This window comes from Euprymna scolopes, chromosome 8, assembly GCF_053919585.1.
Source record: "Euprymna scolopes isolate OS-2025 chromosome 8, ASM5391958v1, whole genome shotgun sequence".
In the NCBI taxonomy this organism is placed as follows: domain Eukaryota; kingdom Metazoa; phylum Mollusca; class Cephalopoda; order Sepiida; family Sepiolidae; genus Euprymna; species Euprymna scolopes.
The window spans coordinates 142,502,510-142,574,598 of NC_136489.1; the positions used below are offsets into that span (position 1 = coordinate 142,502,510).

Sequence of the window (72,089 nt, forward strand, 5' to 3'; positions counted from 1 at the left end):
CGGGCGATAGACAGAGTCTATCTCCTCCTTAAGCAGTTTAGGTTTGCCAACTGGTGATTTGTTTGAGTCACCAGCTCTAGGAAGGTTGTCGTCCAGGACTGAAGAGGCCTCCCTCCCCTAGGTTTAGTTTGAGTTTTCCTTCTCCTAGACGGATGACCTGGGAAGACCTACGGGTCCATCAGCTCCGAGGGGGTTCGCCCCGCGCCTGGGTTCTAATCCAGGTATTTCTGCGACCCCGCATGGGTAATTAATATTAATCGGGTATTTAGGTTAACATCTACTGAAAAATTTCACTCCTCAAAAGTGGTTAAAAAAAAAAAAAGGACATTACTATGCTTTTCATTTTCATTTTTACTGGGAGAGGATATAGTGGAAGCAACTAAATTTGCAACAGCATTGGATTGAGAGAGACGAGTTAATGTATGGTTAGATATAGTTTAGGAATGTATGGTTAGATATGGTTTAGTAAGTTTAGGAATAGGATAAAGTGTTAAAGTATGATTTACTTGCTATTAGAAGTTCTTAAACTACTGGTCACATAGCAATGAAATTAATGGAAATAGTAATTATACACCAAGGATGTTTTATAATGCATACAATCTTTGTGTGGGTTGATGAATAACATATGCAGATATACATATATATATATATATATATATAGTTTGGAGGGAATTACACTGCATGTCAAATTATTAACGGGATAAAATATTTTTATCAGTTTCAGAAACTTACAGGTAGTTTCATATCAAAAGCTTTGAAAATGTTGGCAATGCTGAGCTGCGCGTAATGTGAAATTTTCGTACTGCTCCGTGCAATGTAAACAGCTTGCCATCGTAATTGCTGAAGCCACAGTATTTGAGGTTGTGATAGATAGAGAGGAACTACCTCAGAAACAGGCGAGAATCTACCTTGGCAGCAGGCTGAAAGACAGAAAAAGAAAAATAAGAGGCCAAGATGGCGGCTGTTGTCTTTCAAAGCCTCCGGTCACATGTAGATTTCGAGCAGTCTCGTGTGGTATATGCAACTTGGATGTGCCCGAAACATTATAAAACGGTTATTATATTGTCCAATTTCTACTGTCCACTCTTTTAACCCTTATCCTCGAGTGGCCTCTTGGCCTTGATAAGTGGTGATGCCTATGTAAAAAAAAAAAAAAAAAAAAAAAAAAAGGCGAGTCGCTGGGAGGAGTGGGAGAAGCATTTAATACATGCGAATAGAGAACGTCGACGTGTATCTCGTGTTGTGCACAACGCAACGATCTCTACTCGACTCAACTTGTGACTAGTGAATCTCTGCTTGACGTTTTAACCAAAAAGTTTTGTTGCTTTGCGTTAGACAAAGACTTCTGATACAGAGGTGTGTCAAATTATTAAAACAAGGAAGTTTGTTTTGTCAATAAAATGGATCGTAAAGGTGGTTTGAGTAGTTCTGAAAAAAGTATTATTACAGAACATCTAGCAAAAGGAAAAACTACCCTCGAAATATCGAAAATGATAGGAAAGTACCATCAAATTGTGAATAACTTTGTCAAGGACCCTACAAAGGTACGTAAGAATGCTGAAAAAGGTAAATCTAGAGTTGTTTCACACCGTTCTTTACTCCAAATTAAGCGTAAAGTTGTTAAGAACCCTGGGCAGATAAGTCGAGAGGTCTTTGACCAAGCTGGATTGAAGAATGTCTCAAAAAGTACTTCTGAAAGAAGTGGCAAGGTCTGTTAAGCCTGTGACAAAGCCTCCATTAAAGCAACATTACATACAAAAGCAATAGAAATAGGCAGAGGACAACATGAAGAGGGATTTTTCCAAAGTTTTGTTCACGGATGAAGTGCGTGTTACTCTTGATGACCCAGATGGCTGGAGCAAGGGATGGGTCCTAGATGGACGACATCGTCATCAGCGTTTAAAGTGGTGGTGGGATAATAATTTGGGCTGGGATTATTGGAGGTACTTTAGTTGGCCATGGAGAGTCTCAGAAGGTTTACACCTGAGACTCTCCATGGCCAACTAAAGTGACGTCAAATGCTTACATAGCTTTTCTGAAGGAACACTTTGAACCATGGCTGAAGAAGTAAAAGTTGACGTTTGGAAGAACCGTTATTTTTATGCAGGATAATGCTCCTTCGCATGCAGCAAACAAAAGCAAAGAGTGTTTGCAACAACTGGGGTGCTCTGGAAGACGGAGTGGCCTGCAAATTCACCAGATTTGAACCCAACTGAGAACCTTTGAAGTATCATGAAGTGCCGCCTCTATACAAGTGGACACTAATTTAAGAGCAAAGATGCTCTCCAAGAGGTATCGCGAGGAATAACTGTTGACGAAATCACAAATTTGACTAATTCTGTGGACCAACATCTTTTACAAGTCATTCATAAAAAAGGATCGCATATAACCTATTAATTATGTCAATGTAGAAATTGCTATGTAGTTATTGTGTGCTAAGCATTTTTCCTAGTTCATTTAAATGTTTGAAAATTATTTCAATAAACAAGTTATGGGTATATTGTTTTTTTTCTCAACCTCGTTAATAACTTGACACACTGAAATCAACATATATTCCTATCTTCTGCCATAGTTTTGCTAATACTGCTTTAAATACTTTTATTTTCTGACTGGAGTAGCTGAATAGTATTGTAAGCACTTTCTCAATGTTTCATGGATTTTTATTCACTCGTTCCTTAAATATTTAAAAAAATGTAAACTTGTTAATAATTTGATACGCAGTGTAGACCTAGAGTGTAAAGAGCAGAGTTTATTTTAATGTATTAGTAAATGTATTAATACTATTAAAAGAAAAACAGTGCTCGTTGTAATGTAGATATATAATAAGATCGATAGGTATAGATATCCTAGAGCTGTTTTAATATTGAGTAAATGATTCATAATTTTTTAATTAAAAATCAGTTTCAAAAGGAAAAAAAACAAAACAGAAAAAAACAATAGTTTGTACGATTGTTTCGGAAGACACCAAAATACAAAAATGCTGGTTTATTTTGGTGTCCTTAAACACCCCCCCCCAGATTTTTGTTTGCTGAGGAGACTTTGTTTTTGTTTAAATATTAAAAATATCTTTTTATCAAATTATCTTTCAAGACATTTTGTCTATTTCAATAAAACATTGTTTCCGAAACGATCGTACAAACTATTGATTTTGTTTGTTTGTTTTGAAACTGATTTTCAATTAAAAATTATGAATCATTTTACTCAATATATATATACACATACACACACATCGGCATATGAAAATGCGAAATGTTCTACTGGACGACATGTTTATACTTCTTTCTCCGCATGCGCATATAAATTAATTTCTACAAGACTTTAGATTTAATTATCTTTGTCGCAAACCAACATCAGTAAAGAATGCAGCCATTTTTTAAAAACTTTTGCAATCATGTGTTTGTATTAATAAATGCGAATATCTGCATAATTTTAGGACAAGCAGAATCAAAATATTTATTTACAGGCTTGGAAAAGAAAACTTACATTCTTAGATATTTTTGGACAATTATTTTTTTTGTCAGAAAGAAGATACTTATGTATGAGGACAGAATATTCAAATATATCAAATACTACCTGGCAACGCCGGGTACTTCATCTAATATTGAAATAAAAAAGGAGAATTTTGAGTTGTACTTTGTGTTTGTGTGTTGCTCTTGTTCGCAGCACCTCTTTCACCCTTGCCGAATTAGTTTAATTGAAAGAGAAGATTAAATAAGCAGAATTTATTTAAATTCTCATCTCTCACTAAAACTGGATAGCAAGGGAAAGTGTTTTCTTAAAAAAATTGGATACCTATCATGACAGCATTTATTGGGTAGGTTTATTATATATTTTATTTGATTTTTGATTTTTTGAGTTATTATCAAGATTTCAAAATGTAAGTCACATCATGGCCATTTCTTTTAATCTCATGTTATGCTTAACATTACATGTGTTTTAACCGAATAAACGTTTTAAAATAAGCCAAAGAACTAAAAACTTATTCAGCTATGTAGAAGAGCAACTTGTTTTGCCTTTAATAACATTTGTTTTTGACCACTTTTTCGTATTTCAGTCCATTGTAAAACAAACCCTGCAATGCAGCATATTTCCTTATTGGCAGATTGCTCTTAAAACGTTAAGCAAAGCTTCTTTTTGGATTACTCATACTTTGCAAAGTTTCTTGCTAACTTTAAAAAATAAAGGACAGGTACTTTCCAGCATATTAAAAATTAGTTAAAAAAACAAACAAAAAAAAAAAAAACATAGCACCATGTTTTGTGCCTAACCATCTCAGCCCCTTGATACCCCCCCCCCCCAAAGCATGTATATCATAGATTTTCTTCATCTTATTTTTCTGCCCAGTTCAGTTCTTTCCTTTATTTTTAAAAGTCATATCTAAAAACAAAAGTCAATGTAGATGCTATGGCATAGTTATACCTCCTGCCTCGGCCAGATAGGGGTTTTTTGCACGTTTTCCAAACCTCCAACATCAACATGCTTTTTTTCTTTGTGTATAAAGATAAAAAAAAAGCCCTCTTCTAGATTTTTTTTTCATGTCCAATCATTCATGTTCATTTTGTTTCTTTCTCTGTAGCAGTGTTTTTGAACATTCGTCATTTCTTTTGCTTCTTTCACTTTTTATTTATGCGTTGATATTCTGTTCTTTCTATTATTTTCCTCTTGTTGTCGGCTTCACATGAGCAAACCGCATCAATTGTATAACCATGCCAATCTTTAGACAATCACTAACCCCCATTCCCAAATGCTTGTGTACTGTGGTTTTCTCTTAGTTGTCATATTCTACCATCAGTTATTGCTGACACAAAACAGTTTAGATATTCTGTTTTTTTTTTTTCAGAATTTTGTGTTCAATAAATGTTGGGTTTTTGATTTTGTTGCATCTGTTTATCAGTGTTTTTTGATTACATTGCATCTTCCATTCAATCTTTTTTTTGCAGGAGGTTATATTTTTTTGTTTTATTATTGTATTCTACAGAAAATGTTTAAAGAATGGTTACACTTTTCACAACTATGCTTATTTTTAATATTTGACAGGGATCTACAGATGTAGAATGCGAACTATGAGGGTGTCTTTAAGCACTCATTCTTACAAAGAGTTTAAAGCACATCACAAAATCCTTACCAAAAAAAATTTTAAATGTGTATGTTTGGACTAAAGATTAAAAATTTGACACCAGAAAGCAGCAACCAACAAAAACCAGGAAGCATTATTGTTTCCTGATTTTGTTTGTTGCTGCTTTCTTTATGAGGACATCTCTTTGTCTGACTTCAGTTTTTGTTTTCTTTTTTATTTATTTTTTATATGGAATTATTTTCATTACTAATCTATAATATAAATATCACTTGTCTGTTTAAATGTGTGTATGTATGTATGTATGTCTAAAACTTTTGACAGACGTGTCAGAATGTGACGCAATCAGTATCGTTTTTAACCTTGAATTTTCGGACGACAAATATTGAAAAATAGGCCAAAAACATTAATTCCTTCACCTTCAAAGGGGCAGTTTTCTACAAGGAGGGGTCGCTTTTTTTCGCAGATATTTTCAAGTCATCCACTCTTTTTGATTGACTAGCCTTAATTTTGACGTTCTTCACTTCCAATTTTGCGATGGGTGCAACAGCAAAGACGTCACATTTTCCCCCCCATTCTTTTCCTCCTTCGCGTCACGGGTTTAAGCCTGCCTGCTTACTACCATTTTTTTTTTTTGCTCAACACACACGACTCCAAACACCCAGACTAGTCATAGCTAAAAGTGATTTTAGTTTATAACCTTTTCATCAATCTGTCAGATTAGCTTAAATGGTAGCGAACACGCTGGAACACTAAATGCTTTGGTTTCAAGTCTAGCTCATAGCATCTAAGTCATTTTTTTTTTCAACATTTGAAATCAGTACTAATATAAATATAAGTTATCAACAGCCTAAAGATGAAAATCATGTTATTTTAGTTAACAAATATTTCAATTAACAACTCATTGTTTACTCAATTTGTCAGCATTAATCACACAAGATTACATTGTGAAAAAGAAAATTTATATTGATTGACATATGTACATAAAAAATAAAAACAATGCATCAAACAAATTATTACAATTTTATTTCAGAGTAGATTCTTCACATCCTGAGATTGAGTGTGTATATGTGGGAACGATCATAATATGTGAAAATTTACATTTACAAAGAAAACTCTGTATATTCTGAAAATCTGATGTCACCCTTAGATACTTTTATTTATAATTTGCCAGTCCCCCCCCCCCAAGTTGGATTTAAAAAAGGATAAAAAAAAACATATTCCTTGAAATTTTAGAAATTCTTGCAAGAAACTTTTCCAAATCATCTTCTGTTTCATTTGAAAAATTAGACAGAAGATGATTTTTTAGTCTTCAGTTGTTTTTTTTTCTGAATAAGTACTGATTGCAAGTAAACATTAGTTCATTTTTTTTCACTTAAAAAATTAGGAATTGTTCAATTTGTTCATCTGAAAAACTGAACACGCATTTACACTCTCCATCCGGCCATGTTTACTTCATTCGTTTTTGTATCTATTCGGTTTTCTTGAATTCCTTTAGTGTTTGTTGCAAGGAGAGTTCTATAGTAAAAGAATATTCAGTCTAGAATCGAGATATGAAAATGTCAGCAAATTTCCTACAGAATATTTTCCAAGTTATTCATATTTTCAGAACTTCATTATTTGTAAATGTTTTTAATTCACAGACAAATGTGTAAAGCTTAAGATTACAGGGATAATAAGCAAGTTAGCTACAACAACTTGTTTATAAAAGAAACAAAAGACAGCAACTAATGAATATTCCATAGCAAGAGTAGAGCACGAGAAACTCCAATATCGTTGTAGTTAAAGTGTAATAGTCCAGACATGGCTATGATGCTCACTCCAAGCCAAACTTTCTGAATCCATGGTATAAACTTTGCAATGTAATCTTGTAAAACTGCATCAATACCCCTGCAAATAGGAAATGAAAAAAAAAAATTACCAAATTAGTTGGATTATTTAAATGAAATTACTATCAGCAAAAAACGTACTCAATAAGAAGCTAAAACAAACAAAATTCCAAGATGATCAAATAACCGAATATCAATTGGATTAATGCTATTCTCATTTTCTTATAGAGCTATTTATGTGTTATTTCTTTGAAGGAGCATAGGTATATATATATATAATTAGAATTAGATGGATTTCCATTTTTTTCAACTTCATGCTTAAGTTTTTGGTTTGTTTTTTATGTTTTATATGATGATAATGATTATACAACTATTTCAATGAGTTTCTTTGTACAACCATCTACTCAAAAGGCAATAAACAAGAAAAAAATTGTAATTACTTAAAATATCTCAATAATGATATCGGAAGATTGATCGAAAGAAGAGTCTTGAAAGGTTTTAAATCAGACTATAAAGTTTTCACTATTTCTGTGTTCCACAAGGTTGGATATTTTCTTCCTCATTAAGACCATTTTTTTTTCTACATTACTTTTTCAGTAAAAGAATGTTATATATTTGTTAAAAGTTAAGATTAAGCAATGAAAATTGCCATATAAATATATTTTTGCATAATTTTTGCATAAGTAATCAGAATATGCAAGTGAAAAATCTATAGAAATTAATGGTTTCCAATTAATCTGTTATAATACTTGGAGAAAATACCAGAATTGTAATTTATGTATAAGAAACCGAAATCAACACTAGGACCATCTTAAATTTTACAAGATTTTATAAATATTGGGTATAGATTATAAATTCTACACAATTTTATTTTGAAACAAAAAGTTTTAAGTTTCATAATTATTGCCTAATGTTTATAATGTGCTTGATTTTGAGTATCAAATTATTAGGTTGACATGAAATTTTGAGTATCAAATTATTAGGTTGACATGAAATTTTGAGTATCAAATTATTAGGTTGACATGAAATTTTGAGTATCAAATTATTAGGTTGACATGAAATTTTGAGTATCAAATTATTAGGTTGACATGAAATTTCTTACAGAATTTTTTATTTTGATTTCAAATAAGTTGTTATGATACCTTTACTTTATATATCATTTTAAAGAGCGTTTTTGCTTTATCTAATCATTTTTTTTTTCACATAGGCATAACCACTTATCAAGGCCCAGAGACCACTCGAGGATAAAGGTTAAGCATGTACAGTAGTCAATTGGACAATATAATAATCGTTAGTAATGGAAATTCAGTAAATTTGTTTACTTAAGTGGAATGGCTCATCAAGAACTTGTTTACATTGGACTTGAAGACAATCAGATTGTAGTCAGCTGGAAAGCAGGAAAACGGAAGAATTCCACAGGCGTGCAGTTCTAAGAAAGAAGCTTTGTTTATGGAATCTACGTTTAGGTTTAGGCACAGATAAAGAGACGGGGGGGGGGGGAATTATTGATAGTGTTTTCAGCTAGACGAGTGTTTCTTGTGAAAGTTTGGCGAGGGGGGGACCATACATTGAAGCTCAGTTGAACACTTTCCATGAAAATAACGATAAAGCAGAGACAAACTCCCAACATCTCTTCTGTGAGATAGAGGTTACAGGGAAAAGAAAAGGACATCTCCTATGAGGCTACGAAGTGTATTTTGAACTCTTTCAAGGCAGGACAAGTCCTTTCTAGCAGCTCCTGCCCAGATGTGGCAACAGTACTCCATCCTTGGACATACCTGGCTCTTATATAGATAGAGAATTGCATCAGCAGTGAGATATCTACTGGATCGATAGAAGGATCCCACCATTTTTCCAGTGGCCTTGGCAACAGATGTACGTGTTCCATTTCAGATCAGGAGTAAAGGTCAAGCCCAGAAGCTTGTCAAAACTTGAGGCCTCCTCAAGACGAGAGCCATTCATTTCGATTGATGCCAGATGGGGATCAGAATGGTGATGATGTAAAGATAGAAGCTTGGTTTTAGATGCATTAAAAGTAACCAGCTACTCCTTTCCCCATTGTACCACGTGCTCAAGATCAAAAGAGAGAGAATCAGAGAGAACTTGGTCATTGTTTAAATTAGAATTGTTTTAAAATAATTATGTCTTTTTTTCAATAATATAAAATGAAAAAAGCAAATTTGTACAATTTTCTTATTTCAACTCAAGCTAAGGTGAAAAGCTGCTGAAACAGCTTGCGATATCAATGATATGTTTGGTCCAGGAACCACTACTGAACACACAGCACAATGGTGGTTTAAGAAATTTTGTGGCAGCAATGAGAGTCTTAAAAATGATGAGCATAGTGGTTGGCCACTGGATATCGACAATGATCAATCAAAAGCCTTAGTTGTAGTCAATCTATGCACAACTGTTTCAGAACTTGCTTTCGAATTAGATGTAATGCATATGCTGATTTGCAACCACTTGAAAACAGGCTTTTTTTTTTATTTATTTATTTTTTTTTTTTACACAGTGGTCACCACTTATCAAGGCCCGGAAGCCACTCAGGGATAAGGGTTATTGCAAGTACATTACGTTAGTGTGGAGATTTGATGAAGTGTTTACTTAAGGGGGCGGTTCATTAGGAATTTGTTAACGCTGTAGTCTGTTCCGTCTGCCTGCTTCCGACCTGAGTTCCACAGGCGTGCAGTTCTAAGAAAGAAGCTTTGTTCATGGAATCCACATTTTGATTTAGGCACAGATAAAGAGTGGGGGAAATTTTTCACAGTGGATTCGACTAGACGGGTGTTTTTCGTGAAAGATTGGCGAGGGGGGGGGATCAGAGATTGGAGTTCAGACGAGCACCTGCCATGGAAATAACGATAAAACAAGGAAAGGCTCGCAACGTCTCTTCTGTGGGAGAGAGGTTGCAAGGTAGAGAAAAGGGCATCCCCCACTAAGCCACGAAGTCTATTTTGTACTCTGTCAAGGCAGGATAGGCTGTTTTTAGCAGCTCCTGCCAAGATATGGCAGCAGTACTCCATCCTTGGACGTACTTGGCTTTTATATAGATAGAGAATTGCATCAGTAGTGAGATATCTTTTGGAGCGGTAGAAGGATCCCACCATCTTTCCAGCGACCTTGGCAACAGACTTGATGTACGTGTTCCATTTCAGATCAGGAGTAAAGGTCAAACCCAGAAGCCAGGATAAATGAGTACCTCACGAATTGAACGACAATTAAAAGAAACGTTATGAAGTGTCATTTTCCATTTTACATAACAAGAATGATCCATTTTTCGAACGGGTTGTGACTTGTGATGAAAATTGGGCCCTTTACGAAAATTGGCGATGCTCAGCTCAGTGGTTTGTACGACACTTCCTGAAACCAGAGTTGCACCAAAAGGTTCTGCTGACTGCTTAGTGGTCTACGACTGGTTTCATCCATTACAGTTTTTTTGAATGCAGGCCAAACCATTATGGCGTAGAAGTACTGTCAACAAATTGGTAAAATGCATCAGAAACTGTGACAAAAACACCCAGCATTAGTTAACAGAAAAAGCCCAATTCTCTTCCACGACAATGCCCAACTGCATATTGCTAAACCAACCCTGCAGAAGTTGAATGAATTGGGCTACAAAACTCCCTCATCCGCCGTACTCTTTAGCCTTTTCACCTATTGACTACCTATTTTTCAAGCTTCTCGACAATTTTCTGTATGAGAAATGCTTAAAAAACCTAAGTGTTATCAAAAATGCCATCAGAACGCAAGATTTTTATGTTACATAAATACAATTGTTTTGCGTTGGCAAAGTATGTTCATTCTGATGGTGATTATTTCAATCAATTTTTGTTGAGCTGAAATAGGTTCATTTGAATTTAAAAGTTAAAACTTGCAGGAACTTCGTCAACTTCATACTTTTACATATGCAAACATAGGTGACAATATTAAGATGAGACGCATAATTCAAACACTTTACTAAGATTGACTTTTGTTTGTACATTTTCACAATTGCTGAATTCAACAAGTTTACTTAGTAAAATAAATATAGAAACAGATTATTTACGATGTGTTTTTGGATTCTTCGTACCGTTTTTATTTTGCATGTCATTTTCACAACATATTGGTCAATGTAATCTTCAACCTTCCTGCTAAACTCTAGAATGTGTACAGAATTTCAAACAGAGCCTTTTATTTAAGCCATAGGGATAGCATGCTTTCGTTCCATCGGCATGACTGGACAGAAGTCCTACGTAATTTGCAATTGTATTTTCAATTGCCCACACTGAGGATTCAAGGTGACCATATATATATATACATATGACTCCAAAAAAACAACAAATAAAAACACACAAAAAAAATAATTATTTTCTACAATAAATAAATAACTCAAAACTAATAACTCCTCTCGCTTGACTGAGTTGTTGGATAGCACAAACCTGGTATATGAATTTATATATATATATTTATATATATATGGTATATGAATATATATATATATATATATATATATGAATATAAATATGCATTGGGAGATTGTCTGCAACAGTGAAGGAAAAAACATACCACGACATTGTTGGGGAAAACATTGCCATTACTAATACCTGTACCGGATTCCAATTTAGAAAAACTTTAGTAGATAACATCTATACTTGAACACACTACTAATAACTAGAAATAGTAGAAGTAGTGGTGGGACAATTAATCAGAATCATTAATCGTAAGAATCGTGTATTTTGGGGGGAATCAGAATCGCATCATTAAAACATACCTTAGATTTTCGATTCTTTCATTACTATTCTCTTACATTTTTAATGTTTGTTTGAAGTGAGATTATTGCTGTTAAAAATTTATGATAAAAACGTCATAGAACTTTTCATAGCATATTTAATATGAGAGTTTTCTTATTCCGTCACATAGGCGCTGTTTCGAAACTTTCAGGCCCATGATTAGTTATGTTTGCACTGAAACTTTTCAGTTTTCATTTGTGAGCAAAGTTTATTTATGTATAAAACAGCCTAACTATGTAAAAAGTCCATGAAAAAGTTGATGAATACTTAACCCTTAGAGAAAAAAGATTTTACAGTGCTCTCATTGCGAGTAAATCAAGTTAAAAATCAGTGGTTTTTCCTACTGATGACTTAAAGAAAAAAAGAAGGGGGAGGCGCTTATCTTTTGGCAATTTCTGTTCCATTATAAAAACAACCGTAAAACAGAGTCTTCTCCGCAAGTTTTTTGTTTTAACACTTTAGCCCTCATATTTTGAGGGATGAAGAATACCTAAACAGCAGAAACCAGGAAAAGAGTTTCAGAGTTTGAAGTAAATTAATCATTGCGTTCTTTTGATGTTTTTTCTTATGAAAATTAAAAAAAATTTTTTATTATAGTTCATTTTTTTTTTTTTTTACATAAACTTAAAATGCAGTCTTTATCTTTATGTTGTCTTATTTAGTGGAATTATTACAATTGACACAATTTTTTTCTTCTTACTTTGAACAAGAGATGAAGAAAAAAACGAAAAACAAAAGCAGAAAAAAGTGTTTCCATTTTGCAAAAAAGGTCTGTAAAATAAATTCTCTACACTATTTTATGTTATCTTTTGAAAATTTTTATGCAATTAATACAATCATTCTTTTCTAAATTCTAACTAAGTAAGAATATACAGTAAATAAACATTTTGTAAAAGACAATGCTGTTAAAAAGAAAATAGCTGTTTTTTTTTTGTTTTTTTTAATTTACTATACATACAGGGTGTCTCAAAATGATCTAACATATTTGTAGGTCAAAAGAAAATTAAATAACAATTAAATAAATATTTTTATATTTTTTAAATGTACATATGTAATGGAATAACCTAACATCCCTTCATAGATGAAATGAACTATAGATATATTAACCCTCTCACATGACTGAGGCAGAAGAAAAAAGACAGGAAGTGAATAAGAAAAAATGTCAAGTAACTCTTATGTCACATATATTCCCTTGTAAAAAAACCCCTTTGTCTTTCACCCATAACCCCGTGTTTCTTTCTGTATTCTTATTTAAAGTAAGGATATAACAAATGGGTGACAGGATTCAAATTCACAAAAAGGAAACTTTAAGCCAAAAACATATTGGAAAACGAAGAGAAAAAATACTGCACGGAAAAATTCAACTACTGAAGAAGAAAAAAAAAAAAAAAAACTAAGACACACACAAAAAGTAAGTTATATTTTTTTTAAATTCAGTCTGGTACGGTCCTACTGAAAAAAAAAAAAAAGAGAAATTGACATTTTACGAAGCATTGAAAAGAAAAATTGTTGAAAGTTGTCCCTTTCCAATTTCTTTTGTTTCATAAGAAAAAAAAATATGGCGGAAGGAACACTTGTATGTCGGTATCAATTTCGTGTGTGTAACCCTCTCCAAAAACCTAGTCTATAAAAGAATATTTTTTTGTGATAAAAAAAAACAAAAAAACTATTCAGTGAATTTATTTAATGCTTTGTGCAGGTACTGTTACCCTTCTATTTTATTACTGTGTTTGAAAAAAAAATTCTTCAACATGGAACAATTAGCAGAGTTTACAAAAACGATTCAATTAGCACTGGCAGCTCAACAAAGCTAGATGGATTTTTACAAAAAGAACAGTTAAAACAAAATGAAGTATTAAAAACAATATTAATGAAACAAGAAGAAAAAAAGGATTGTTGGTTCACTCCGGAAGGAATTGCAAATTTGCTGACAGAATTTTTATATGAACCAACTAATGGCTTAACGTTTCCAGCATATTATCGTAGATACAAAAATATTTTTTCCACACGATGTCAGGCTTGTTCGGATAGAGAAAAAATTATTTTACTATTTTACGTTCTAGGATATTATCCATTATGAACCAAGGCATAGAAATAACCTTACAGAAAGTTACTGAGGAATGCCAGAAACTGTTAAATTTAAAACAGGATAATACTAGTATCGAAGAGAAAAATGTTGACAAAATACAAAGTGTAAAGCAAGGTGACCACTACGTAAAAAAAAATACTGTAAGACGTGTGGAGAAAAGAATCACTTCACAAAAGAGTGCTACTTCAAAAGCAAAATATGCTATAAGTGTGGGCGTAAATAACACAAGGCAACAGTATGCAAAAAAGAGAAATATTGTAAACCTGAAATAAAGACCATTGATTCTAAAAAAGAGTCCATGTATGGTAAAAAAAGGAAATATATTGAAGTTAGATTGAATGGCCAGAAAGTAAACTGTCTTTTGGATACTGGAAGTGACATATCATTAATTGATGAAACAACATGAAAGAAAATTGGTTCTCCAAAGCTGCAAAACACAAAGAAAATTGCTAGAGGAATGTCTGGAAATAGATTAAAATTTAAGGGTGAATTTTATACTAATGTGACCCTGCATGAAAAGACGTTGAAAACTAAAATGTATGTGATACCTGGAAAAAATTCTAATCTATTCAGTATAGATTTGATGATACTTTTCAATTTATGGGAGAAACCAATAAACTCATTTTGCAAAAGAGTAAATGTGACAGGATCTGAAAGTCCCAAACTGCCAGGAAGATTTGTTGAAGATTTGAAGAAGGATTTTAAAAATGTATTTTCTGAAGGGCTGGGTTGCTGCACTAAAACGGAAGTGAAATATGAACTGAAAGATGAAGCGAAACCAGTGTATAAACCCAAAAGGAAGGTTCCGTATTCGACATTAGAAACAATTGAGAAAGAATTAAAGGCTCGAAGAAATCTGAGTAATAAAAAAAGTGAACTACTCTGAATGGGCATCATCCAGAGTTTATGTGAAAAAGAAAAAAAAAATCAGAGTATGTGGAGATTTTTCGACGGGACTGAATGATTCCTTAAAGAATCATAACTATCCACTTCCTACCCCATAAGAAATATTTTCTAAGTTAAATGGAGGAAAAATTTTCATAAAAATTGATTTATCAGAAGCATATTTACAGGTCAATGTCCACAAAAGGATTATTTTTCCTAAAACGATTGCCGTTTGGGTTGAAAGTAGCACCAAATTTATTTCAACAAATTATGGATGCCATGCTAGCAGGCTTGGATTTTGCAATGGCTTATTTAGACGACATTTTGATAAGCAAAAATGTTGAACATAAAAACCATATTCGGAAGATATTCGAGAAAATAGAAGACTACGGATTTAAAGTGGCTCTCGAAAAATGTAATTTTGGTATGGACAAGATTGAATATTTGGGACAAATAATTGATTGGAAAGGTAGAAGATCTACCCCAAATAGGGCAGAAGCAATTAGAGACATGCCTAGACCAGACAATGTAGTGAAGTTACAGTCATTCTCGGGTCTAGCAAACTACTATAATTCTTATATCCCAAATATGCATGAACTAAGTGCACCATTAAATGAATTATTGAAGAATAAAAAATGGCAATGGACAAAAAATGTGAGAATGAGAAGGAAAAAAGCCAAGAAATCCCTCTCTTCGAGATTGATCCCCAGTAAAATTGAATTTAACGAAACTGTTATAGCAGCACTAAAAGAAGATAATGAACTAACAGATATATTAATAAATACTGTTAAGGAACTTCCTGTTACACTTGAGGAAATAAAGAAAGCAGTGAAAACAGATAAATATATTAATAAGATAAAAAAACAAGTGGGACAAGACGAAAATAGAAAAAGATTAAAAGTGTTTCCATTTTCTATGTGTGATGAAACTCTGATGTACGCAGATAGAGTAGTAATACCGCAAGTATTACAAAAGAAAATTCTAAAAGAATTCCACATGGGACATCCTGGAATCTCCTGAATGAAGGCTCTAATGAGAGGATTCACATACTGGCTGGGAATGGATCAGGACATTGAGAAAATGGTGAAATTATGTAAAGGTTGCCAACTAGCCGCAAGATCTCCCCCCATATGGACGCAACCTTGGCCTAAAACAGATGTATCCTGGACACGCATCCATATTGATTACGCAGGAACTCTGAAGGGATATTATTACCTAGTAATCGTAGATAGCATGACAAAATGGCCAGAAATTTTTAAATACAAACACCTTACAGCGGCAAACACAATAAAAGCGCTAGACGAGGTATTTAGTTGGTTCAGAGTTCCGAAAACAATTGTTAGTGATAGTGGCACTATGTTCACAGGTCAAGAATTCAAGCACTACTGTGAGGCACTGGCCATTGAACACATTACAACACCAACTTTTAACCCTCGATCAAACGGACAAGTGGAAAGATTTGTCGATACTTTTAAACAAGCTTTAAAAAAGAATAAAATCGACACGGAAGAAAAAAGCATTCAAAAATTCTTAGCAATATATAACACCAAATCCAAATACTAAATTATCCCTAGCTGAAATTATGTTTGCCAGGAAGGTACGTTCGGTGTTCGACCAGTTAATCTCAAGAAAAAAAGTAAAAAAAAGTATCAAGGATAATGTAAGGTACAAGACTTACAATGACGGGGATAAAGTTTTCTTAAAAAATTATCGAGCAGAGAAGAGTTTTTAGGAAGAAGGCATAATCTCAAGAAGAATTGGGAGAATAGTTTACATTATAAAAGGGCAGACTTTTTTCCACAAAAAACATTAACCAACTGAGACCCAGATACATAGAAACAGTCAGAAACCAGGAGTTACCAATGGAAGTGCTATATGACACTTTCCATATGCAACCTCCAAACAAGAAAGTACCAGTAACTCAGAAATTCAGTCACTTTCCAAAAGTAAAAAATCGGCAAACACAAATGGTGAGGAGAAGTGAAAGGAAAAGGACCAAAGTTTTTGGACAAAGTTTAAAAAGGAAAAAATGGTAGAAGCAAAATTCTATGGAAGAATTTAGCTTGGGAGGAAGGTGATTGAATGGAATAACCTAACATCCCTTCATAGATGAAATGAACTATAGATATATTGACCCTCTCACTGACTGAGAGAGAAGGAAAAAGACAGGAAGAGAATAAGAAAAGAGGTCGAGTAACTCTTATGTCATTTGTTTTCCCTTGTAAATAAACCCCTTTGTATTTCACTCATAACCCCGTGTTTCTTGCTGTATTCTTATTTAAAGTAAGGATATAACAAACATAGAATGCCATTTTATTTTAATTAGGTCAAAATTTATTTATATCTGTATTTATGTAGTTTTTTTCAAGAAAGTTCCTGAATCTCACCTGATCTAAACCCCTTTGACTTTTTTCTTGTGGAGATATTTGAAATCAAAAGTATTTAGCCATTGCCCTTAATCTCTTGAGGAATTAAAATGAGATATTTGTTCTGAAATTGCTGGTATTCCACTCAAAATGATTCATCGAATTATTGAAAACTTCCGTAAATGTCTACAATGTGATGGGAAATATTTGGCCAATTTAAGACTGTGTGAAATGGCATTCTACATATTTTAAAAAATATTTTCTTTAATTGTTTTTTTATTTGTTTTACTAACAAATATGTCAGATTATTTTGGTACACCTTTGTAGCAGAATTGGCAATAACCGAAATGGGGAGAAAGAAAGAGCTTACCTCGGATACGTCTGTTGTTGTGTTGCGGGCCGAGCGGAAGAGAGTTCCAAGATGGCGCCCACGGGTTTTTATTGGGGTTGACCCCATGAATCACGTGTTCTCGTGCGATTATGCAAATATATAATTCTCAGCCGCTATAAGGGCAGAACGCTGGGAAACAGTCAGGGGTGTTTTGTAGATTGTGCATAGGTGGTTCTGGCGGTTGGACGAACTACAAATCTGCGAGAAGCAAGTTTTCTTCTGCCTTTTTCTTTTTTTCTGTCTCCTTCTTTCTCTACGGTCATTACAGCCAAGAAATCCCTCTCTCCTAGAGGTGAGCGGTGCAGGGCAAACCTGACTATTTCCTAGCTTTGTTCCTGATTTTTGCCTACTACATTTTGCTACAACCTTATACAAGTTGGTTAAAGTTTTAGACAAAGTGATTAAATCTATGAAATCATTTTGGATTAAATTAACAAATGCTGGCTTAACTGTATAAACATGCACAGCTATAAAGTGAACTTACCAATGACTATGCAACAAAAATGAAGTAGATAGGAGAAAATCCATCGTTGGTCCAGGTACTAAAAGAGCACCAGGTATGATGCCCAACAGACTGATAGCAACAACACGTTCCAATTTCCAATGTGTCGATGCTAACATCATGTGGTTTCCTTTTTTCTCAGCTAAAAAATAAAAAAATTTAAAAATACTTTATATTCTAGATTACATACTTTTTATCATAACAGTTGAGTCAAACTTTTATAAGACCTCCTTCCCCCCAAAAAAAGGAAAGCAATAATGTTTATTATCAAATTATAAATATTAAATGAGTTTTTGAAAATAAATTTTATTTTTGCATTAACAAAATAAAAACAATAGTGAAGGAACAGATAAAAATTCTCTTCAGCAGAAAATAAAAGAAATATAGTAATTTTATTATTAAAATTATTTTATTATTTCATTTATTAAAATTATTTTACTATTTCATTTATTAAAATTATTTTACTATTTCATTTATTAAAATTATTTTACTATTTCATTTATTAAAATGTCGAATTGTAATTCATTTCATTTGATAATTTACATTAAAAGGTTGAAATAATACTTGAGCAGTTTGAAATAATCTTCTCAAACGGACTGATTAAATGAACACATCTTAAGAATGGATGCATTTTTTTTTTTTATTCCTTGCGTAAACTGCTATGAAGGGATTTTCAGTTTGAAAAGTAATTATAAAAAATTAAATAATCTTTTTAAAAAAGCATTAAGTAAAAAAAAAAAAAATAACCCTCTTAACTAAGATTTGCAAATCAACTCGTTTGCAACATAAAAATTGACCAAAATTTTAAATTACTTTATTTAATTTAACCCATTTTAATTTCTAAGAATGTCATGACGTTTTATCAGAACAGCCAAATTTTAAAAATTTGAATAAACTGAAAATAGAATCGAATCGAGTAATTTACAATAATGATAACATAGAAAATGAAAATATGAGCAATACCAATAAGTCTAATAAGAAAATCAACATTTCGTAACAGCAACTGCTGTGAATACACAATATAGAGTAACATGCAAGGAATATGGTACTTTCAAATTATATTTTTCCAATACTTAATTACCAGTCGAGAATGTACGGAGAAGTGAAAATATGAGTAAATTTAAGCAACCAACTTGTTTATTATACATACTAATATGAATAGGGAAAATTAACAGATTTCCTAATAAAGAAAGTTTAATAAGAAATATGTAAAATGATTTAGAATTGAAGAATTTTACAGAAAAAAAATTTGTACAGATAAAAGTAATAAGTTTCCTTACCTGGTGTGAACGGTCCTCGTCTGGCACGAAAATAATCCCAGGTGAAAGTGGCTGGACTGAGTGTTAAAGCTTTCTTACTCAAAGTTGTTGGCAGACATAGTTGAGGCTTGCATAAAAGCTTTGTAGATTGTGACAGTAGTAAACTGCGGCTACTCGAGATTCCCACTAGAAGAAAAAAATCATTTGATAAAAAAGCTTTTCATTCTGCATTATATTATATATATATATATACACACACACACACACACACACATTATCGATATTTATCTAAAATTATAAAAATATATATAAAAACAAACAAAAAAGAAAAAAGCAGAGTTGGCAAGTTCAAAAGACAGACATGGTAGAGAAAGGATGTTTATTCAGCAAGATGTAAAGATACAATTATTGCAAGAAATAAATCTATCCAATACAGAAAACTTAGCTTTTCTTAACTAAAATATATGTAGCATTACAAGCATATGCTGTATTTTCATGGACATCGGCAATATTATATACGTAATGTGCTTTAACAAGTCATATGTTTTTTATTTGTTGGTCAATTTTTAAAAGAATTACATTGATGAAAAGAGAATAGAATAAGCATTCCAATGATGTTAATTTATTTTGCTTTTCAATACACACAGATAGAAAAAACGCTTTGGATAATCAGATTTCAAGCCATATTTTTTTAACCAAAGCACTTCAAGTCTTCAAATTACTACCGTTTTGTTTGGAAATGAATATACTTTCAAATGAATTAATAAATATGAATGTACATTATATATTTTAAGAGTTTCAAGCGAATAAAGTGATAAAAATGTGAACGTCATAAAATGGCGTTTTCGGTAAGGTTTTGTAATGACCCTCGCTGTTTCTTGTTTTCTAAAGGCCCGTACCGTGATTGTATGAAGAATTTTGTCATGAAATTTGGGAACCAATCAGAAGAAGTTTTAATCTTAATACTGTCAAATGTCCGAAATATTTTTGACCATTTCTTTTGTGTGTTAAAAATAAGACTTTAATATGACGAGTATCGAACATTTTGAAAAAACATTTCTTCGGACACCCACTCATAAGTAAATCAATCTTTTTACTATCTTTATCAATTAAAAGTATTATTCTATGTTGAGTAGAACCGTGGTAATTGATAATAATTTAAAAGGACCTACCCCCCAAAAAACGTTTCTATTTCTCGAATTTGGACAAATGAAGTTAATATTAGTAGCAGCAGCAGCTGTAGCATTTAGCACAGTGTAAATAACACGCGTTCTTTAATTTTTATTCAAGAACGAATTAAGAAAAACTTGAAAATATGTAGTAACTTATCTTGCTTTTGATAACATTTATTTGTTATATATTTGTTTTTTTGACAACTTTTTCGAATCTATGTGTATAGTAATACAAACCCTCAAAATCTACATTAATATTCTTGAAATTTTAAAAGCAGTTAGAAAACACATCAAACTACAATTAGGAAGCTTTTTATTAAGTTATTTTTTTTTCTACTTATTAAGCGAAAGGTATTTTTACGACCTGCTCCAGCGTAGTATAAACGGCCTATGGAATAAACACCTTCAACCTCGAAAATAGAAATAAAAAAATTGATGGAATTTTCTTCGAGATTTTATAATTAAATTAAAACTAAATATAACTTTTGCTGACTTATTTACCTGTCGAATACACACACACACAATATATATATATATATATACTTTCTGTAAGATATTTATTTGAAATGGAAACGGCATTTTGCAGTTAAGACAACAAAAATGAAGTAACGGTTCATATTCCAATCCACAGAGGTACGAAAAAATTGTCAAAAACAAATTTTATCAAAGGCAAGATAAGTTACTTTTCTATCTAACTGGATACTTTTTATTTATTTATTTTATTTATTTATTTTTTAATGTAAAATTTGTATTCGGTTCGAAAAACAAGTAGTGTTGAGCGAGCGAATAACAAGAAAAGTGGTCGCAATGTCTCCACATTTTTGAAGTCTCAAAGATTTCAAAATAAGAAATGAAACAAAATGGTGAATGAAATCTGCCCAATAAATGTTACCATGACATTTATTGGGTGGATTTCATTCACCATTTTGCTTTATTTCTGATATTGAATTGATTATCAAGACTTGAAAAATGTAAATAGAAATTGCGGCCATATTTTCTTTTCGAGTAGCGCTGAATATTACCTACTTTTCGAATCGAATAAATATTTTACATTAAATAAAAACAGTAAAAACTTATTCAGTTAGGTAGAAAAGTAACTTATCTTGCTTAATTCTTTGCATAACTTTTATTTGTTACACATTTTTTTTGGACATAAGTTTACATCTTTAATAGTAATGTGATATTCCAAATTTAATCCATAACATCTTCAAAAGCCAATAATTATGAACCACTAACAATAAATATGAGTGATGAACGCTCTCTTTGAAAAAAAAAAAGCTCTCTTAACCTCACCTCTAACCCCAGTTATGAGTGGCAAGTCTCCTCCTAAAACACTCTTTAACCCTAACAATAACACTAAGTTCGAGTGGCAAACCCCCACCCAACAAAATACCTCTGTAAGCCACATAGAAGCGTCTAAAACAAACAGACAATAAATAGATCCTTCCTTAAAGAAAATGCACATGATTTATCTACCATAAAAATTAACTGTCCTAAAATGTTAGAATGGCCTGGAAATGATGAATTATTTTACATTAAATTTTTGTGAAACTAACCGACCCCCCCTCTAATATTTTTTGTTGTTTTTGTTTGTGTTAAGTCTTCAGTATGTTCACACATAATTTTCATTAGCCCTACAATTAATTCAAAGTCTGAATGGCAACCCTCCCCATATTCTCATTACATAGAAATCCTCTTAAAACCACACATAATTGTCTTAACAAAACAAAAAGCATACAGGATTTATCTCCCATAGAAAAAAAAGTTAACTGCCCTAAAATGCTAGAGTGACCTGTAATGGGGAATTATTTTACATTAAATTTTAAAATAATTTTTTTATCTTTCGTTAAAGTTTTTCATGGCATTTCATACATAATTGCCTAAAAAGGTAGAATCACATTTTGGAGGGGTGGTCAGAAGGGGTTGGGTGGGGTTAAACAGAAGGTGTTAATCTACAATAATACCAAAAAATATTGCAATATATTCATTTTTAAATGGTCCTATGTTTAGATTCAAGTTTTTTGTACATAAAGCACATTACAATTCAACTTTGAGTTCTCCAACTTCTTTTCTGTTTATGGATACATGGCATTTTTAAGGAATTGCAGCATATTTACGCACATTTATTGCAGATTATTTGGAAACCATACACTTTTGGGGATTTTCAGTTGTATATTCTGATTCCATACACTTATATGATAAATTTACTTAATCTTGTGTTTTGACAAAGATTAAGTAATGAAATTTACCATATAAGTGTATTTTTTTCATGTATATTACTACTTTTATGCGTTCAATGTTTTTATGCTCCAAATTAAAAATGAAAAAAAAAAAAAAAAAAAAAAAAAAAAAACGGTAAAAAATGACGACAAGCAAAAAGGGAAACTTTTTTTTCAATGTTTACATTTTATACGTTACGTTTGGATACATATGCGCGGGGTTAAATTTGATTGGATATGGCTGAAATTTTACAGGCTATAAGTATAGAAGTCCATCTATATTGGACTTTGATTTATTTTTTTACGTCCACAGGAAGCAAAGTTACGACCAAGCAAAGTTGACAAAGAATATTTCAAAATTGATAAGATAAATCAGCATATATCATCCATTTTCATATAGATGATAGTTCCAGAAATATGTTCATGTATAATATGTAAATATTTGATAATTATTAATTGTGCGGAAATTTCTTTAAAATGTTATCCTTTATAGAAATTCAAATCCGCTTAAAGGGAAACAATGACAGCGATGGTTAGCTATGCGCTAACCATCGCTGTCAGTGTATTAACAAGTTTGTATTCTTTAAAAAAGAGAAAACTGTTTTTTTCTGCTTTCAAAACCAAAGAAGAAAAAAAATTTCATTTCTTATTCTGAGTTTGTCAATTAAAATTTTTTTTCAAGTTTTTCAAATTTGATTTCCAAACAATACTATTTTGTTGTTTTTAACGTTTTTAGTACACGTACTAAAAACGTTAAAAAACAACAAAATGTACTAAGTACATGCGTTTGTTTTTTTATGGTAAGAAAAAAAAAAAACAACAAAAAAAGGCAAATATATAACAAAAGGTACTTGTTCACTTATGCTACCATGCTGAAATAATAACATTATTTAGAAACCCATTCCTAACATGGTAAGGAAGGGTGTTCTTTTTAACTATTCTGTACTTTCACCTAACAATTAAATAAAGTATATCGTGAAACTTGAATTTATTTTTAACTCATTGTCAAGACCATTTTTTCAAATCTGTAAAACAAACCCGTTTTTTTTAAAACTAAAGATATCTAAATAATAATAATTAGGCAGTTCGATAAAAAATTTAATTGTGATGCATTTTATAAATTTTTACCTTGTTTCCACTTTAAAATGGCCAACTTTTAAGGTTTTCGAGTATGCTGAAAACGAATATCACATTTAAATTTTCCACAAATAAGTAGCTTTCCGGATATTAAACAATGCCATTCCTTATGTTATTGCTGGTGGCCATCTTGGTACATGCGTTTGCGCATAGTTTCTCGGGGTTATGTTTGCACGCTCGTGCATACCAAGATGGCCACCAGTGATAACATAAGAAATGATATTGCTTAATATCTGGAAAACTACTTATTTGCAGAAAATTTAAATGCGATACTTTGCACATCCCAAAATATAGAGACCAAACCCTTACTGCTGATGTTTGCATATTCTGTCACTTTGGATGACTTTTACCTGCTGCTGTCCACTCAGCTGACTGCTGATTTATCTCTGGAGTGAATTGGTGGATCCAGGTTTTATCCATTATCACATACATTGAAAAAATTGCAAACAAGGCACTTACTTTGAACACAGTTTTTTTTATTCTCAAATATTCATGCAAAATGGTGAATACTCTGTCTTTTGATATCTTCAACTCCTCACGCATCAGCCAAAACAAGTTTGTGGATATATTTTCCAAGACAACTATCAAATTTGAACAACCTAGGCTTTCAGCATCAGTTACATCTGTACAACTGTTTAAAACCACCATATCATCTCTTGACTGTTGTTTCTGACAGAACAGAACTGGACTTATGGGCAGGCACCGAGTCCTGCTGCCACACCAAGGATCTACCAGCAACTACCTGATTGCACCAGGAGATCACAACTCTTCAGCACATCCAGGTACATTTTGATGTTGCAGACTTCAAAGATGTGAGGTGGTATGATGTTGCTCTCACTTGAAACCACACCAAAGACTATAACTGTGGTTGGAAACTTCATTGAGCTGTGCTCTCAAGCATTGAACCATCTGAGGGTGCTAGTAATGGTCCTGTTGTTATAACTTGCATCGGTAGAGAGCATGAGTTGTACAGCGGCACATCTCTGATCTCGCTCATTGAACATTGTGTCACTTTCAGACATGATAGAAGGCTCTTATCACTCTTAGGATTTGTACACAACTGGCAAATTAGTAGATGATCTGCAATAAAAAAGAAAACCAGTTTTCATCAAGCGGAAATGGAATCATGTTGTCTTTTCTATGGCAACAATTTTATTGTTCCACCCTATAAAATAAAGAATACCAAACAAAATTCTCAAAGGTTGAGTATTCAGCAGATATAAGCTGAATATTTTTATAAATTCATTTGGAATACTAAGTATTTTAAATGAAAAATTTTCAGATATTTTTTTGTAATTACCTAATTTTTAAGTAAAATTAAGTTATCCTTTTGAGAAAAAAAAAATGAGTAAAGTTTTAGTCTTGACTACCATGTAAATCCATCCAAACAAATAGGTGAGATTTAATTTTAACTTTCTTGTTTGGGGGGGGGGGGTGCCGACTGCTCGGCAATAAATTCTATAATAATTGATATTGAGTGGAGCATCAGTTTCACATATAAATTTCATGTGAAAAAAAAAAAAAAAAAAAAAAACTCTTGCAGACTGAAAGAGTTTTTAGAACATAACTGTAAATATTTTTAAAGAGAAAAACATTGTACTTTGCAAAGGGGAGGTAACAATTGTCTTTGCTGATTTGAACAAAGTATGGAATACAGCTGACGTCACTAAGAAAAGGCCAGATCTCAGTCTACACTGGTTTAATGTTCACCTTAGCACATTCAAACAAATTTTCATGATCAAGAGCGCACTTTTTTATATATTTACACAACTTTAATTACTCTTTGGATTGATATTGTTATTAAAAAAATAAATAAAAAATAATAATAACGAGTTATATTATTATTCGTGAATAAGATTAAATTTTTTATGGAGAATGTGTCTATAAATTTACAAAATTTTTTTAATAAAATTATTTAAGCAAAAATTTAAATTGATATAAAAAACAATAACAAAAAAAAAATAATTATGTTAGTGGTATAGCAAACCAAATGAAGAGTTACAAAAAAATATTTTTAATGATATTCGGTTTTGTTTTGAACGAATATCACATTTAAAATTGTCACCTGCAACTAATTGTTTGCAAGTAAAAAACAAGTCAAAGTTTTCCTGACCAGACAGTACTTTCCAATGGCAATTTTTTCCCCTGCCTCTAAAATAAAATTTTGGAAAATCGAAAACGAAACTGGGTTGATTTGTTTTTGAAAACGAAGGCAAATTCACATAAATAACTACAATTTTAAATGTGATATTCGTTCAAAACGGACCTGAATACCATTAAAAATCAACTTTTTAATTATAACTTTCTATTTGGTTTCACAAATACCTAATATAATTTGCTTTTTCTTTATTTTTATTTTTTTTTTTTTATAAAAATATCAATTCAAATATTAGTTTATATACTTTTATTAAATTTTAAAAACTAAATAAACAAACTCTCCATAAAAAAATCGATCTTGGTAACAAATAATATAACTCATTAATATTTATATATTTATTTTTTAATAAAAATATCAATACAAACATTAAGGAAGGTGTGTAAATGTATAAAAAAACTCACTGTTGTTTGCAAAAATCTGCTTGAACATGCCAAAGTGAAGATTAAACCAGTGTCGACAGATTAGTCTTTTGCTTGAAGTAGGCTGGGTCCTTTTTCTATACTTGATTCAAAAATTTTATATGCAATAAAAAACAATTATTTTTTATCACTTAAATAAGTATTATAATAAAACTGGAGCTCTACATTTCATAATTTCTATAGTTAATATTCCTGATCAAATCTATATAATTATAAAATTCAAATGACCTTGTAACAGGTGTTGTAACCCAACATTCAGTTTACGACTTCCGGTTGCGCATGCATACATAAACATAAACCCATAACAGCGTAAACAAATAAACACAAATTGCTGAACCGGTTTTGTTCAAACAAATGGACATTCTTAGAAAAGTGAATTTTAAATTTATTGAATAAAAAACTTCAAGATATGGGAAGCAAAAGCAAAACATGATTACAAATAAGACGTATAATTATCGACCCATTTCATATATACAATATTATACTAAATAATCAACGCAACAATAAAATGTATTGTTTTACTGTGTACATTTTCAGCGTCCCAATTGTTTTTTTGCGTTTAAATTAAAAAATATACCAAAATTTGAATTTAACTTTAAGTATTATGGTATCTGTTCAGTGCACATTTACCTATAAGTATGGCCAACCACTTATAATTCAGTAACTGTAAATTTTTTTTTCAAAAATAAACAATTATAAACAGAACGACTCATAGAAATCTATCTATATTCTTTTTTCATTTCAATATATTTTCATAGAAATGTTTCTAAAAACTATTTTCTTTACGTCACAAGTGTCACGCTCATACATTACTTCCATAGCTAATGTAACATACTAACCCAACGGGTCATGTGTAGTCTAGTTTTAATATAAAAGTGTCAAAATTCAGTCATAAAAAACACATCCTTCCTTCATCCTACTACTAACCCTAAGTCCTGGTGCTAATACAAAAAATACAGTAGAAATTATTGTTTCCATCTATACAACTTTACCACAGAATCATCTTCAAATTCAATGTAAACAAATAAATCATCCTCATAAGTTATCAAATTTTGTTCATTTCATTCATCAACTTAAATCCTCTCATAATATTCATCATTCTGACAAATTCATCTCTTTAACCATTATCATTGTGTAGTGGCTTTTGACTTTGATAAATCAGCGAGAAAAAAAAAAAAAAAAAAAAGCAAAAATATTGTCATATAATTATATTGTAAAAATAAAAATAAAATTAATCAAGTGGGGATTGTATAGGAACCTTTTTAACATTTTTTTACGACAAAACTTTAAGAAATCCTCAATAAACTTGAAGAAAGCTTATATATATAATAAACTGAACTGTTTAATAACATTTTTAGATGGTGCTTTAATCGATAGCATTCTAAAATATTAAAAAAATAACCAATAAGGCAGATTTAAAAGAAAAATTGCAAAATTTTCTGCTTCACCATCAACCACCTTCTACCGCATTGTACACATGCTAATTAAATGGCTGAAGCAAGAATCATCAATATTTTGTTTTATTTCTTTTCATTATTTATAATTGTTGTTAGCAACGATATTTGTTTATTTTTACTTATCGCGTGTGTGAAACAGAAAAATGGAGAGAAAGAAAGCATCTGTAAAGAAAAGGATGCGTGAAAAAAGATGTAAAAAGAGAATCCATATTAAGTAGCACACATGCATAACAATATGTGCAAAGAAGTGTGAAGAAAAAATAAAGACAGAGAATTTAGTCAATTGCTTAGAAAAGCAAAGATGACAAAGAAGGCGAGAAAGCAGGTTTGCAGACGTCATACAGAATTGAAGGGTGGCAAACCTCTGCTGTGCCTTCAGGGCTGCGATATACAATATGGAAGAAAGAAAAATTGGAGAACTACTAGAAAGGTGTTTGTAAATGACAGAAGTGATGTGTGTGTGATATTCTGAAGAAGTCTATGAATCTCTGCAATGATTCGTTGCTGTATCTAATGACAGGTTGAGGAATGAAACAACAAATTTTTCGCTGTGTTATAAATGAGATAAATAAAAAATATGAAGGAGGGAAAAATAAAGAAGAGTGAATAAGTCGAAAAAAAAACAAACTTTTTTTCAATCAGCGACAATATACCCCGGAAGAATTGTAATGCAGTTAGAAGAAAGTCTAAAAAAAAAAAAAAAAAAAAAAAATCACACATATATCAAAAAGACAGGAACTGCAAGTTTAATCACCCTCCTTTCTCTCTCACTCATTCTCTCATATGGTGACGTGTTGATATTTTGTTTTACTTTTGTAGTTATTTTGATAGGCAATTCATCTTAGATTTTTCATTCCTATATTTTTTTGAATTTTCTTTTTTCTTCTCTTTTACTCCTAGTTTGTAAATAGTTTGTTTCGAAATTTTAAAGTTGTGTTTGTGTTTCATTGTCTTTTTCATTGTGTTGTTGTCTGTCTGATTTTACCCTTTTTTTTTTTTTTTTTTTTTTTTTTTTTTACAGATTGAAAGAGTTATTTCCCTTCCCTCAATCCCAGGGACATTTTCTTCTTTTATAAATCGTTACATTTACGTGATCATTTATAAAAGTGAACATGCTTGCATGTGTGGCATGCATGGAATAGTTTCTACAAAACCACTCTGTCAAATTTTGGTTTACAAACTTAAAACATGATATATGGGATATCCGAACCTGTGTGAATTCAAGCTGATTATTAGCTGGAAAAAAGAGCTGCTAAAAGGTCATAATTTTTAAAAATTGGGAACTTAGCAGGCATAAATCGACTTAATCTGTATCCTCTATGCATGCGTAAATATACATTTGTGTAACTCCATTAATTTATAAAGTTTTGATATGCATGTGCAAATATACATTTATATGTTTTTTTGTTTTTTTTACATAGGCATCACCACATTATCAAGGCCAAGAGGCCACTCAAGGATAAGGGTTAAAGAGTGTACAGTAGAAATTGGACAATATAGTAATCATTAGTAATGAAAATTTGGTAAATTTGATAACTTATATGGAACGGCTCATCAAGAACTTATTTACGTTAGACTTGAAGACAACCATATTGTAGTCAGCCGGAAAGCAGGAAAACGGAAGACAATTCCATAGGCGTGCAGTTCTAAAAAAGAAGCTTTGTTCATGGAATCTACGTTTAGGTTTAGGCACAGATAAAGAATGGGGGGAATTATTGATAGTGTTTACAGCTAGACGAGTGTTTCTTGTGAAATTTGGCGAGGGGGGACCATAGTCGAACACTTTCCATGAAAATAACGATACATCAGAGACAAACTCACAACATTTCTTCTGTGAGATAGAGGTTGCAAGGAAGAGAAAAGGACATCTCCTACGAGGCTACGAAGTCTATTTTGAACTCTATCAAGGCAGGCCAAGTCCTTTCTAGCAACTCCTGCCCAGATGTGGCAACAGTATTCCATCCTTGGACGTACCTGGCTCTTATATAGATAGAGAATAGCATCAGCAGTGAGATATCTACCGGATCGATAGAAAGATCCCACCATTTTTCCAGCGGCCTTGGCAACAGATTTGCTGTACGTGTTCCATTTAAGATCAGGAGTAATGGTCAAGCCCAGAAGCTTGTCAAAACTAGAGGCCTCCTGAAAGACGAGAGCCATTCATTTCAATTGATGCCAGATGTGGATCAGAATGTTGATGATGTAAAGAGAGAAGCTTGGTTTTAGATGCATTAAAAAGTAACTAGCCACTCCTTATCCCATTGTACTACATGCTCAAGATCAGAGGAGAGAGAATTGGAGAGAACTTGGTCATTTACTGTGTTAGATGTGCTACCATAAATGGTAGTGTCGTTAGCATAAATGTCTACAAATGATGTAAGGATGTGATTTGGAAGATCATTAATGTAGATCAGGAAAAGAGTTGGGCCCAGGATGGACCCCTGAGGGACACATTTATATGTGTAACTCCATTAATTTATAAAGTTTTGATATGCATGTGCAAATATACATTTATATGTGTAACTCCATTAATTTATAAAGTTTTGATATGCATGTGCAAATATACATTTATATGTGTAATTCCATTAATTTATAAAGTTTTGATATGCATGTGCAAATATACATTTATATGTGTAACTCCATTAATTTATAAAGTTTTGATATGCATGTGCAAATATACATTTATATGTGTAATTCCATTAATTTATAAAGTTTTGATATGCATGTGCAAATATACATTTATATGTGTAATTCCATTAATTTATAAAGTTTTGATATGCATGTGCAAATATACATTTATATGTGTAACTCCATTAATTTATAAAGTTTTGATATGCATGTGCAAATATACATTTATATGTGTAACTCCATTAATTTATAAAGTTTTGATATGCATGTGCAAATATACATTTATATGTGTAACTCCATTAATTTATAAAGTTTTGATATGCATGTGCAAATATACATTTATATGTGTAACTCCATTAATTTATAAAGTTTCGATATGCATGTGCAAATATACATTTATATGTGTAACTCCATTAATTTATAAAGTTTTGATATGCATGTGCAAATATACATTTATATGTGTAACTCTATTAATTTATAAAGTTTTGATATGCATGTGCAAATATACATTTATATGTGTAACTCCATTAATTTATAGTTTTGATATGCATGTGCAAATATACATTTATATGTGTAACTCCATTAATTTATAAAGTTTCGATATGCATGTGCAAATATACATTTATATGTGTAACTCCATTAATTTATAAAGTTTTGATATGCATGTGCAAATATACATTTATATGTGTAACTCTATTAATTTATAAAGTTTTGATATGCATGTGCAAATATACATTTATATGTGTAACTCCATTAATTTATAAAGTTTCGATATGCATGTGCAAATATACATTTATATGTGTAACTCCATTAATTTATAAAGTTTTGATATGCATGTGCAAATATACATTTATATGTGTAACTCTATTAATTTATAAAGTTTTGATATGCATGTGCAAATATATCAGAAGGTAGTGAATACAGCTGGAGAATTAAATGTTTTAATTTTTATTCTAGCTGATGGCACTCAAGTCATAATTTTTTTAAAAACTATAGAAATCGCTACTATATATCGGGTACAATATAATAATCAATAAAGAATTGGCTCAATTATGAAGAACACATGTCAGTATTTGTAGAAAAGACTGAAATTAGCAACATCACATTTTTTTTTACATAGCCTTGATAAGCAGTGATGGCCAAGAGGCCACTCGAGGATAAGGGTTAAAGAGTGTACAGTAGAAATTGGACAATATAGTAATCGTTAATAATGGAAATTCGGTAAATTTGTTAACTTATATGGAATGGTTCATCAAAAAATTTGTTTACGTTAGACTTGAAGACAACCATATTGTAGTCAGTTGGAAAGCAGGAAAACAGAAGATAATTCCACAGACATGCAGTTCTAAGAAAGAAGCTTTGTTTATGGTATCTACGCTTAGGTTTAGCACAGATAAAGAGTGGGGGAAATTAGTGATAGTGTTTTCTGCTAGACGCGTGTTTCTTGTGAAAGTCTGGGGAGGGGGGACCATAGATTGGAGCTCAGCCGAGCACTTGCCATGAAAATAACAATAAAACAGAGACAAACTCGCAACATCCCTTCTGTGATAAAGAGGTTAGAGGGAAGAGGCTACGAAGTATTTTGAACTCTTTCAAGGCAGGACAAGTCCTTTCTAGCACCTCCTGCTCAGATGTGGCAACAGTACTCCATCCTTGGACGTACCTGGCTCTTACATAGAAAGAGAATTGCATCAGCAGTGACATATCTACTGGATCGATAGAAGGATCCCACAATCTTTCCAGCGGCCTTAGCAACGGATTTAATGTATGTGTTCCATTTCAGATCAGGAGTAAAGCTTGTCAACACATGAGGCCTCCTCAAAACGAGAGCCATTCATTTCAATTGATGCCAGATGTGGATCAGAGCATTGATGATGTAAAGATAAAAACTTGGTTTTAGATGCATTAAAAGTAACAAGCCACCTCTTTCCTTATTGTACCACTTGCTCAAGATCAGAGGAGAGAGAATAAGAGAGAACTTGGTCGTTTATGGTCTTAGATGTGCTATCATAGATAGTAGTGTCATCAGCATAAATGTCTATGAATGATGTAAGGATGTGATTTGGATGATCATTAATGTACCTATTTACTATGTCTCCCCACGGGACAGAGTTAGACACCAAGGTCGTTTTTTAACGTGGAGAAAAGGTACAAAAATAAAAATTGTCTCAGTCGTGAAGGATTTCTCCTCCACCGAAAGAGAACAAGAAATAGAAGTGCAGCATCTGAAGAACAGATACTACACTTTGATCTTGACCAAAAGGCCAAGTTGTGGCACTAATGTAGATCAGGAAGAGAGTTGGGCCCAGGATGGACCCCTGAGGGACTCCAGCATTAATACTGAGAGCTTCTGATTTCTGCCCATCAACAAACTCTTATGAGTAGCAGAGAAAAATGATTTAATAATTGAGAAGACATTTCGAGCTATACCGTAGCTGGAGATCTTGTGTCATACTCTATCAAAGGCCTTTGATATGTCAAGAGCAATTGCCCTAGAAAGGTAGCCTCTGTTGAGAGATTCGCTAATCCTACGAGATATATCTACATATCCTATGAAATACATCTGCTGTAGATCTAGCAGAACGGAAACCATATTGTGTGTCACTAAGAAGATTATTTTTGCTGAGATGGTTGATTACTTCTTTATTTAACACAGATTCCAGCAACTTACTCATGACGTCATGACGCAGAGGAGACTTATTGGCCTGTACTGAGAGGGAGATGAAAGAGGTTGCAGTGAGGAAGAAAGTGTGCGGCCAATCAAATTACAGATATGTTTCTGCAATTCATAAAGAACCTTCGAATGGAACACAGATTTATCAGCCCAAATATAACAACAATAATCCATACATGTGTTACAGGAAAAAGGGTTGTCCCCTTTCCCTGTAAATAAGAACATTAGATAAGTGAAAATGAGATTAGGATAAGCTGAGACTCGAACCTTGTAAGCAAGGTTCAGAAATAGAATGTTAGAAATTGGAATGTTAAAAAGGTCTATTGTTAAATTCTATTATAAACAGTTAGATATTGTTTATATTGTAAAAAGAATTGATTATTCATTCTTTTACAAAACTGAATATTAAAAATGTCAGCTAAAAAGAATGAACAATACAAATTAAAAATACATTGTTAAAAATAGGTTAGGAGAGGATTCTTTGTTGCAGAAGTGTACATAGCCACATGAATCGGTCACGTTTGGGAAACACACTTCTGACATCATAGCAAAATGGGGATTCTCAATATAGGCGCTAGAGTTAGTCAGATCAGGGCAGTTGAGACAGTAACAGTCTGCTAGTCAGTCAGCAGAAATCAGGAGAGTTAGTCAGTTGGCAATCAGTGGTCAGATATCCTTTGAAGGCGAAGGGTAGAAGATTAAAACCATGTAGATAAATGAATTCCTTACGTCATCATTCGACCGATCCAATGAATTAAGAATCACCATCGATATTTTGTAACCATTTGTCTTTGTGTCGTCATTCCACAAATTGAAAGGTAATGTGTTAATGATCTAATGAACATTGCGTAACCCTTCCAAGAACATGTATCTCTCCTCCTCTCTATATGTGTCATAAGAAATATAAGAACTGTGTATCTATCACCCTCGCTAATATATGTTACAAGAAACATCCCAGAACTGTATGAATGTCTTCTCTCTTTCTCCCTCATCATCGTTATATTCGTATATGTATTGGCCCAATATGAACTCATCTCTCTTAAATATCATTCCACTACACAACATATAGTGGAGTTGAGTGTCGTGACCATTTTATTCTGCAAGAGTAAAAAACGAACTATACCATGAAAATACAACAAAGGGTCCATTGAGAAAAAAAAGACAACGCATAAAAAAAACAAAAAAAACGAAGAAAAAAAAGCTAGACAAAATACACACATACACAATGAAAAAAAAGTAAAGCATACACTCTCATATGAAAGAAAAAATATATTAAAAAAAAAAAAAAAAGAGATGATATGCCGCAAAAGAAAAACAAAGTCGTAGATTTGAATGAAAAAAAGAAAAAAAAAGAAACAGTTGTAAAAACAAGCCACCATGTGTAATTCATTGATAAATGAATTGTTTTGTTTTAAAAATATATACAGACATACACACAAGTAGGAAATTGGGTCAGTCATTATTGTTTAAAATTGTTTTGCATAACTGTCAATCAAACAAGAATTTTTCACAAGAGTCGAAGTCGCTTGTACTTTAAAACAGTATGCTTTTTTGTGAAAAAGGCATTTTTGTGTTCATAGTTGAACTTTTCAGCTTTCCATGTGTTTTTCTTTTGCTTTTTTTTTTAAAATGGGACAATTTTTTTGACAGACTTTGTTGTAATTGTTGTTATTACAGAAAAAAAAAAAATTTTAGAGAGGAGACAATAGGAAATTACGTAAACGGGTATTTTGAGAGTTTTTCGGATGTGATAAGCCAAAAGAGAGAATTTTCTTCTTGATTTTTGTTTGTTTTAATGCCCATAAACATTTTTCGCAAGAAGTGTAGCTTGCTAGGAAACAGCATTAGAGATGCCTCTGTTAGGAAAATATAGATGGGTCCAGCGATATTGTGTGCGTTAAAGCATGCTGCACATGATGGCACCAAGCAGAATTATAAACCTCGGCACAATAAATTAAAAAGGCAGGCGTTGAAGGATACGAGAATTCTTTAGGGTACCAAAAGACTATAAGAGTCAGTACCATGGGCAAATCACATATAGCATTAAGAAGGGAGAAACAGTAAAATATACCCTAAGTACGTAGGAAGAAAAGATATAACCTTATATTTTTTTTTAGAGATCTATGAATGTGGGATATCTCTGCTGGAATCTTGGACACTCTGATGAAAAAAAAGAGAAAAATCACAGAAATCTGGGCCATAGTTAGAATTCAGTGTGCAAATAGGAATTTTGGTGCAAGGGATGGTGGTTATTTAGTTAAGAGTGATGTTTTCTAAATCTTTATCAAGTTCCAAGAGTCCAAGCGAGGAAATTAGTGTGATGAAAAGGAATATCTTAATAATTAGAAGCCAACCACAAAGATTTAAGTAAATGAGCTTTGATGCGTGTCCCAAAAGAAATAAGATAGTTAGAAAATGAGACAAAGCTCTAATTAGTAGAACAACCAAGTGAAAGAAAGAATCAGGACACATTTGGACAAAGAGTCATAGATTTTGTGAGAGGTAAAATGAGACCTCGGTTTACGGCATAAGTGTGGCTGGATGAAGCAGCTAAGATGAATCATAGGAGGTATACCTTACACTCCAAAGAAAAAAAAAAGGAAATGCCAGGAAGATCAGAGAGAGGTTCTGATCTAAAGAAAATAATTATGAAAACAGTTGGAAAATGGCTGACTACAGAAGTTTTTTTTATGGTGTCTGATCTTTCTTAGTCCAAGTGGTTGCATAGATATAGAGAAAAAAATGTACTAGAATTTAAAAATGCGTACATTTTTTGAAAAATGGGAAGGATAGGAATGTTATAGGAAAAAGGGTTGTCCCCTTTCCATGTAAATAAGAAGAACATTAGATAAGTGAAAATGAGATTAGGATAAGCTGAGACTCAAACCTTGTAAGCAAGGTTCAGAAATAGAATGTTAGAAATTGGAATGTTAAAAAGGTCTATTGTTAAATTCTATTATAAATAGTTAGATATTGTTTATATTGTAAAAAGAATTTGATTATTCATTCTTTTACAAAACTGAATATTAAAAATGTCAGCTAAAAAGAATGAACAATACAAATTAAAAATACATTGTTAAAAAATAGGTTAGGAGAGGATTCTTTGTTGCAGAAGTGTGTTTTGGAAAAACATGTGCATAGCCACATGCATTGGTTGTCATTCCACAAATTGAATGGTAATGTGTTAATCATTTTATTATGAACATTGCATAACCTTTCCGAGAATATGTATCTCTCCTCCTCCTCCTCCTCTCTATATGTGTTATAAGAAATATAAGAAGTGTGCATCTATCACCTTTTCTCCCCGCTAATATATGTTATAAGAAACATCCCAGAATCGTATGTCTTCTCTCTATCTCTCCCTCATCATCATTATATTTGTATTGGCCCAATATGAACTCAGCGTCATCCTTAAAAATGAACCTCCTACTACACAACATATGGTTTGATAGTAGATTTGTAGAGACAGAGAATAGCCTCAGGCATGAGAAAATGTTTACAGCGACAGAGAGAACTGATTTTATGAGAAGCAGAAAGAGCAATGGATTTAATGGACTCCAAGAAAGATTTGATGAGAAAAACCAAGAAATTTTAGAGTTGATTTCTCATCGAGAGCAGAACCATGCATAAGAATCCCATGAAGGAAAAGGAACGCAAGTGAAAGACAATAGCTGGGTTTTAGCAGATTAAATGAAACAAGTCATTTCTTATCCCAATTCATTATAGAACTCAAATCAACTTCAAGATCAACTGCATATTTCAACTGATCTGAGAAAGATTGGCAAGAAGCAATGCCAGCATAAAGGGTGATATCGTCAGCAGAAATGTTAATTTTCTTAATATTCTCTGGAAGGTCATTTATATAGAGAAGAAATAGTGTTAGAACTAGAATAGAGTGTTGAGGAACACCAGTATTGTTAAGAAAAGAAAATGAAGATACACCATCCAGGGTTACTTGCAAGCTTCAATCAGAAAGAAATGGCCTAACAATGTCAAGAACCTTATCACCAATATCATAACCTTGAAGCTCATGTAGAAGACCAGGATGCCACACTGTCGAACGCCTTTGAAATGTCAAGTGCAATGACCCTAGCCTTGCCTAAATTATAAAGTGACAGATTCATTCAGTTAGAACAGTTAAGAGATCAGCTATTAAATGAAAACCATGAAAGCCATACTGAACACAACTAAAGAAGCACACAGACTTTCCAGAAAATGAACAAACCTGCTGTTGATCAACCTCTCAAAAACTTTACTAATAACAGAGAGAAGCCTAACAGGATGATATTTAGTTGGATCAGGTTGATCACCAGCATTTTTTAAGAAAGGAACAACAGAGGATTCCTTCCAACAAGAAAGGAAACAAGACTGAGACAAACAGAGATTGGATAATTTTGAGAGAACAGAAGAAAGTTCAGGCACACAAAGTTTAACAACAACAGGAATCAAATCAGGACTGGAGGCTTTAGATTGGCTAAGACTAGCAAGAATTTTAGTAATTATCTTTGGAGTGATAATTACAGAATCAAGAGTCTTATCAGTTTTCAAAGAAAAATCTGGAAGAATAGCATCAGAATCATTGATAGAAAAATTGTCAGCAAAAAAGTTGAGCAAAGAGATCAGCCTTATTCTTAGAAGATGGAATGACCATTAAGAAAAAGAGATAGCATGCTTAACACTATTAATAACAATGCTTCCCCGAAAATCACAAGAGTCAAACTTTTGAAATGAGATAGAGTGAAAAATCCTTTGAGAGTAGCTAAACTTAACCTCAGAAATTGCTCTCTTACAGGCATTGCTAGAAACCTCAGAACCATACCAACGATACTGAGGTGACTTAAATAAGTTTCCAGACTTTTTTGGTAAAAACATTGAAAATTTTTGTAGACTCTTACAAATTTAGTATCTTATACATCTTATGGCCAATTTTTATGATTTCAGGTTCAAATGAACAGCTACAGCAGGAATTGGAATACACCCTACTAAAGCCCGATCATCACAGCTGATGAATTTCAAAAATACAATCTGGGCATGAAGAGACTTTAGAAGGACAATCTATATAATTAAAAAACAACTGACCTTGTAACGATGTATGTAACCCACTTTCCAGTTTATGACATCCGGTTGCGCATGCACGCATAAACATTAACCCATAACAACGTAAACAAATAAACACAAATCACTTCTTTTGCAGATTTTGACCTGTGCACTGAAATATTAACGTTATTATTTCGAAATTATTATTTAACATGGGAAGAGTGGGGTTTAAAATAACTTAAACGTAATACAGAAATGAACCATGTAAAAAAAAAAAAAAAAAAAAAAAAAAAAGCAAATATATCAAAATTTTAATTTAACTATAATAAGTATTATAGTATCTGTTCAGTGCACATTTACCTATAAGTATTAGCATTACAAGCTGATTTTTTTCTTTTTAGATAATTGTTATTTTATCAACTTGCACGAAAAGAGCTATGTAAAAGATACTTAAAACCGTTTGAATTATGCAAATACCACTAGTAGTTCAAAAGTTATGAGAATTTTAAGTGCCAAAATTTATGCTCTTCTCTGGAAATTTTTCTGTAGAAAAAGTGGGCTAAATTACGGACCTCAACATTTCAAGAAATTCAGTAATTTTGACACCATTTATTTATTTTTCAAGCTATTCTCATGAAATTTGGCAGTCTTATGTAAAATTGTGTGCTCTTTCTGATTATGCAGTCAAATCTAATGTATCTCTTTACCATAAGCCATGAATTATAAATTCAGATGTACAAATTTCAATTTTTTAAAAACTGGCACATGGTATCATACAGTGGGTGTCTATTTATGAACAAAGCTAAGTATTATAACAGTATTTAAATATAGCTTTATTGTGAATAGGCATTTTCCTGCCTCCTCACCAAAGGAGAGCTTAATCTTGGGTGTAGCCATTGAACGCCTAAAGAGCATTCATGTCCGGTATTTACTATTCCCCTGAAATAATAAAAAAAAATTGAGTAGATATGAATTAATCTCAGAAATATATCAAAGAAAAATTTTCATATAGATTTTGGATTTCTGTAAAAGATGGAAATTCCCATAGTCGACCAGAATTTATGCATTTTGGGACCAGTCCAATTGTTAATTTTGTTAATCTTCTCTATCTGGCACAAAATATACCCCTATTTTCTGCGATGCAACCCTAAATCGTACTTTACATGAATCCTTGATGTAACTTTCACAGTACCAAGTTACAAGGAATCCTGATAAGCAACAACTATATATTCACCAGTTGATGGTATTTTTTGTCATTTCTATTGTTTTACTGAAAATTCAATTATGTAAGCAAAAAAATAAAACTGTAATTTTTTTTACCTTGTTTCTACCTTAACATTTAAAATTGCTTCTATAGGTTTTAAGGTATGCTGAAAACGAATATCGCATGTAAATTTCTGCAAATAAATAAAGATATTACGCAATGTCATTTTTTATGTTATCGCTGGTGGCCATCTTGATACGCGCAAGCGCAACCCCAAGAAACTATGCACAAACGCGCATACTAAGATGGCCACCAGCAACAACGTAAGAAATGACATTGCTTAATATTCGGAAAGCTATTTATTTGCGGAAAATTTAAATGCGATATTCGTTTTCAGTATACTCGAAAACCCATAAAGATAGTCATTTAAAAGAAAAATGGAAACAAGGTAAAAATTTACAAAATGCATCACAATGAAATTCTTTATCGAACCGCCTAATTATTCGTATTATTATTATTTAGATATCCTCAGTTAAAAAAAAAAAAAAAAAAACGGGTTTGTTTTACAGATTCGAAAAAATAGTCTTGACAATGAATTAAAAATAAATTCAAGTTTCACGATATCTTTTTTTTATTTAATTGTTAAGTAAAAGTACAGAATAGTTAACAAAAAACACCCTTCCTTCCCCATGTTAAGAATGGGTTTCTAAATAATAACGTTATTATTTCAGCATGGTAGCATAAGTGCACAAGTACCTTTTATTTGTTATGCTTTTTTGTTTTTTGACCACTAAAAAACACAATTCTACCTTAAGTACAAATAAGTAGTTAAACGCGTGTACTTAGTACATTTTGTTGTTTTTTAACGCTTTTAGTGCATTTTAGTGTACTAAAAACGTTAAAAACAACAAAATAGTATTGTTTGGAAATCAAATTTGAAAAACTTGGAAATAATTTTTTTAAATTGACAAACTCAGAATAAAAAATGACTAGTAAGATGAAAGCAGAAACGGTTTTCTATTTTTGAGAGAATACTTTAGTCAGCTCAGCGCATGATGCGCTTAGCGACCGTTTTTCCGTAAGCGAATTTGATTTCTATAAAAGATAACATTTGAAATAAAATTCCACGCAATTAATAATTATCAAATATTTACATATTATACATGAAAATAATTCTGAAACTATTATTTATATGAAAATGGATGAAATATGCAGATTTATCTCATCAATTTTGAAATATTCTTCGTCAACTTTGCCCGGTCGTAACTTTGCTTCCTATCGTCATAAAAATAAAAATCAAACACCAGTAGAGATGGACTTCTTTGTTTATATAGCCTGTAAAATTTCAGCCATATCCAATCAAATTTAACCCAGCGCATGTGTCTCCAAACGTAACGTATAAAATGAAAACATTGAAAAAAGTGTTTCCCTTTTTGTTGTTGTCATTTTTTACCAATTTTTCATTTTTAACTTGGAGCATAAAAACATTGAACGCATAAAAGAAAAATAAATTAACATCATTGGAATGCTTATTTTATTCTCTTTCCATCAATGTAATTCTTTTTAAAAACTGACCAACAAATAAAAAAGATATGACTTGTTGAAGCACATTAGGCATGTAATATTGCCGATGTCCACGAAAATACAGCATACGCTTGTAATGCTAGGCCAACCACTTATTCAGTAACTAAATTTTTTGTCAAAAATAATCAATTATAATAAACAGAACGACTCATAGAAATCTATCTATATTCTTTTTTCATTTTAATATACTTTCATAGAAATGTTTCTGTTATGTCACAAAAAAAAACAAACTATTTTCTTTACGTCACAAGTGTCACGCTCATACATGAATTTCATTGCTAACATACTGACCCAACGGGTCACAGGTAGTCTAGTATGCAATAAAATTGTTTTAAACTTAGAAAAAATGCCACAGAAATGCATGGAATGTTTCAGACTGCTTTTGAACCATCTTGCATGAATTGCTCATCAGTTTTTGAGTGGTATAAGAGTAGCAATACACATAAAAAAAAATGAAATAGCTTAAAATAAAGTTGAATTGTAATGTGCTTTATGTACAAAAATCTTAAATCTAAACATAGGACCATTTAAAAATGAATATATTGCAATATTTCTTTGGTATTATTGTAGATTAACACCTTCTGTTTAACCCCACCCAACCTGATCTGACCACCACTCCAAAATGTGATTCTACCTTTTTAGGAAATTATGTATGAAATGCCATGAAAAACTTTAATGAAAGATAAACAAATTATTTTAGAATTTAATGTAAAATAATTTCCTATTACAGGTCACTCTAGCATTTTAGGGCAGTTAACTTTTTTTTTCTATGGGAGATAAATCCTGTATGCTTTTTGTTTTATTTTTTTTTTTTTAAGACGATTATGTGTGGTTTTAAGAGGGTTTCTAATTTGAAGACTTGAAGTGCTTTGGTTAAAAAAATATGGCTATTTTAGTAGAACTACCTTGAAATCTGTGATTATCCAAAGCGTTTTTTTCGTCCATGTGTATTACTAATAAGAGATTCAAAGAAGGCAAGGAGTCTATGAGAAATGATGAGGTGCGGAAGGAGTAGGGACATCAGAATGCCAGAGTTGCTTTGCCAAATAAAGAATTTCATAGATAAGAACCTTCGTGTGTCTTTGGAGACAATAAGTGCCCAGTTTGATGTCTGTGAGAACTGTATACACAATTATTTGTGAGGAACTGAGGATGTGAAAGATTTGCGCAAAATTTGTCCCAAGGGTGCTCTATTCTTGTCACAGACTATTTGATCAAGATGGACATCAATTCCTCATCCTACTTATAGGCCACACCTTGTTCTCTGTGATTTTTGGTTACTCCCTAAGCTGAAGGAAAATCTTAGAGTTGGTTGTTATGAGACAATTGAGGAGATGAAAGAAGGCATTGGAGCCGGAGGAGATTACTTTGAAGGGGACTAAAGTTTCATGACTCTACTATCAATAAAATTGCTCATACAAAAAAGTCAAGAAATTTATTGAAGGCATCTTGTAATGATTACAACACACAATGGCAGAAGCACAGATTGATGAAAACTTAGGAGAATGAGGTTTGGTTTGATGATGAAGAATGAAGGTGTCAATTCCAACAAGAAGCTAGTCAGTAACATCCTTAGTAGCAGTATTCGGTGATATACCAAAAATAGGACCTCATGGAGCGTCACATAGGATTCCAACTAGCGCTTCTGTAGTGAAACATCTTCCTATGCAAGAAACAATTAAAGACTTGACAGAAAAAATCCATCTCAACATCAACATGATCAGAAGAACCCAATGAAGGAAGAGAAGAGGAAATAGAACAAGATTCAGAAACAGAAGCGAGAAAATGATCAAGTAAAGATGGTTGATGAAGGTCATTATCAGGAAATCATGTAAGGAAGGTGAAAATTGGGGACAAGTCATAAGATAGAGAAAAGTTGAGACAGATTTCACCAGCAAGATCTGTGCCATTAGGGTGGGAAAGACAGAATGGTAAGCTTTGAAGTCACCAAGGACAAAAATAAAGCTTGATGGATGAAGATTTGTGCCTAAATCGAAACGCAGATTCCATAAAAAAGCTTCTTTCCTAAAATTGCCCACCTGTGGAACACTTCTGCTGGTAGCCTTCAAGTCCGATGTAAGCAAGTTCTTGTTGAGCCGTCCCCATAAATAATCAAATTCTACCCAATTTACACCATTTACGATTGCTACACTAACACCTTACATTCATAAAAACTCTTACTCGAGTGGCGTTTGATAAGCAGTAATTCCCAAATAAAAAAAACAAAAACAAAAAAAGATGTAATGCATTACCAATACTATTCGATATAAGATTATCAACAGAGCGGTATAATAGGAAATGGAGTGTAGCAAAGATAACCTCAAACAGATAAAAAGACATCCACGAAATTCAAGACTGCGGATACATACAATGGAGAGTTCCTTGTGAAGAAAAATAGCAATAGAATGCAAATGCATAGAAAAGTCTAAACGGACAAGAAGCAAAAACTCTCTACGTGTTGATCATTGCTATCGATAGAAAAATCTAAATTTGCCTCACAAAAAGCAAGAATGCAAGGATATTTGTGCAAAGACTGAACATCAGGAAAGTTTGATCTGAGATTTCTGATGTTACTATAAGAAATAGTAAGGTGCTTTTTGTGTGGATCTGTAGAAGACATAATAAAATAAAACGGAGATAAAGGTAGAATCATTTCAAGACAAAAAAGCCTGAAAGAGATCTCACCAATAGCATTCAATCCCCTGGATTCCAAACAGGCTAACTAAAAAGATAAGCCCTTCAAGAGATCAATAGAGAAGGAAGGGGTTACTAGGCAGGCTGACAAAAAGTCTACTCCTAAACTAATTATGTGGCTGACCAGAAACCGGTATTTTTATTGTGACACTCCAACAAAAGCTAAAGACAAAATTTCACAGAGCACGTGCATATGGTTGTATGTCACTTCGCCTAGCTGTGTGCGAAGTGACGTCACGGTAAGGAAAAAGAAAAAGACTATAAAAAGGGCGTGCGCACAGACAGATGATGATGTTTGAGAGGTCAGAGAGAAGGAGCACGATCACATTTTATTTGGGAAAGTACCCAGAAATAAATGTTGCTGTTTCAATGGAAAAAAGTGAGTCGAGTTATTCTTTGTCTTGGTCTCCTTTGCAACATTACTCCCTGGATGTCTCCATGTTAACACGCATGAAAACATGTGTAACGTTTGTATGCGTGTTACAAAATACCAGAGTGGCATTTCAGAAAATTCAGTGTCAAGAATGACCACAAAACATATAATACAGAGGGGGAGGAAATCAAAACGACTTGATGTCAAGAACAACCAGAAACTATAATACAGATGAAGAGGTTCAGAAAAAATAACAAAGGAAAAAACAAAGTGGAGACAATAGAAACGGGTTCTGATAATAAAATCAAAGAAATCAAACTTGTACGATTCAAGTACTGAAGCAAAAATGATGTTGAGGTCTTCAAAAATGCTGTTAAAGATTTGAAAAATTGCCGAGAGCAATGCCTTTTTGTTGAAGCAGTAAAATTTGAATATTGTTATGGATTGACACCTGCTGATTCGTCTACAAACGCCTCCTCAAAATGTGATTCTTCCCTTTTTTAGGCAACTATGAACACACTGAAAAATGTCAGAAATTAAAAAAAAAATATATATATAAACCTTCTTTTATTTTCTTCTATCTATATATATAAAAGCGAAAATGTATGTATGTGTGTATGTTTGTGTGTCTGCTAAAAACTTTCAACAGACAGAACAAAAATTCACACATTTGGTCTCATATGAAAGCCCCATCCTTCGCCCGACAAATATCGAAAAATTGGCCCAAAACATTAATTTTTTCCCCCTGAAACAGCACTTTTCTATAGGGGAGGGGAGGGCAGCAAAAACCATCCTCTCATGACGAATTTGCTTCTACGCATGCGTCATATGACGTCGTAACCTGATTTAGTTTAAAGATTTAAAAAAATTACCTAATTTTGTGTACGTCGTGTTAGGTCAGTTGGTTAGAGTGCTGGGTCATTATCTAAACGTTTTGGGTTCGAATCGTGGTGTGAGAGGTCTTTTTTTTTTTTTGATTTTAATATGCAATCATTGTAATATTATGCCAGTGAACTCTCTTAGATGTGGCTTCATAGCTGGATATTTGTACTAGCAGAATACCAAGCGTTGCCGGTGATTGGATAAGAAAGATGGATATATGTACTAGCAAAATACCCGACGTTGCCTGAGATTGAATGAGATAGGTGTGATGTTTCCTAAAATAGATTGGATAGGATAGGTGGATATTTGTGATAACAGAATACCCTGTATAGGAAGATGGGGCGATTATGTCGTAAAATCATGAAAAAATATTGTCCAAATAAGTAACATATCCAAGAATTATGTAAAATGAGTAAATTTGAGTTATTTGTTTGGTGTGTTCTTAATGGAATAGAAAGCCAAGATGATGTATCAGTTATTATTTTAGTAAGAACGGGCTATAATTAGAGTTAAATTAAGAAAAATGATTATCGAAATTAGTAAAATATCCAAGAATTATGAAAAATGATGACATGTGAGTTATTTGCTTAGTGTGTTTGTAATCAAATACGCAGCCCAGACAATGTCTCAAATGTATTATTTTAGTAAGAGGTGGCGATAATGTTGGGTAACTCATGAAACATGATTGTCGAAATAAGTAACATATCCAAGAATTATGAAAAGTTATGAAATGTAAGTTATTTTATTTGTGTGTTTTTTAATGAAATAAACAGCCCAGAAAAAAGTCTCAGTCTTTAGTAGGACGGGATCAATTATGTGGGTTTAATCACGAAAAATTACTGTCAAAGTTAGTAACATTTCCAAGAATTATGAAAAATGATGAAATGTGAGTTATTTGATTGGTGTGTTTGTAATAAAATAACTAGCCAGATAATATCTCTAAGTTATTTTAGTAAGAGGAAAAGGAATTATTTGGGTTAAATAATGTAAAATGATTGACAAAGTAACATATCCAAGAATTATGAAATATGATAAAATGTGATTGATGGTGTGTTTGCAATGAAATAACCAGCCAGACAAAGTAATTATTTTAGCAAAAGGAAATGATATTATGGGGATTAAATTATAAAAAACGATTGTCGAAATTAGTAACACATCCAAGAAATATGAAAAATGATTAAATGTAAGTTATTGGATTGGTGTGTTTATAATGAAATGAACAGCCCAGATATAGTCTTAAAGTTAATATTTTAGTAAGAGGGGGTCGATTATATGGATTACATCATTAAAAATGATTGTTTAAATTAGTAACATATCCATGGTGTGTTTGTAATGAAATTACCAGCTCAAACAATATCTCAAATGTATTACTTTAGTAAGAGGAAGGGGATTATGTGGGTTAAATAATGAAAAACGATTGTAAAAATTAGTAACATATCTAAGAATTATGAAAAATGATAAAATGTGAGTTATTTGATTGGTGTGTTTATTATGAAATACCAGAGACAATGTCTCAATGTTATTATTTTAGAAAGAGGAGAGGGGATTATGTGAGTTAAATCATGAAAAACGATTGTCGAAATTAGTATCATATCCAAGAATTATGAAAAGTTATTAAATGTAAGTTATTTTATTGGTGTGTTTATAATGAAATAAACAGACCAGATATTGTCTCAAAGTTAGTATTTTAGTAAGAGGGGGTCGATTATGCGGGTTAAATCATAAACAATGATTGTCGAAATTAGTAACATATCCAAGAATTATGAAAAATGATTAAATGTGAGTTATTTGATTGGTGTGTTCGTAATGAAATAGACAGGCTAGAAGATGTATCAAAGTTGTTATTTTTGTAAGAGGAAGGGGATCGTGTCGGTTAAAGAGGGGGGGGGCGATTATTTGGGTTACTTCATTAAAAATAATTGTCGAAATTAGTAACATATCAAAGAATTATAAAAAATGGTCAAATGTGATTAACTTGATAGGTGTGTTTGTAATGAAAAAGACAGCCATACAATGTCTGAAAGTTATTATTTTAGTAATAGGAGGTGGTGATAATGTGGATTAACTCATGAAAAATTATTGTCGAAATTAGTAATATATCCAAGAATTATGAAAAATGAAGTTTTAGTTATTTGATTGCTGCGTTTATAATGAAATAAACAGCCCAGTCAATGTAGCAAATTTATGATTTTAATAAGAATTGGGTGATTATATGTGCGCACTCATTAAATTTGATTGTTGAAATTCATAACATATCCAAGAATTATGAAAAATGATGAAATGTGAGGTATTTTATTGATGTGTTTGTAATGAAATAAACAGCTTAGAAATGTCTCAAAGGTATTATTTTAGTAAGAGTAGAGGGATTATGTGATTGAACTCAGAAAGAATGATGGTTGAAATTAGCAACATATCCAAAAATTATGAAAAATGATGAAATGGGAGTTATTTGATTGGTGTATTCATAATGAACTAGACAGACGAGACAATGTATAGAAGTTATTATTTTAGTAAGAGGTCGTGATTATTTGGGTTACTTCATTAAAAATAATTGTCGAAATTAGTAACATATCCAAGAATTATGCAAAATGATATAAAGTGAGTTACTTTGTTGGTGGGTTTCTAATTAAATAACCAGCCATACAATGTCTAAAAGTTATTATTTTAGTGATAGAGTGCGCGATAATGTGGATTTACTCATGAAAATGATAGTTGAAATTAGTAACATACCATAGCCTATGTATCAAAGTTTTCATTTTAGTAAGAATGGGTGCGATAATGTAAGTTAAATCATGTGACATGGTCGTTGAAATTAGTAACATATTCAAAAATTATGAAAAATGATGAAATGCGAGTTATTTGGATGATGTGTTTGTAATGAAAAACCAGCCAAGACAATATCTTAAAGTTATTATTTTAGACAGGTGAGCGATAATGTGGGATGCAATGAGATAGATGCAAATATATACTAGCAGAATACTTGGCATTGCCTTGGATTGAATTTGATTGATTGAAATATATACTAACAGAATACCTTGCGTCGCCCAGGATTTAATGAGATATATACTAGCACAACACCCAGCGTTGCCCTGGATTGAATGAAATAGGTGAGAATATATATTAGCAAAATACCTGGCATCGCTTGGGATTTGATAAGATAAATGTGTTGTATATTACCTGTCCTTTCATATACATGCTATAAATGACCTACCCAAGGTAAGATACAATTATTTCATGTGTGTAATTGTATTTATACTAAAAAGCCAAACAAACAGGTGACGGAGCGAAATAGCGCGAATCTTATAAAAGTCGATGTAAATAAATCTAGACGTGACGTGCATTTGTAAATCTTCGATATTATTATTTAGATGGTATATAAAAAGTTTTAAAATATAGTAATATATGTAGGTAAAATATTCTTTTGCTCGAAATAGCAAATGATACATAAACATACAAAATTCCTCTCTCATAAGAATAACAAATATATTACAAAACCAAATTCAATTTTCTCATTGTTTATATGGTCCCGAGCAATGCCGGGTACCCCCCGCTAGTCTATATATATAAAAGCGAAAATGTTTGTGTGTGTGTTTGTATGTCTTGCAAAAACTTTCGACACACGTCACGGATTTTCGCCAAATATCATTTTAAAGCTCAAACCTTCGCCAGACAAATATCGAAAAATTGGCCAAAAACATTAATTCCTTCACTCTAAACTGGACCATTTTCTACAAGGAGGGGCGCCGAAAAAAATCATTACTTCATTTCCTCTCCTCCTGCTACTATAACAATGATGTCATGTTTGACCTAGAAAACGTTGACGCTAGATTAAACCACCTGCAAGTGTTTTTAAAGGGTTAATTTTATCCGTTCTTAATTGTGTGTCTCTTTGGCATAGGGGTAACGTGTCAGACATTTTTTTTCCGCCTTAGCCTCGATGCTTCGAGCCTGTCTTTCTACCTAAACTTTTTTTCCTCTTTTACACCTTTTTTTTTACGTTTGTTCGCAGTTTTGCTTTGTTTTGGTTATTCCCATTTTTTTTAACATCATGTTTTTTTATAATATTAAAACAGGGTCACCCTCTCCTACTTACACACCTCCAAACACCCGGGTCAATGCCGGGTACCCCTGCTAGTCTATATATATAAAAGGCAAAATGTGTGTGACATTTTGTGTATGTCTTGCAAAGGCTTTTTCGTAAGCATTTTCGAGGGGGCTTACTATATTTTAAAACTTTTTATATACCATCTAAATAATAATATCGAAGATTTACAAATGCACGTCACGTCTAGATTTATTTACATCGACTTTTATAAGATTCGCGCTATTTCGCTCCGTCACCTGTTTGTTTGGCTTTTTAGTATAAATACAATGAAACTAAATTGAAACGTTGTGTTCTCGGCTTTCACTCCGAAACATCCAGAAAGCAATCAGCTTTTGATCAATGTGGAGTTTCTCCTTATATCAGACAATTGCTATTCGATTTGGACAATCCCCTTAATATGGGGAGCTGCCCCCCCCTCCCATCATCTTGGGGAAGTGAAAATTAAAAATACTGCCACGTCATCATAACGCTGCCGCAATGACCTCATTTTGCGTCTACCTGCCAATCAAACCAATTTCACTCGCTTTATAAGCCTTAACTTAACGCACTAATCAATTACTCTCACTCGTGGCCGAGACGGTTAAGTGATTGGCTTTTGTTTCCACCTCCGCGTCAAGGCTTCCGGGTTCAATCCTGCCTCCCAACCATAACTATTTCCTTTTTCACCTTTAAACACCCGGGCAACAGTTTTTTTTTCTTACTTCGCTTATTCTTTAGTTTAACCCAGCGTTTTTATCTTAAGATTGCAGGTTCGATCCGACAGGTTTATTTATGCCATTTTTTCCCCGTTTTTTTTAAAAATTATTTTAACATCGTCTTTTTTATAATATTTAAACAGAGTTATTACTTACCCCCTCCATACACACACTTACAAACACCCGGGCAATGCCGAGTACACCCCATTAGTCTATAAATATAAAAGCGAAAATGTGAGTATGTATGTTTTTTTGTTTGTATGTATGTATTTGAAAAAGCGACAAAATTCAGTCGAAGTCGTCTCAGCTCAGTTGCTTAGAGCGAGGCCTCATTATCTAAACGTTTTGGGTTCGAATCGTGGTGTGAGATGTCTTTTTTTTTTTTTTCGATTTTTTAAATTTTAATAATGAAGCAGGGTTATTTCAGCCATTTTTCACGTAACGTTCGTTTTTCTGTTTTGTTTTACCATACGTTAGTTTTTTTACTTTGCTTATTCTTAGGTTTTCATTAACACACTCACACCGACTGACCACACACACACACCCAAAAACACCCGGGCAACGCTGGGTACCCCCCGCTAGTATATATATAAAAGGCAAAATGTGTGTACATTTTTTGTGTATGCCCAACAAAGGCTTTTTTCGTCAGGAATTCTCTGGGGAGTTACTATGTTTTAGAACTTTTTATATACTCTTTAGATTATAATATCTATGATTTACGAAACAACGCCATAAATATCTTTTATTTCAGCGACTTATAAAATTCGCGCTGTGAATTCGTTTTCTCTACTACGGCGTAATATTTGACTTAGAAAACCATACGTTGACATTCGACCACCTGCGTTTTTCAACGTTTATTTTCGGCTGTTCTCAAGTTCCTGCCTTCGTAACGTCATGCTATGTCATCAGACTATTAACCTCAAGGCTTTGGGTTTGAGCCTACCTCCCTCCCCAAACTTTTTTGTTGTTTTTTTTTTGTTTTTCTTCGTGTTTTTAATTTTAAACAGGGTTATTACTTTGCTTATTATTTTTGTTTTGATCTACTCTCTCCAACACACACACACCTACAAACACCCAGGCAACGCCGGGCACTCCCGCTATATATATAAAAGGCAAAACATGTGTGTGTGTTTGTTTGTTTGTTTGTATGTCTGCCAAAAACTTTCAACAAACGTGTTGGACTGTGATACAATCGGTATCGTTTTAAAGCTCAGTGTCTCGGACGACAAATATCAATAAATTGGCCAAAAACATTTAATTTGTTCACTGTCAACTGGGCCGTTTTTTTTAAAAGGCATGGGTCACATTTTTGGTCAACATTTTTGCAAGTCATTCAAACCTCACGCCAATAACGTCATATAGATTTTATTTCGCACGCCCGTGACATCACAACCACGGTAGGCGCATTGATCAGACCGCTTGCTTTTTTCCACCTTCTTTATTCCGTGCGTCACGAGTTCGAGCCTGCCTACTATTCCTAATTTTTTTTTTTTTTTGCTCAACCAATACCCTTACACACATCCAGGCTAGTCTATTATCTATTATATAAAAGCGAAACTGTGTATGTGTGTAATTTTTTTGTATGTCCAACAAAGGTTTTTTTCAAGGGAGTTACCACATCTTAGAACTTTTTATATACTCCCTAGATTATAATATTTCTGATTTACAAGAGGAGATCATCTATCTTTTATTTGAGCGAGTTTTACATGCTATTTTCACGCTATTTCTTACTCTTGCCTGTTTGTTTGGCTTTTCCGTATAAAAGCAAAACTAAAAATAAAAAGCAAAGTGTGTTCTCAGCAAAAACTGCCTCCTCGTGACGATGACCGGTTCAACGCATGCGTCAGATGACGTTATGACCTGATTTACTTTAAATACTTGAAGAACTGACTAAATTTTATGTACGTCACGTTAGCTCAGTTGGTTAGTGCGTTGGTTCGTTATCTAAACGTTTTGGGTTCGAATTGTGGTGTGAGATGTCTTCTTTTTTTTTTTTTTTTTCCTCGATTTTTTAAATTTAAATATTGAACCAGTGTTATTTAAGCCATTTTTAACGTAACATTCGTTTTTCTGTTTTTTTTTTTTTGTTTTTTTTTACTTTGCTTATTTTTAGTGACACCCAAAAACGCCCGGGTACCAAACGATTTTTTTAATTTTAATATTGAAACAGGCTTATTTAAGCCATTTTTCACGTGTTCATTTTTCTGTTTTCGATTTTTACATTTAACATCGTTCGTTTGCCTTACGTTAGTTTTTTTGTGTATTTATTTTCAATGTTTTGATTATCCCCCCCCCCTGCTTAAGTTTTAACGTTCGTTTTTGTTTTCTTTTTTTACTTCGCTTATAACAAACAAACCTGGTCATTGACCTCATTTGCTGAATAGCTGTTGTTTACGTCGTCGTAACACTCGACGAATTCCGTGCGGGCACCTGTCAATTTGGTTCTTACTTAAATAAATTCAAACATCTTTCAGTAACTCATTCTGGCTGGCCGAACAGTTCATGTTTTTTTCCACATTTTATGCCTCAGGTTTCTTTTTTTATTTAACAGCACACACACCTCCAAACACCCGAGTAACGCCGGGTACCCCTGCTAGTCTAATGTATAAAAGGCAAAATGTGTGTGTGTGTGTGTGTGTGTTTCTTTCATAAAAAAACTTTCAACAGGAGCAACGGATTCTGATGAAATCTGTATTATTTTATTCGGACGACAAATATCGAAAAATTGGCCAAAGCCATTGATTTCTTCACCCTCAACTGAGTTGTTTTGTACAAGGAAGGGTCACCTTTTTTGCTGACATTTTAGCAAGACATCATCTTCTTTTCAATTGACTATGCTTAATTTCAACGCTCGAGACTTCTGGTCGCGCGATGGAGACATCAGCTAAAACATCACCTTTTTTTTTCTTCTTCGTGTTACGGATTCAAGCCTGCCTGTCTACTACCACTTTTTTCTCTTTTTTTGTTAACACCACTGCCTACTGTTGTTTTGATCTTCCCCTCTGCTACTACCATTTTTTTTTTTTACACCTCACCTGGGGTTCCTTACTACACCACCTTCACACACCCGCTACTGTTGTTTTGACTCTCCCTCTTCCCAGGGTCCTTACTGCACTACCTAAATCTCAAATGTCTGTTTGTGTGTTTGTGCATTCGTATGTCCGCTAAAATCTTTTGTCAGCCACATCGAACCGGGTTGAAACAGTTACTACCTGAAAGAGCGATGCCTCCGACGCATAATACGTGAAAATTAGAAAAAAAAAAAGATTAATTCTGTAGTGGTCAACTGAACCAATTTCTTGCAAGAGCAGGGTCACTTTTTGCAGCGTGATTCTTGCAAGTCACACACATGCAGCAAAATGAAACTATGTTTAAAAATGTTATTTTGCAGCATCATGACATCATAAGTTGTCATGGTCTGATGGGCTATATGTCAAGAATAAAGTATGGTATAATCAACAAATATACCCAAACCCATCTTGGATGCAATTGCATCAGGGAAATTGTTTATAAAAATCAGGAATAATAAAGATTCAAGGATCGACCCTTGGGCACATCTGAATTGATGTCATGCTGTTTAGATGCTTATTTATTGCTGTGCAAGCGACATTGGATAGTTATTGGATGGTGATTGGATAGTTATTGGATAGTTATTGGATGGTTATTAGATGGTTATTGGATGGTTATTGGATAGTTATTGGATGGTTATTGGATAGTTATTGGATAGTTATTGGATAGTTATTGGATGGTTATTGGATAGTTATTGGATGGTTATTGGATAGTTATTGGATGGTTATTGGATGGTTATTGGATGGTTATTGGATGGTTATTGGATAGTTATTGGATGGTGATTGGATAGTTATTGGATGGTGATTGGATAGTTATTGGATGGTGATTGGATAGTTATTGGATGGTGATTGGATAGTTATTGGATGGTGATTGGATAGTTATTGGATGGTGATTGGATAGTTATTGGATGGTGATTGGATAGTTATTGGATGGTGATTGGATAGTGATTGGATGGTGATTGGATGGTGATTGGATAGTGATTGGATGGTGATTGGATAGTGATTGGATAGTGATTGGATGGTGATTGGATAGTGATTGGATGGTGATTGGATAGTTATTGGATGGTGATTGGATAGTTATTGGATGGTGATTGGATAGTTATTGGATGGTGATTGGATAGTTATTGGATGGTGATTGGATAGTTATTGGATGGTGATTGGATAGTTATTGGATGGTGATTGGATAGTTATTGGATGATGATTGGATAGTTATTGGATGGTGATTGGATAGTTATTGGATGGTGATTGGATAGTTATTGGATGGTGATTGGATAGTTATTGGATGGTGATTGGATGGTTATTGGATGGTGATTGGATGGTGATTGGATAGTTATTGGATGGTGATTGGATAGTTATTGGATGGTGATTGGATAGTTATTGGATGGTTATTGGATGGTGATTGGATAGTTATTGGATGGTGATTGGATAGTTATTGGATAGTGATTGGATAGTTATTGGATAGTGATTGGATAGTGATTGGATGGTGATTGGATAGTGGGAGAATTGTTGATTGCTCATTATTGATCACACTATTATAATTTTCTTAAATGTTCTTTCGATCCTATGAATTTTTGTCTATTTGTAACCTACTTATAGCAGTTGATTCAGCAGGATGTATGTTGCCTATGTACAACAGCACACACAGAAGTGAACAATTGGGAAGAGTATGGCTTTCTTACTGTGGCTTCTATGTCGGCTTTGAACCATTACCTCATTTGTGCACTTTTCAGCAAGATAAGGAAAGGTTGATATCTCATGGATATCTGTCATAAAAGACTTGGAGAGAACGAGAAGTGAGGCTTGTTGATTGTTGAAATTCATATGTTATAGCATTTCCGATTATCACAATGTCTGTCGGAAGTTGTCCTTTAATTAAACAGAATCCTTTTTTTTTTATACGCATGTATCGTGCTTTGTTTCATTTTTCAAAGGTACGCAATTCAGTTTCCAGTTTATAATGAATCTATAATCAAAGGAATTTTTCCCGCCTTCCCCCCCCCCCCCCGCCCCACAGACAGCATTCACGTGAACATGCTACTGTGGTTAAATCCCCTTTGAACTTGAATTAATCCCCAGTGAGGGAATCTGAAAGAAAATACTGTTTTGGCTTAATTTCTGGCATGAACTATATAGAATTTTTCAACATTGTATGATCACTGTTTTACTAAATCTTTGAAATTGCCCCAGTCAAAGAAGATTACCTGGAAGGCCACTACTAGCTCACAAAGCACACTATACTAACTAAATCAAGAGATCCTTCAAGGAAAGTTTTCTAGCTTTGTGAATTTCGGGTCTTCAAGTAATTTTTTTTACTTTTGTGAAATTAATTCTTCATATGATCTTTGTGATCTGCGAAGCAGGGTCAGAAAAGCTATGGTTTGTGAAAGGTAAAGTCCAAGAGAAGCTGTGCGTGTTTATGTAGTATGAGAAACCAAATCAATCTTTATAGTGGACATTAAAATCTCCAAAATATAGGGATTTCAGTACTCGAATGTAAGGAAAGTGCTGCATTTAGCATAGACCTTGTCGAGTAGGGTTAAAGGAGAACAGTAGAGGAAGGATGTAAAAACTTCATATTTTAAAAAAAATTTAAGCACAATTAAAAATCTATGTTGTAATGGAACATTTTGAAATAATGGAATTTTAATTGTTTTAATCTTTTAAAAATTAATTAATGTTTACGAAGTTTCTTTTTCTTGGCAATTCAACTGATTATAGTATACATTAATTCGAAAAAACGCTATTTAAAAAAAAAAACATTAAATTTATATCATTTTTTTAATTGTAACTTCAAGGTAAATTTTTGTACGTGTATTTAAACTTTTAAAAATATGTGTATTTAAACTTTTAAAAAATAAATATTTTTTACTTATTTGAACTCTTATGTTTCATAATAAATAGAAATTTCGATAGATTTAAAATATACTTTGTTCGAATTTCGAAAAAAATAAATAGGGGGGGCACGCACTAAAAAAATATTTCCCCTCATATATTTTACGGAAACTGTATTTTATATGTAATTTCGGTAAATATCCAGATACGCTACTACAGAACACCGACCACTCTAATTTGCTTTTTTATAGGTAATTGAGGTCGCTGACAACGAATTTGATAGTCAAACTTGGGGCAAATTTACCGTTTGCATGGTATTAACCCCCGAATAACTTTCCACCATTTTGCAGCTTCCGTTTACGCTACGCGCGTGCGCTGCAGCATGAACGACGGCTTGCTTCACCTAGCAAACTGCCTTCTCACATGGCGTACCAAAAACTTACGGACTGACATTTTTTTAATGACTTACAGTTAAAGAAAAGTACAACAAATTGGACTTTTTTTTTTTTTTGTCTCGCGTAGTTTTTAATGTGGTTTACAAAAACATAAGCACCAAACATCTTTGTTTTTCATTCTTTTTTGCGGGAGGGGGATTCAATTATAGAACTTATGTGGCTTAATAGGTGCTTTTGCAGTTTAGTTAAACATTTTTCAACGCACCGACATACCAATTAGAACACCATTTAACATTTTCCGAAGATTTTACTGTGTACATTGGGGGCATGAGCGGGGGGGGGGATGTGATGTTGGGGCGCGCGCGCCCCAACATCACCCCCCCCCCCCCCCGCTCATGCCCCCAATGTACACAGTAAAATCTTCGGAAAATGTTAAATGGTGTTCTAATTGGTATGTCGGTGCGTTACTTTTTGAAAATTCTATGTTCCAGGTAAAAAAAAAAAAAAAAAAAACCAGATAAATTAACCCCCCCCCCCCACCTACTCCAACTTGGAGTGCTTTCCTTTTCTTGTTTTATTTCTTTTTCAGCTAATTTTAAATTTTCCACCCAAAAAGTGCTATAATGTATTTTTGAAAATTAGAAAATTCTATGTCCTGGAAAAAAAAAAAATCCCCTCACCCCCAACGTAGTTTGCTTGGTGAAGCCGTCGTTTATGCTACAGCGTGCATGCGCGTAGCATAAACGGAAGCTGCAAAATGGTGGACAGTAGTTCGTGGGTTCAGGGGTTAATACTATGCAAACGGTAAATTTGCCCCAAGTTTGACTATCAGATTCGTTGTCAGCGACCTCAATTACCTATAAAAAAACAAATTAGAGTGGTCGGCGTTTTGTAGTAGCGTATCTGGATATTTACCGTAATTTCATTCTAAAATGGATAAGTATCGAAAATTTCACAAAAATCTGACCATTAGTTCATTTTTGCTAGATTTATGAAACACGGGTATGTTTTCACGTTCGGAATGTCTACAACATGGGAACGTTATTTTAAAGCGCCAATTATGTAAACATGATTTTCATCTCGCAATTTCATTACTTTCGTTCGATGAAAAAAATTTTTTTAAATTATTACTGGTTTATTTTTCCCTTCTTTTAAATGGTACAAAAGTTATACTGATTTAATTTATTTTTATTTAATTTATAATAAAGTTACATCGTGTTACATATAGGGCGGGGTAATTCTGTGGTGAATTTTGGCACTGCTGAAAAGTGCTGAATATATTTTATTAAATATATTTTTAACGTTTAAAATTTATTATAACAATTTTTTCCGATTATTAGAAAAAAAAAAACGAAGACAAATTAGACTAATTAGGGCTTGAATTACATTTTTCGAGGAGTTATAAGCTTGGAAAGATGGGGTGGAATTCACTATTTTCACGAAATTTCTGATACACCTACAAATTAGTTGCCACCCTAAATAAGTTAGTAAACTTTTCTAGAGAGGAGGGGTTATAGGCAAGCACATTAAATACTCTACCCTTTTTTTAACGCAAATAGGTCACAAACAAGTAGGTAAAGCAGAATGAAATTGTTTTTCCCTTCCATCAAAAGTATCAGATGTTCTTTTGGTGCTAATGCAGAGAGTGATCCGCGCTATTTTTTAAATCGTATTTCCACGTTTAATTAAAGTTTTATGATATGTTGTTTTTTTTTTGTTTTTTTATTCAATTGTAAGGTTAAAGTACAGAATTGGTACAAAACAGCCTTCCCTCCCCATGTTAAGAATGGCTTTTTAAATAATAACGTTATTATTTCAGCACGGATCACTCTCTGCATGAGTACCGTTCTTTTTAATAGCAATGATTAAAAAAAAAAAACTCTTCTAGATTTAGATATTGGGGGGAGGGGGATTCTAACCTTAATTTAAATAAGTTATAATTAATGTACATCCAATATAAGTAGAAAAAAAACGGCTCGGAGACAAGAGTGAGACGATTTATTTTAACGCGAACAACACAAACAGAACAAAAAAGGTAAAACGTTTTACAATTTCTATTTTTTATGACATTACGGAAACTTATAAATTAAAATCATGGTACTTATGCACTTATTGAACCGTGCTGAAATAATAACGTTATTATTTAGAAAAGCCATTCTTAACGTGGTAGATGAGGGTGTTTTACTGTACTATCGTAAAACTTTAATTTAACTTGAAAATACTATTTTAAATACAGCGCGATTCAATCAGCAACAAAATCATTAAAACTGTAAATTTACTGAATCCCATAAAAAATAAATAACTTGGAATATTTTCTATTTATTAGCAGAGAGAAAAACGATGAGAATTTCGGTATTATTATACAAACACCGTGACAGCGAATTAGTAAAAACAGACGTAGTATTCTGTTACGTTTCGATGTGCTGAACACGAATCTGAAAACTGGGTTAGGGTTATTATTAATAATTCGCTGTCACGGTATTTGTATAAATTTACCAGAATTTCTTCGTATTTCATTCGAATACCGCGTGTTCAAATAGATGAAATCACCTTTGGGAAAGGAAGACAAGTGCTAGATTACACAAAACCATAAGGTCATCTTAAAAAAAAAAAAACCCTGAAAGATATGAATATTATTCAGCACGAAACTAAAATAGGCTTTAGATTTAATCGGCGTGTGGAGGGGTTCAAATGATTGTTTTTGTTGATTACGCCACGCGTCCTTTCTCCGCGCCCTTCTCTTTTGTCTCGACCTTCAATTGGTCAACAATCGACACACCTCTTCCCTTTTTTTTAGCACACCCACTCGAGGACAAAGTACATCACATTCAAGAAAGACAATACGGATGAAGTCTGCTAAAAAAAAAAAAAAAAAAAAAAAAAAAAAAAAGTAAAACAACAAACTATTTTAGCTTACCTTGGGAACACGTTCGCAGTAGTGACATCGGCATGATGCAGCAAGTTTGGTCACCTTTTCCTCACTGCCTCCTCAAAAAGTGAAGCAATCAGCAGTTGTCGCCCTTTGCTAAACCGCCAGGGGTCGTTCGATTATTTAAAAGCGAAGTTTAGTTTAAGCATTTTTCGTTTTTCTCACATTAATTTAACTTTCATAATTAGACATTTAATTATCGTTTAGAAATAGTTATTAAAATTAAAAAGACATGAGTGTAATCTACTAATAAAATCTATCTAATAAAAAGAACAATTCAATTCAGATTCAAAAACAATTTAATTACAAATTGATTTCCTATTTGTACAGTTATTTTAGACGACGCCGGTGTTTAAGATTTTCCGAGAACCACGGTGACTTATATAGATGATAAAATGTGGTTATAAATGTTATGCTATTTAGAATAAAAGAATTAGGGGATATTTTTAACAGTATTTTTTTACGACTTGCCCCAGCGTAGCATAAACACCCCCACATCAAAATGGCTGCCACCAACTACGTTTCGGCAATTACAATCTGTTTTCGTTATAAAATCAAATCATGTACATCGAGCGGATAAAATGTTCAGATTTTGATCAAGAATAACAATTGGGAAACAGTAGGCATAGAGTTAACAAGAGGACAACGCCCCCACCCCACCCACCTAGTTGAGACTCGGGAGGCAGCAATTCATTTTTCAACTCACCTACACACATATGTGTAGCAGCAGCGACAATTCGCATTTGAATATATTTGGTTTATAAATAAGCTCAGTACTGATTGGTGCAAGCAATGAGCTTCCTTTCTGGCTTGCCCAAGCAAAAGCTATTTCTCTAGTGAACTGAGCACATAACAGAATTAATAAAAAGATTAAACGCACTGCAACTTCCTCTTTTACACTGTACTAACAACATCTCTATGCTGGTCAGACCATCTGTCATGACATGTTACTGCTCCTCAGCTAGGAGTTACTTGGCCTTGAATAAAAGTAGATTCACTTGCTTTTTGGATGCAGCTCAACATGCCTTCGTGTTGTCTCCTGTTTCTCTATTAACCCAAACTTAAACATGGTGGCAGCGGTAAAATAAAAAAAAATTAAAAATGAACATGCAATGTTATAGTGGGCATAAACAGAGAACAGAGAATATTTATGTTGCCGGCCATTGCAACATACATTTATTATAAACAAAAGACGCCATATTAGAAACTCAGTGAATTAAACTGTGAATTACCTATTCTTTCTTTTCACAACTTTGTATTGTCCGAAAACAATAATAACAATAATTTGGAACCAGATAAAGTTCTAGGAAATGTCAAATTTACTGAAATCTCTCACATTTTTCCATCAATAGTTCAAGTTGTAATTCTCTGTGAAACACATTTCTGAAGAGATGCAAGTCAACCATCTCCTTTTATTATCTAGAAAAGAGGGTTTAAAGCATAAAACTGATGGTCAACTAAAAATGAAGCTGTTAGATGTAATCCAGCAGCAATTTGGCAAAAGTTTTGACAACAAATCAAGTTTCGAATTGCACACTTCTTTTTTTTTTTTTTTATTACATTTTCACCCCAAACAAGGCAAATTGCCACTTTGGTGTAGGGGGCTACTGTCAGGGGCAACAACTACTGGGGTACTATGTAGGGATTTGGGCAGCAAGGTGTCGGTTCACGTTACACTTGAACTTCTGCACGTCAGTACTGTTGGGGAAGCAGGGACCTGGAATGGAATTCCAGAGTCTAGCGGTTCTAGGGAAGAAACTATTAGAGTAAAAAGATCTTTTGTCGAGGGTGCTCACGTCGTGGGGGCACAAGTGATTGCAGTTCGTCAGAGCATTCACCACTACTTGCAAAATAAATTCCCCACAAGGCTACGAAGTCTGTTTTGAACTCAAGGCAGGATAAGTCCTTTCTAGCAGCTCCTGCCCAGATGTGGCAACAGTACTCCATCCTTGGACGTACCTGGCTCTTATATAGATAGAGAATTGCATCAGCAGTGAGATATCTACTGGATCGATAGAAGGATCCCACTATTTTTCCAGTGGCCTTGGCAACGGATTTAATGTATGTGTTCCATTTAAGATCAGGAGTAAAGGTCAAGCCCAGAAGCTTGTCAAAGCATGAGGCCTCCCCAAGACGAGAGCCATTCATTTCAATTGATGCCAGATGGGGATCAGAAGATTGATGATGTAAAGATAAAAGCTTGGTTTTAGATACATTAAAAGTAACAAGCCATCTCTTTCCCCATTGTAACACTTGCCCAAGATCAGAGGAGAGAGAATCAGAAAGAACTTGGTCATTTAAGGTCTTAGATGTGCTACCATAGATATTGGTTTTTGCCGTTAAAAAAAAAAAACACTCTACCGATTTGTGATTTTTTTTATTATTCTCTTAAAGAAATACATGAGTTTTTGATTTAATATATTTTATTTCTTCTTTATGGAGTGAATTTTTTTTAAATATCTTAAAAAAAACATTGAATGAAATAGAAAAAAATTTCATAATTGTACGAAATTTTCTCAACAATATAACAAGATTATAAGGTTTCACTTAAAATAAAAAAATTCAACACGTTTTTTAAAAAAAGGTTTTAAACTTTGGGCTTTACAAGTAAATTTGCAAATAGCTGTTCTTTTTTTTGCTTTAAATTAGCTTATTTTATTTATTGATCTTTTATCTTCAATTTGTGATATAAAAATTTGAGGTGAGAAAATTAATTATTTTCATTTTAATAGACATTTCAAAATGGGGTGGGGGTGAATAAAAAAACACTTGTCTAGAAGATTATATTCAGTTTATTGGAAAGAGCATAAAATTTCACATTGAACCTGAAAATATCTTAAAAATTGAACTAATAGAAAAATTTTGATAGATTTTTAAAGTTTAAAAATTGAAAAATATTCAACTCGTAAAATTCAATTGATTTCATTACATAAAAAATGGCTGCATGAACGCGCGCAGGCACTTTGTAAACACTGTTTTTAAAAAAAAAAAAAAATAAAATAATATTTCTATTATTTTTAAACAACTTTAATAGTTTATTTTGGAAGTATATTCCATAAAGAAAATAAACAGCCCACTTTAAAAAGAGAAATGACAATTTTTTTAATATTTTATTCATAGTTTTGTGTTAGGGGTGTCAAAAACTCCCCCAAAATTCTGATACACCTAATGCTGCCCCAACTGTAAAACCCAGTTGCGGACGAGTGGATGCATAAACATCGTTTCAGCTGTGTATACATTTTCCTTTCTCCACCCACGCAAATTTGGTGGCCTTATAAGCGAAACTTCACTTGTTCATGCGGACGTTGTTGTAAACATAATACTGAGTTATGTACCCTTGACCCGAGCTCTCCAGGAAGGAGAGAAAAAGAGGACTGTCATGGCGGACCCAATAAAAGTACACATGTACGTCGCTTATTGAGATTAATTACCGTGTCTTGTTGTCTTTCTCTCCTGAGTCAGGAGTCGGATAAAAACAAAAAATAACAAAACAAAGGAAAAATACAATGACCCATCCAAAATAAGGAACCTGAAAATACGTATGAACGATGAAGGACACACCCTCACCACGTGGTAAACTTTATTCGTTCCTTTGTTTTTTAATATCCACTTATTTAATATCCAGTCACTATACATATTCTGTACACTTTGACAATCTTGTTAAACACAAAAATATCTAACTCAAACAAAGCTTCATCACAGCACACAGAAATCGACCCAATTCCTTTCATGTTACAAATGCAACAACAACAGCTTGCCATGCAAAAACAGATGACGAACCTCATGGCACGCCTTCTGGCCACTGAGCAACATGCCCCCACCCCATTGTCACGCAATTCATGAGTGAAACCCGAGCGACCAGTGATAGAACCTGACTCGTCAGACAACAAATGGGTCATTTTTAAGGATGCATGGATATGGTTATAAAGAGATGACACAACTTACTGACTCCACAGAAATCCGAAATGAGCTGCGGTCTGCATGCAGTTCATCTGTCAACAAAATGTTGTTCAACTTCATTGGTCCGGATGCCCTGAATAATACCACAGAGGAACAACAGTGAAAAATGTCCATCCTAAGGTATACTGTCAGCCATTCTTTGTAATGAAGCAAAGTGATGGGGAGACTATCACATCCTTTATTTCCCGGTTGAAATCACAAACAATGCTCTGAGCTTTCAATTGTGGCAACCAGCAATGTGCAATGTCATTTTCTGAGGACATGATCAAATCTCAAATCATTGACGGATTACGGGACACCTCCCACCAGAGCAAAATTTTAGCAGAGATTACGTCCCTGCCAACTTTAAATGACTTAACTAGACGTCTCTTGACTCTGAAATCTACTGAGATCACACAAGTGGCCCAATTTAAATCTGCGTGATCAAAAAGTTTTCACCTGTACACTCTTTAACCCTTATCCTTGAGTGGCCTCTTGGCCTTGATAATGTGGTGATTCCTATGTAAAAAAAAAAAAAAAACACCAAATAAGAAAAAACATAATGATGGCAAATGCAAAGATTGTGGACACAAGACACACCCAAAAGGACGAAGACAATGCCCTACTTGGGGCAAATCATGCCACAAATGTGGCAAAGAGAACCACTTCTCAACCACATGCCATGGCACAGCATCGTCAAATGCCATAATGGGAGACTACGAAATGACAGCCAGGATGAAGATTCTTCATTCATATCAACAATGACTGTGCAACCTGAATGACTGATGTTGTTGGTCCTGCATGGTGCAGGGACCAACAACAAGTTCACACCAGGCCGACCAGAGCCACCTCCATTTTTCAATATTACCATCACATTAGATACAAAGGCCCACCAACACCTCGGACGATTCAGACATACAAATATGAAACACCAACCCATCCAATTGCCCGCTTTAGCAGACATGGGAGCTCAGACAAGTACAGCTGGTGTGGACATTAAATAATCTTCGGTGAACTTCTGAACATCTGCTGCACACTAGGCACCGGTTATGTGCCATTAATGATGACAACCTGCCTATCATGGGGGCCTTAATTGCCACACTGTCACTCGGTAAGGCAGCATATTCGGATATGATATACATCATCCCAAGGGTTAAGGGCCTGTATATATCATAAACGGCCCTGAAAAAACTAAAAATTATCAACAACTTTTCAGCATAACTTAATAGTCTGGTAGCCACAACAAAGATGGACCCCAAACCAACTGAGCAAATGTTAGCCCCTTGCGGATGCCCGTACAGATCACCATGCTCACCACTACCAGACAAGCTGCCATTTCCCGCTACACCTGAATATCGAGGAGAGATAGAAAGCTGTTTCAAATGCCACTTTGCCAGCAGTGCATTTAATACATGTACACACCAGAAATTCCAAACCATGACCGGAGAACCGCTTACTATCACATTCCTCAACAACCACCAACCTAAGGCTATTCACAAATCAATCCCTGTCCCCCACCACTGGAAAGAGGCTGTCAAATCCCAGCTTGATGCAGATGTAGCGCTTAACATCATTGAACCAGTGCCAGCAGGAACACCAACGACATGGTGTTCGAGAATGATCACAGTGCCCCAAAAAGCCGGCAGCCCACATAGAACGGTCGACCTCCAAAATTTAAATGCAGTGACAAGATGAGAAACACACCACACACCCTCTCCATTCAATCTTGTCAACACGATACCCCCAGGAAAAAAGAAAACTATTCTGGATGCCTGGAACGGACATCATAGTGTTCCTCTGGCTGTGAAAGCGCAGGATACCACCACTTTCATAACAGAATGGGGCAGATACAGGTATTTCCGAGCCCCCCCCCCCCCGCAAGGTTTCCAAGCATCCAATGATGGTTACACAAAGAGATTTGCCACCATTACAAAAGGTTTCCCTTGTGTGGCTTGCTGTATGGACGACTCTTCTTGTGGGATGATGATATGGCACTGTCCTCTGGGAACACCATTAGATACTATGTGCTGAAAATGGAATAGTATTTAACCCAGAAAAATTCCAATTTGCAAAAGACAATGTAGAGTTTGCTGGCTTTGACATCAGCTTAACAGGGTACAAACCATCTCAAAAATTACTTGAGGGCATCAGAAACTTCCCATCACCGACAAACATTACAGGAGTTAGATCTTTCTTTGGTTTGATTAACCAAGTTTCATATGCGTTTGCCCAAGCACCCATCATGTCACCCTTCAGAGAACTACTGAAACATAACAGCAGGTTTTACTGGGACGATACATTGGAACAGCTCTTCCAGCAACCCAAGGAAATAATCCTAGAAAGCATCCAGGATGGTGTTCGAACATTTGAAATAAATCCCCCACCATGTCTGAGTACAGATCGGAGTCGAGTGGGAATATTCCAAAAACATTGTGCATGCCAGTCCACAATGGATCACCGTTGTGGGCCAGGACATTAGAAAGTTTTATATGCTGGCTCCCGATTCACTAGACTTACTGAAAGCCGGTATGCACCAATTGAAGGGGAAGCTTTAGCTATAAAGTTTGGATTGGAAAGCTGCAAAATGTGTCTCTCTCGTTCTCTCTCTCTTTCTCTATCTCCATCAATCTCTACCCCCTCTCTCTCCCCCTCTATCTTTCTCTCTGTCATGCTCTCCATCTCTCTTTGAGCTCCTTTCTCTTTCGCACTCCCTCTATATCTCTCCCTCTCTCTCGCTTTCTACTCCCTTCCTCTGAACAATCCTATTTTAAATTCTACACAATTGTCAAATTTAAAATACGATTGTTCAGTTTTTTTTCCTTCGTTTTTTTTTTTTTTTTTTTTTTTTGGTTTTTAAATATGTGGAAAATCCAGTTCCTGAAAAAGGGGTATTGTCAATAAGAACAAAAATTTAAATTGCCTCAGTCTACAAGGATTTCTCTTCCACTGATTGAGGACAAAAACGATGAAGTGTAGTTCATCCTCTGTCCCCCCTCCTCTCTCTGTCTTTCTCTCTCTGTCACTCTCTCCATCTCTCTTTTACCCCCTTTCTCTCTCTCTCTCACGCCCTCTATATCTGTTCCCTCTCTCTCTTTCTATCTCTTCCTCTGTCACCCACCTCTGTCTCTCTCTGTCTATCTCTCAATCCTTCTATCTCTCTCTATCTCCCTCTCTTTCTCTATTTTTCTCTCTCTTTCTTGTTTTCTATCTCTTTTCTATATCTTCTATATCTTTATCGTCCTCTCTATCTATTCCTCTCTAATCCCTCATCCTATTTTAGTCATCTAAATTTCTTACAGTGAATAAGATATTGCTAAAACATAAATAATCCTATTTTAGTCACCTAATTTAATTACTCTGATTAAGGCATTGTCAAAACATGAATAAATCCTGTTTTAGTCACTTAAATTACTTACCGTGAGAATATAAATTTATTTGAAAATTACTGCTAATAAGAACAACACCAGGAGGAACTGGAAAAACCTTTCTAATTAAATTGATTTTGGTAGCCATTTGATCACAAAATGGCATATCCTTAGCCCTTGCTTTATGCAGAATAGCTGTAACCTTAATAGTAGGTAGAAGAATTGCTTATTCTTCTTTGAAATTACTATTAAACATTCAATTTTTCAAAACTCCCATGTTCAATATTTCCAAAACATCCAGCATGGGAAAAATATTGCAGAAATGCAAACTTATTGTTTGGGATGAATGTACAATGGCACATAAAAAATCACTTGAGACTCTTGATCGATCCTTGCAAGATTTGCTGGCAATGTCAGACCATTTGGGAATGCAGTAATATTGCTTGCAGGAGATTTCAGACATACGTTACCTGTAATTTCTCAATCAATACCAGCAGATGAAATAAATGCTTGCCTCAAAAACTCTACTTTGTGGCACTCAAAATATGCATGTCCATTTGCAGAGCGATTGATCCACAGAGAAATTTTCGTATCAATTGTTGGAAATTCGGGAACGGAAAAGTGACGGCTGATCCAAGTTAAGGGCGAATTTTGTTGCCTCATAGCTTCTGTAATTTAGTTACATCAAAAGAAGCCTCAAATTAATTATAAGAATTCCAATTGGCTGAGTGAATGAACTGTTTTTGCAGCTCAAAACAAAGACGTTCATGAACTTAATAATATTATTCAGCTTAAAATTCCAAGTGAGGTAAGCCCATACAAGTCGATCGACACTGTTGTGAAAGCAAATGAAGTGGTTAATTATCAAACAGAATTTTTGAATTCTCTAGATTTGCTAGGGATGCCACTGCATGTACTGCAATTGAAAATTGGCGTATAATTATGTTGCAAAATATAAACTAATATAAGCTTTGCAATGGAACATGGCTTGCAGTAAAAAAATTAATGAATTAATCTTACATTCCTTATGAAAACGTCACAGATTAATGAAACTAAAACTGTTATGATCTAAGGGAGATCACTTTTTAAGATTTCTTTTCTTAATATTCCGAAGACCATGATTTGCGCCCCTTTAAGATTTATGCCCCTTTGTTCAGCTTCAACTCTACTCGAAATTAAAATTTCGAAGGAAACTTCTGTTTAGATATCAATCTGCTATGACAGCAAATTTTAAGAGGGAATTAGGCTTTCTTCTCTGACAAAGTGTTTACCATAAATATTATGGTTTCACTGTTAAAATAAAATGTAAAATTATTCATATAAAATAATATAAGACTATGAAAAGCATAATGATCGCCTATCTCTTCCGTTTGAATGTGAACAATAGAGGCTGTGGATTGAGGAAGAAGCTGAAATAGAAACTCCGCAGGAGGATGAAACAATGAGCCATGGTTAACTCTATTTAACGTGTAATATATTATATAGTTGTATGGTTATATTTATACACATTGGATTTAGGCAACAAATGGCACAGTAAAAGTAACAAAAATGGAAATTTAGTAACTAGATACTTTGGATAGTACTCTTGACTGGCACCATTTACCACAATACCACATTCACTTTGTGGAGTTAAACCTATTTAATAAATTCCCCAGCGTTTATGTAAAATTGTTTGTGTATTGTACGAGCCTTTTTATAGTCTCACACAAAAACACACATTCACATTTCAAGCTATGTCATATACATATGCGCACACAAACATACGCGCCCACGTCCACACACACGTACATTTATTCACGTTCGTGTACATACACTCACATTCACGGTATATACACACACGCTAACGCACACATATGTACTCACACACGCACACATGGACGACGCCACTTCTGCTTTCTGGGGAAATATACACATGCGCCAAAGACACTCCGGAAACGAGTATAAAACAAAGAGACAAGCTGTTTCTAACCCTTTTCGAGACTAGCCTCCTAGGTGGCTGGTCGGCGTGCTAGCCGCCGCCGTTTCGGCGCATGCACACGCGTACCTCACGCCCACTTACTACTCTGTATGGGGCACGAGCTGACAGACTGTATGTACGCATTCCCACTCTTTCTCTCTCTATATACTACTGGTCCCTGAGAACACCTTCGCGTAGCTGACTACTAACTGATGCCAACTCTGTATCCACTCTTTTGTCTACACGCTGGACTATCATTCCCATTTTTCACTACAACACTTACTTCTCTTCCCACACGCGAACAAACGATAGTGACCCGAACTTGAGATGAAAACACATTTCCTATTCTTGTTACAACACCAGTCCCGCAATGAACATTGGTTACATACGCGCGGACATGAACACATGTTATAACTAAAATGTTCATTCTTTCAACAGCAAATAAACGACGTTTATCTTATCCATCAATGGAGTCTTTGTTTCCTTCAATTCCATTCGTTTCATTATTTTCTTGTGGCGAGCTAGGGTATTATACTCTGGTCCGCAACAGTATGCATATGTGCGTGTGTATACAATTTTTTTTTAAATGTGTGTGTGTGTGTGTGTGTGTGTGTGTGTTCAAAATAAAAAGTTCCATTCATTTGAAAAAAGTCTTTAAATTTAGTAGAATATATATGTACAAAAAAAAGTTTGTAGTTGGGAGTGGGGCAAAGCTAAATAAAGTGTCCATAAAAAGGAAAAAATTAAAACAAGCAAAATGCCTAGTGGGGTGTGTTGGTGTGGGCCCTCCCAATTCTGGTCTAAGTAATAGATAGCCTATTGTTATCCGGGAACCGAAAACAAGCAGGATGATCTCTAGTTGGGGGGAGATTCATTTTAGGATGTGGGAAGAAAAATATCATGGAGGGGGAAATGAAGGTTGAAGGTGACCTCTAAGCAGGGGGTGACTTCGGGGAAAAAGAAAGGGGTGAATGGGTAGGGTACACTCGCAAGGTTCTCTAGTACCAAAATAAAAAAGGAATGAAATCTCATTTGTATTACCAGTCAAGAGTCTTTTTAAATATTAATTTAGTCTATTGAGATATGTTCCGAAGAAACTAGTACGGTGTGTGCCATTTTTATGAAGGGAACACAAATTCAAACCTGGCTCCTCGATGGATGCATAAACTAGTGTTATACACTCACCTCCTATCAAAATACACTCGAGGCAACCTTCTCCAATCACATCTGATCTTTACTTTAAGCAAATGTTTAAAGTAAATAATCAGATCCCTATCTGGAGCAGATGTCCCCTTTTAAACTCTTTTAAGGTGTGTGATCCAGATCACCATTCTTGCTATTGCTAGGATGGCCAGAAAAAATATTCTTTTCTCTCTGGATAGAAACGGATACATGTTGTCAATAAAGTATGTTGCGTCTAGGTCAAGTGGGCGCTCAGCATTGATGCAAGCTGTTACCTTTCTGACATACTCCAAAAGTCCCCGGAGTTGGCTACAATAATAAAAGGCATGCTTGACCGTTTCAAGCATGTGTTTATTGCAGCAAAGACACCAGATCTCCTGGATCTCTTCTTTGTGATTATGAAGTCTGTCAAAGAGGGGCAGTGCATTTTGGACCAGTCACCAGGTAAGGGAAAATTCTGAGTTGTTTAGAAAGTCCCGTTCCAATACCTAATTCTACTGTGAGCAGATCTCCTCCATCGACCATCCCATTCACTCCCTAAGAGGATCCGAAGCGATACCCACCACTAGTTGCCGATAAAGTCCCTTCCTAGTCTGTGTGAGGACACTGGTCCATGGCAAAGCTGTAAGTGCTGCTCAACATTTGGCAAAGAACTTTTGTTCCCCCTTCGGTCTACGTCGACGGTTGATCAAAGGGTCGGGTTTGAATTTGGGAAAGATACTTCCAACCACAGGGACCCACAGAACGTCCTCCTCTAGCGAACGACCCACGAATGCCAAGCAGGCATTTTGCAGGAAGGGGAAGTACAGACACCCGGTAAAGGATGAGTGGGAAAATGTAAATGGCGCACGCCTCAGTTCGACTTTCAAGGACAATTTCCTTTGAATCCAAGTCTCTACTAACGATTTGACCTTTGTCTGTACTTCTGACCAGTTTTTATCCAGCTCAAGACCCAGCCTAAACCAGACACCAAGAATGTCGACCAGGCCATCGGTCCAGCTGAACATACCCGGAAGCATAGCGTCTCCACTACAGGTGCCCAATTGCAGGCTGACAGACTTGCTGCAGTTGAAGATGATCGCTGTGACTTCTTCGTATTGAGTGAGCACCTTGGTTACCGTTTCAATGTCTGTGTGGCTAGACACGAACATGGTGACATCATCGGCGAATGCGGAAACCCTGGCTCTCATAGCGCCAGGTAGTGCTATTCTGTGCAGGACTGGTGTAGCCACCTCATCCCTTAACTTTTTTTTTTTTTTTTTTTTTTTTTTTACAAAGGCATCACCACATTATCAAGGCCCAGAGGCCACTCAAGGATAAGGGTTAAAGAGTGTACAGTAGAAATTGGTCAATATAGTAATCATTAGTAATGAAAATTTGGTAAATTTAATAACTTATATGGAACGGCTCATCAAGAACTTATTTACTTTAGACTTGAACACAACCATATTGTAGTCAGCCGGAAAGCAGGAAAACGGAAGACAATTCCACAGGCGTGCAGTTCTAAGAAAGAAGCTTTGTTCATGGAATCTACGTTTAGGTTTAGCCACAGATAAAGAGTGGCTTTCTTGTGAAAGAAGGGTTCCAGAGCATAAAGCAGAAGTGATAGTGGGCAGCCCTGATGCACTGACCAGAAGATCGCGAATGTGGTTCAGAATAGAGACCCACTTGCAGAAGTCCAGATTAAAACTAGTGCCTCTAGAACAGATCTCATGAACCGCTGGTCGACCCTATTGAAGACTGATCAAAAATGATTAGTGTGGCTTTGGAGTAATTTTTTGTTTCCTCTAGGATCGTGGGGATCAAAAGAAGATTGTCTTGAATTGACCTCCCCTTCACAACATAGCTATGGTCCAGTTTGATCAAGTCAGTGGTTACAACTTGCAAGCGATTCGCAAGAACTATTGGCAAAATCTTTAACTCTGTGTTTAGCAGAGTCAGGGGCCTAAAGTCATCTAAATTTTCCTCCCCACCATGCTGTTGATCTTTTCTCAGCCATGTGATCATTTCCTTGGTCACCTGCCCAAACTAATTGTTGAAAACATCCTTCATAATAGGGAATAACATGGGCGACAGCCTCAAGTAGAATTCGTAGGGAACTTGTTGTAGCTGATCTGCTTCAACGCAGTAATGATCTCATGTTCTGTGACCAAACCATCACTGTGAGGCAGGGCGAATCGGCCAAATAGCTGTCAAACTGCTCGACCCTGAGTCTGGGTAGTTGGGTGAAGCACTCCAATAAATGCTCCCTAAGCCCCTCACAGATCTCCCACATTGATATGAGGACATGTCCTTCCAGGCCGAATGTACCTGTCAAAACCACAAAGTAGAGCATCCTTCCGCTTAACATCGTCAACGTTCGTAACTTTGTTAGACACCTTCATTAACCTAGCCCTAACTATTTGACCTTCATACCACTTGCTAGCCAAGTGGTTGAGGTCTTCTTTAGCTAGTACTATCTCTAGAGGATCCTTGCCTGCCACCGCCTGGTCAGGCTATCCTCTACACGCTTCTTTGCCTTAGCCCAATCTTTAGCGAGGCGTCGGCTGTACTGGACACAAAAAGCATCTAATCTTGGCCTTAGTGCTAACCCACCACTTACTCCCTGTTACCGCTCCCACTAGTGCCCTCTGGATTAATTCTGTAACCTTCAGCCAGAAATTTTCCAGAGCTGTTAAATTTCCAGTATCCGGCTAGTTTAGGCTTAGCATTTAAGTTCAAATGGGCCATAACTAGTTTATGGTCCGAGTGTCTTAAAGAGTGAAACGTGGAGCAAGATAGAAAATCTACATTGCCTCTACTAATTAACATCTGATC

At 33.9% G+C, this 72,089-nt stretch overlaps 2 protein-coding genes across 4 annotated transcripts in view; one reads left to right on the top strand and one right to left on the bottom strand.

Moving 5' to 3' along the window:
- Nucleotides 1-6,083: 6,083 nt before the first annotated feature.
- Nucleotides 6,084-59,486, bottom strand: LOC145283802 (succinate dehydrogenase [ubiquinone] cytochrome b small subunit, mitochondrial-like). 2 transcript variants are annotated; one of them, XM_080132880.1, is made up of 4 exons: nt 58,818-59,486; nt 19,189-19,353; nt 17,891-18,050; nt 6,084-6,964 (listed from the first exon to the last, which is right to left on the bottom strand). In XM_080132880.1, exons 1-4 carry the CDS (start codon nt 58,849-58,851, stop codon nt 6,802-6,804), a joined length of 522 nt encoding a protein of 173 aa, XP_079989006.1. In that variant the 5' UTR covers nt 58,852-59,486; the 3' UTR covers nt 6,084-6,801. The 2 variants fall into 2 exon arrangements, with proteins under 2 accessions (XP_079989006.1, XP_079989007.1); XM_080132881.1 differs by lacking the exon at nt 58,818-59,486 and adding an exon at nt 28,358-28,467.
- Nucleotides 59,487-70,719: 11,233 nt separating this feature from the next.
- Nucleotides 70,720-72,089, top strand: part of LOC145283803 (uncharacterized) — a 3,742-nt gene continuing 2,372 nt past the window's right edge. For both annotated transcript variants that reach the window (XR_013868762.1, XM_080132882.1), the window contains exon 1: nt 70,720-72,089. This exon is cut by the window's right edge. The gene's annotated coding sequence lies outside the window, so the exon portion shown is untranslated.

What these genes read in the sequence shown, in the direction of transcription:
- LOC145283802 (XM_080132880.1), bottom strand. Translation starts at nt 58,851, where the DNA reads ATGCCGATGTCACTACTGCGAACGTGTTCCCAAG. An exon ending in ACTGCGAACGTGTTCCCAAG is followed by an intron (nt 19,354 to 58,817) that starts GTAAGCTAAAAT and finishes TTTTTCTTCTAG; the next exon opens with TGGGAATCTCGAGTAGCCGC. An exon ending in ACGAGGACCGTTCACACCAG is followed by an intron (nt 18,051 to 19,188) that starts GTAAGGAAACTT and finishes TTTATTTTTTAG; the next exon opens with CTGAGAAAAAAGGAAACCAC.